At 39.2% G+C, this 72,089-nt stretch overlaps 1 protein-coding gene across 5 annotated transcripts; it reads right to left on the reverse strand.

Moving 5' to 3' along the window:
- Nucleotides 1–6,960: 6,960 nt before the first annotated feature.
- VSTM2A (V-set and transmembrane domain containing 2A) lies at nt 6,961–34,519 on the reverse strand. 5 transcript variants are annotated; one of them, XM_012459048.3, is made up of 6 exons: nt 34,087–34,156; nt 33,368–33,616; nt 32,110–32,276; nt 30,175–30,225; nt 27,731–28,067; nt 6,961–8,879 (listed from the first exon to the last, which is right to left on the reverse strand). In XM_012459048.3, exons 3-6 carry the CDS (start codon nt 32,218–32,220, stop codon nt 8,791–8,793), a joined length of 588 nt encoding a protein of 195 aa, XP_012314471.1. In that variant the 5' UTR covers nt 32,221–32,276; nt 33,368–33,616; nt 34,087–34,156; the 3' UTR covers nt 6,961–8,790. The 5 variants fall into 5 exon arrangements, with proteins under 5 accessions (XP_012314471.1, XP_012314446.1, XP_012314457.1 ...); XM_012459023.2 differs by lacking the exon at nt 33,368–33,616 and having other exon boundaries at nt 34,087–34,519; XM_012459034.2 differs by lacking the exon at nt 33,368–33,616 and having other exon boundaries at nt 6,961–9,001; nt 34,087–34,519.
- Nucleotides 34,520–72,089: the final 37,570 nt, after the last annotated feature.

Consider the following 72,089-nt stretch of genomic DNA (forward strand, 5'->3'; position numbering starts at 1 on the left):
AGTTAACCCGATGAAACAAATGGCCTGCCCTCGGGAAGACTTAGTTATGCCCTGGTTGGAACCAACATCCAGAAAAAAAGAAGCACTGTCCTGAAAATAGTATGTGATTTGAATCAGCATCTGATATGGGATGTTGGCTTTTCCAAAGCTTGAATACATGGGTCTAGAAATTAGGGACCAAGTGGGAGTGTTTCCTCCACTATTACACAAGATTTCTCACTCACAGATTTGTTTTTACTTCTTCCTTCATCAAGCTCTACTAGCTTCAGTGCCCCAGGAAGCATGACTCTACCTGGTGAAAGCAATAGTTTCATTGAAATGAAAGTGGAGATTACTCCCTGCCATTTTGAGTTTTCCATGCCACTGAATGTGCTGTAGAGTATCATGACATGTAACTTATATTCTTGTGTAATTTTTCATGTTTCATCTCTTCTTATAAGTCTTAAAAGTTTTTCTTACACTTTTTTCTTGAATTTATCACCCAGACTTTTACTTATGTTGCTATTATTTGTCCAACAACTTTCTCATATCTGTTTTTCCATTATATAGTTCATATAGTTCATTATTTTTTTCTTTATTATTTCTTCTTATCCTGTGGTTCATTTAAATGGTAATTGTTACCTCCTCAGGTTGAGAACATAATTATACAATTTCTTTCTTGTTTGGAAATAAAATCTTTAAGAGCATCAATTTTTCTCAAATTCAGTTTTATATGTACAAAGCATTAATTACTCTTTGTTTTAGTTTGTTCAGGCTGTGAAAATAAGAATATCATAGGCTGGGTGACTTAACAAACACTGACTTCCCACAGTTCTGTAGGCTGGGAAGTTTGCAGATTTGCTGAGGGTCTCCTTCCGGTTCATAGGTTCATAGTCGGCCGTCTTCTCACTGTGTCTTCACACGGTGGAAAAGAAAGAGGCAGCTCTCTGGTTCTCTTTTATAAGAGCAATAATCCCATTTAACAGACTCCACCCCTATGACCTAATTTATTTCCCAAAGGCTTCAGCTCCAAATACCCTCACTTTAGAATTAGAATTAGAATTTATGAATTGATGGTACATGAATATTTAGTCCGTCACGGTCTTAGTGTAATTGCTTTCTTTTATTTTTACTGAGGCTGAAGATTTTAATGTATTGGCTATATTTTTCTTGAAAAATTATGATTTTCTCAAATTTTAAATTACTGAGTTATTTTTGTTTATTGAACTAAGATTTTTAAAATTAATATATGAAAATACTGATTTTTAACAATTATGTATGTTGGTTTTTTCCCCTTAGTTTTATATTTTTTGATGTTGAACCTTTGCCTACTTAAAATTTAGGTGCTGTAGTATCATTTACACTTTTCTCACTTAGATTTTATTTTGCTAGATTTTTTTCAAATTGTCCATTGATTATTCATTCATAGTGCTGTAAATAGCCCTAATATGTTTATTTTCTTTACTGCCCAGTCTTCCTTTTTGTGAACATACCACTTGCTTATATATTCTACTATTAATGGTCATTTGTGTTCTTCCCAATTGTGGATTAGTAAAATGCTTCTAAGAACAGTTTTGCATGGGAGGTAGATGTGGAGTAACGGGCATCATTGTCTTGTTCCTCATTTCTGATTATAAAGGAAAATATATCCCATGTGTCATAATTAAGAACAATGTTTGCTAAAATTTTTTACAAATACCCTTACCAGGGTAAAGATGGATGTTTTTCTATTCCTATAGTTTTCTAATCATGAATGGATATTGAACTTCATCAACTGCCTTTCCCTCATGTAATGAGATCTATGTATGCTTTTTTCTTTTATGCTGTGAATGGTTGCTGTAGTAGGAACTTTTCTGCCCATATCTGCCTGAGCACTTAGTCTCCAGCCGCCACCATCTGCAGTTCTCCTCCTCAAGACTCCTGGAAGCTGCAGAAGGCTGTTCTCTCTCTGTACAAGGCAGGCTTGAAGTGCCTGGGTACCAACCGCCAACTTTCTTTTTTCCCTACCAGGGCCGGCACCCACAACCAACGACTGACAGGAGCTGGTATTTATATATTTCAGCTTCTCCTTTGGCTGGGGATCACCCTGAGATGTGTATTTCATGCTGTCTGAAACCTCTGCGGGATGAAACTCCTTTTGCTTGCAGTGGTAGCTAGTTTGATAACACAATCTGTTAAATTTTTTCTTTTAATCTTATTTTCTCCTCTTCTACTGGTGGTTCCTGAAACTCCTAAATAAACTGATTAAACTCAAATTCTTGTCTTGAGTCTGTTTCTGGGGAAATCCAATATAGACTGTTGAGCATTTTATTGTTGGTTTATCCAACTTTGGAGTCCTAGAATAAACCATGTATATTTCATGTGCTATATTATATATTGCTGGGTTTGTTTTGCCATTATTCTGTGGATGATTTTTGCAACTACATCCATGAGTTAGGTTAACCTGTGATGGCATTTTCTCTCACACTGTAATTGTCAGACCTTCTAGCAAGGTAATGCTTGCCTTATAAAATGTATTGGAGAGCATTCCTTGTCTTTCTACTGACTGCAATAGTTGGTGAAAGACTGGAATTGTCAATTCCTCGAATGTTTAAAGATATCTCTGGAGCCATCCATGGCTTCATGTATTTTATAAAGTTTTTCCATCCCGTGGAGCATGTACATAAATACAGAAAGGCTCTAAGGTGCTGCTTCTTCCTATCTCCAGGTTTTATCAATAGGACATCCTAGGGAATGGTCAGACTGACTAAATTGCGGCTCAGATCTGGAAAGTCAATGCAACTTGGAGGCAAAATTATAACATAAAGGTACTTCCATCCCTCCCAGGTTAAAAAAACAAATAGAAAACAACAAAAAACAAGCCAGGCACCTCTTTCTAAAATTAAAACTTCAATAAGGTAGAAAATTACCAAACTGTGGACTATAGGACAGGAGCCACGAACTGTGCTAATTTGCTCCAGTAAGTAGACCACATGGGGACCAGCAGCAACCACTGTGCTTAGCCCAGAAGCAAGCCTCTGATGGCCCAGAGTGAGGAATCGACTGCCCTGGGTACTACCAAAGAAAGAGGGAGATCCACGTTTCCTCCAGGGACAAGATATTGCTTTTTACTGACTATTTTGGTATAGAGGAAAAATTCCCGGGCCCGTCATAAAATTATAGCGTTTACAGGACAGAGAACCAACACAGACTTTCTTCTAGCTTTAAGGAATACCTTTCAACTTTTTTCCATCTTTAAGGTATGCCTTTCAACTGTATTATTAGAAGCTGCAGAAATGTTACATGTGTTATAGTGGTTACATAGTTCTTAAGGACTCTAAGTATTCTATTAATCACCTGCCTTAAATCTTTGACTAAGGCACCCTAGTGACCACAAGATGTAGTATTAGTTCTGAGCCATTGTCTGATAACACAGTGTATTTCTTTTTCTCTGATATTCTCCAAAGGGCCTCTCTTTGTGGGAGACTGAGAGTAACACTTCCAGTACACACAGGGAATATTATCTTTGGGGCCAGTGGTGGTGCTCTAGGTTTATGAACTCTGCTGGTGGGTTTGGATTGGGGGTGTGACTTTATTGTGGTGGCCCAAAATCTGCTTTCAAGAACTGGAGAACCATTCTTATGAGGTCATACAAATCAAGCGTGTCTTCGAGAAGGTTGTCCTTCTCTTTCCTCCTTAGAAACCCCAGGGCCATGCACCATTCAAACTTGGTCAGACTAGTGATTACTCAGCACCGTTGCGAAGTCCTCTGTTCGCTCTCTGGGTACTGGGGACAGCATGGATGGACTCATGGGCTGCCATGCTACTCTCCAATGCATTTCTCAAGCTTTGAAGAAGGAAATGTCTTCTAGAAAACCTCATGAGTTGTCACTAGGGGTTGGGGATAAGTCAAAATAGGAAGGGGGTTCAGAGGATGCTAAACCAGAAAAGAAAGACAATAACCCAAAACAACACATAAAAACCACAGATGTGAAAAGCAGCCTCACCACCTCCCAAGGCCAACAAGAGTCACAACCACTTTTAGCAGGGGACAAATAATACTTTCTTTTTCTTCTTTGAATCATTTCTGACTTCCTGGCTTTTAATAACACCATAAGAGTGTAGAATTCAAGTTATCGTTTTCTGTGATATACTCTCATTTAATCATGTTTGCTACTGGTATTCTATCTTGGAATAAATACATCTGTGATTTTTATTTCAAATTGTAGATTGCAAAACCAATTTAATGTTTTGTGTCAAGCATCAACAAAAAAAGAAACAGAACAAAATAGATAATATTATAATGCACTGCATATACAAAATAAGGGTAAGTATTGTTTTGTTTCTTTCCACATACAGTGAGATACAACAAAATACTAAACCATTCTTTAGATTTAACACAATCTGGTGGACAGTTTATATTATGCCTATTTATTTTCAGCCTCACCTTTGATTCCTATCTCAGCTGGAGCACAAAGCCAATGTATATTTTAAGAAGAGTACATTCATGTTATTCTCTGAGTTTTACCTCAAAATGGTCTATTTCTTTAACAATGAAAACATAACTAAGTATGAAATGATTTTATCACAATATTTCTCCCCTGACAGCAGTGTAATCCACGGTCCTCTGGGGTTTGTATTGTAAGATCTCATTTTTTGAATGTCTGATAACGTGAGTGAGTGTGTGTGTGTGTGTGTGTGTGTGTGTACGGGTGGTGTGCATGTGGTAGCTCCCTTCCCTTCCTTGCCTTTTTAATTACACTGCTTTGCCAGCACATGTCTAGGAGTCAGTCTCTTCTTTCTGTCCACCTGTCCTTGCAATTTATATACTCATGCTTTTATTTTAAATTGCATTTGTAGTTATTGCAACAAGTTCAGTGCCACCTCCACTCAAAGCGATCCTAATCTTTCACTCTTTCCCTTTGCTCCTCAAAATGATCAGTTGTAAATTAGCACTAGAAAGTCAAATTACAGTCTCTCGTGCCTCCTGAATCCCTGTCATGTCAATACAAAGGGGCAGCCTGGGTGGAAGACTCAACGCTGCGCCCCTAGGAGTCTTGCTAACAAGTTCATTAAGCACCAGAAGGGGTGAGGCTGGGGAGAGAGCCTCCGTCCTGATTTCAGAACAGTCATTCATGTCGGAATTTTCACACACTCCTGCCCCACCCTGTGCTCTTTCCTTGGCGTGGACTTGTTGAGGTGCCCTTGCCTGATAATCTTGCCTCTTGCCACTCTCCCCACACTTAATGCTCCTGTCCTCCTTCTCGTCCTTGAGCAAGCCTAGATAGACTTCGCCTCTGGGGTTTTGCACAAGTGCTTCCCTCTCCCTGGAAGGCTATGCTCCCAAGATATCTTGCGCGGCTTACTATTATTCAGATTTGCATAAATGTCACCTCCTCAGATCCGCTTCCTCTGACCTCCTAGTCACACTCCTATATATCATCCTATTGTTTTCTTAGAGTTTCTCAATACCTTTCATGTTCTTGCTTTTGAATGTTTACTGTCTGTCTCTCCCTAGATCTATGGAAGAGCCTTATCTATTTCATTGCTGAAACCCTGAAGTCTTCACACTCCTAAAACACTGACTGCTCCTTTAATTAATGAGTAGTTCTGAAAATAAAACTGCCTGGGCCTTATATTTGAAAGTATGTGCATACATATTTTTTGGCTTCATAGTCTTAACTCCAAAATACAATAATCAGAGTTTTATATTTTATCTTAGACAGGTTAACTTACCTCCTGCAATTATTTTTTCATATACAAACTAAGTTATGTTTAATATTTTCGCTTTAAAAAAATATAGGATAAATGACAGAACCACTTCTTTGAATGGAATCTATGTATCCATTGCAAAATTCCATTACTAGTCCTGAAAATTCAACCAACATCATCTGATATCATTAGTCCATGCTGTTTATAACAAATTACTATCATTTTTTTTTTCTGAACTTAAAAATGTGTTTTCTTTGTCCCGCCCCCACACGCGCCCACATGTATACCTTCTTAAATTATATTCAAGAACTTTAAGGCAAACCAGTTCAAAATTATAGTTATCAGGTCTTCTTAGGTGCTCAAAACCATCTAAACATTCTTCTTTTAGTCCAGCAAATTATAATCAAATCACTTAGAATCAATGAACTGATTGGCTGTATGAAGGATCATCTCCATAAAACATATATGTAGAAATATACATAGAATTTCAGTGGGTTCATGAACTCCACGAAGCTTATTTACGAACCCCAATTAGCAGCTTCTGCTTTAAATAATTTTTATCTTTTTAAATTTACCCTTATGTGTTTTCATTTACAAGCAATTTTTAAGTCTTTAAGAAAGAACAAAATCATTCAACTTAAATTCCAGTGAACAATTTTAATATTTTAGGATTCTCTCTTATGATAAACATTATATAACCTTGGAAACAAGGTTGAGAATGTCTGATAACTTATTTTTAAATCTTTATTCATATTCATAGTCATGTTTATTTACAAAGTTATAGTTCCAGAGACAAAATGTGAGGTTAAAATCTCTGAAAGGGCTCCTTAATTTGTTCTAGTTTCTGTTCCAATTTTTAACGTTCCATATTAACTTCTTGAGTTTGAAGCAAATCGTGCACCATGTTCTTTCTCAAAGTGGCCAGTGAGTTTGGTGGCACAGCGACAGATAAATCTTCATTATTTTGAACACTGAGAGAATGATCCTAGTGAGCTCATCCCGAAGGAGCACACATCTTCGATTATGAGCATGGTGAACATCGCTGATAAAGGTACAAGTCTGTGTTGCTTTAGAAATGGCCAATCTCATGACCAAAGTTTTGAGTAAAAGTACATCACATGTAGATTTTTCCCAACTTGACTGAATTTAAAACAGTATACTTACTTATGCTTTAATGTATGCAATCTTTAGGGCTCAGATAAACTTAATAGATGATGTTTATCTTACCATTCCTTTATGCATTTTTAAGTATTACACTTTGAAAGAAAATACATTTCTAGGTTAATAAAATAGCGCAATCAAAACCTTTATTATATTTTTCTCATTAAAGTGAAATAATAAACCAAATGAATGGGAAAAATGGCAATAAAAGATTTAGCATGAAATATTATTCCTTAGGTAATGTCAAGAATATTATGAAAATATACACTTGCTTATAACCGAATCAAAGAAAATTGAATGCATTTACCTTTGAAAAGCAGAAGTACTGATTGCCTTCAAGCTTCGGGTTATAGGACCTTAGGCTGGGAGCTGATGGCCCCACATGGCTGATCTTCGGGTTTTGTAATGAGAGAAAATGGAAGAATCTCTCTGGAAGGAAAACTTAGGTCATTTATCTCTCAAGCTATATCTATTCCATAATCTATATGGAACACTTTAATAGTTCTGCCGATCTTTCTTTGCCAGGGTAGAAAACAGGTTCAAAATAAAATAGTCTGAATTATCATAAAGCCAAAAATAAGACTGGAATATTTAAAATTATAATTCACTTAACCAGTGAAAACTGAACACATTAATCTTCTTTAGTTGAGGACCTGCTGTCATCTTTTGCATATTGTATTTAGCCAACAACCAAATTTTAATTTTTAATTAGGAGACATTAAAATATAATTAGCAGCAAAGAACAGAATGACAAAGGTACGGAAATTCATAAAGGTCAAAGGAAGCAGCATTTTTAGCCATAGCAAGAAATGCTCTAACATGAATTTAGGGAATTACGGTGAGTGTTTCACCTTCCCCACATTCACCTCCAAGGCAAATTTTCTAGAAGCAACATTTCTTTTCGACAAGAGTAATAATGATAATAATACAGAAATAGCTGTCAAAACCAGCGTGTGTACATTCTTCAGAGTCCAGAGACTCTCAAACCTCAGTAAACACCATGTATAAAGGAACACAGCAAATTCCAACTTAGCACAGACATAACAAAATTAATTCAGCCTGATACAATTTTGAATATGCGCTTTCCAGAATGAAGCAGAGGACACTAGAGGCCATCTGCAGCTGTCAGACCTGTGGAAGTGAAACAATGTGTTACAAAATCCAGACAGTATATGAATCATCAACGAAAAACAAATGTTTTGTCAAAATAAGTTGGTCAGTGGCCCAACACATAGATATTCTTAAGTATATATTTATATATATAATGATAAAAATCAGCTTGCATGAGGGTCGCAGTACATCTACTCTGAAGTTATAGCACAGATACTATAAGCAATTTACAGAATTTGTCAGGTTTGCATATACAGGAATTGCAAAATGAATTAAAATACATTGAAATATAGAACACTCAAAATGTATTTCTATAAACCTCCTAGGATTGACGGAGATTGGCCATAACCAGCACTTGCCACCATTGAATAAGAACTGTAATCAAGAAAAAGAAGAAAAATCCAAGAAAAAAATGGAAAATAAAAAAAATTCTTTCTCGTGTCATTCCTTATTTGAAGTAATGTCCTTCTTGTTGACTTGCAGTGTTGATAGTTTTGTTCTTGCCCCTGAAAGGGGGTTTTGTCTGATGATGGTTTCTGTTCTGTAGCCTTTTGATCTCTGTTTGCTTCCTGAAGATACTGGGTCCTTTAGTAGGAAATCAGTGGTATCCATAGTAAATATTCCCTATCCCGATGACATTCAGGCCAACCCTTGAGCAGTCAGTGAGTGACTTTAGTCGCCGAAAGAAAAGGGAAAAAAATAGATCTTGCTATTAGAAAATGTCCTATCACTTCACACTAATTCTCTTAAAATAAAAGATCAGTGTTTTGCCAAAGAAAATATGATCAACAAAGCGTGTGATAGCCTCTTCATTTATGCTTCCGAAGCAGGCGCTCCTTGTCTAGTGAATTAGAGTACAGTGGGTGCAGGGTGGTGCTTGGAGTTTAGGGTCAACTTTGCTGTCCGCTCCGTAGATTTTACAGGCCATTTGCTCTTTGCTTTAAGAAGAGAAAGTGATATTGGAAAAAAGTCAGCACTTTAGATTAAAGCAAAGCACCCTTCACAAAGCCACAAACAAGAAGCAGGACAGAAAGTCCATGGCTTGTAGCTATCCTCGCACCTGCGGAAGAAGTTATAAGATATTCGCTCATCTTGAAGATTTCCAACGCTCCTTATTAGGCTGTTTTAAACACATACACATATATATTTAATTAGCTCGCCAGCTTGGCTCTGGTGCTCATGAATGTCTTGGCATGCACTGCAAACAACAACACATACAAAGGATTTCAGTCCCAGGAAGTTGGTGTTGTTTTGTCTGTTTTCAAACAATGCTATCCCACGGCTGGGAACACTGAGAGGGGTAAATCCAGATACATTTCCCCCAAGTAATTCCTTGAGGATCATTCCCTAAAGTCATCTGGTTCTTCCTATATTGGTACCTAAAAACACATCCCTGTTTTTCCTACTGCATGACCATAAATCCACAGGGAATATGACACAACCTGAAAACAGCAGGCTCCTCAATGAGGCGGGAGCTTGTTCCAGGGTGGGTGCATTTGGGCATTGACTTTTAGAGTGAGGTTTTTTTCTTTTAATCCTTGAAATCTGGGAGACAGTTAGTGCTACTGGAAACTCATGAAAGAGCTCCAAGACTATCTCAGGGAAGAAACTGTAGTTTTGCATTGTTTTCTTCATAGATTTTATTCAATAAGCTGCTAGCTACAATTGACATACTGTGTGCCTTTATCAGTAAAGAACTAAAATGTGATGAGGGTCAAAGCATTTTCTTCTTTCATTTTTAATTGGAGAAAGCTTAAATGTGTTTGAAGTGGGTAAGCATGGGAAAATGTAACCTTTTGAGTACTTCATCTAAATCATGTTTGGGTCCACATTGACAATGATAAAAATTGTGGCAGAACCCCTTGTTCTCTAAAAGTCACTATATGTAGCATAAATATTTGGCTCTTCCAAGGTAGCCATTTAGTAAACTTACATTACTGTGTTTCTGCTAGGTTACTCTGCCTTTCTGGTAGGTGGGCTATATATTTACCAAAATACAGTATCTCCTCACAGAAACCTAGTGACTGGAGGAAGACCCAGAGGCTAGTAAAGGGGCTCCGTAGAGTGATCCTCTATTCAAGTTGGGTGACAAGTTTCAAAAAATGCAAAAGTGATAGTTCAGTCTACGTGCAGTTCTAAGTACAGAGATCATGCAAGGAAAATGCACACGATCCATGTAGAACCACTAACATCAGAGCTTCCCAAAATTAAACATGTGTTCTCATTATCTTTTGAAGAGAAATTCTTTGACAGGGATTCATTTGATTAAAAAAAGAAAGAAAAATAAATTATTAAATGCTTCCCTAAATAGGCAATAGTCCTTGATTTCACACAAAGTGTGTCTGGTATCAAATACAAGTTTTAAAATACTAATACAACTTGGTAAAATAATTCACTCTTTAAAATTATTTTGTGAAATAATGGTTTTCTTTTCAGCATGGGTATTGCAGATTGGCTTGGATTTGTTGAAACTGCACCATAATTTATGTCGTCCCTTTCTTAATTAATCAACGCTTCATAGGACAGGCCCGACCCCATTAGCCTAATGAGATATTAAAGAATCAGCTGCTTCATTTTGACCCAGCATTCCCTATCATACTATATCCAGCATGTGCAAGTTAAAGTGTAATTTACATGAGTATTATAACTAAAAAGAAACCCAATTACACAGTGTAAAGAATATTTTGAGGCTACTAAAATTTTGAACTTCCATGAGATATGTAATATACTATTGCAGAATGGTACTTTTGTTTTCAGATTGTAATCATTCAGCCACTCTAGGTGCATGCATTTGCTAGCATGTTTTTAATTAAATACAATTTATTTTGCCAGAAAAAATTACAAAGATTTTTCCTATATAGTAAATTCTAAAGCAAATCTGTATCGTCATCAAGTCACTGATTGTTTCTCTCCTGTTTTTTATTTATGTCTTGAATGAAAAGATATGCACTTCTTTATCTTTGCAGGCCTAAAGACTTTTAGAAGTGAAATCTGAGAATCTAAAATGCTATAATTTCTCCTGTGTAATTTTAACAAATAATCATCATAGTCATTTTCATTCAGATTTATACTAATTGCATAATGGCATTACTGCTTAGCAAACAGGTTATGGTTTATTGTATGGAAATATTAACTTTGATGTAACAAGTCCACCTTGGCTACTCTGTGCTCATTTTTACAGGTAGAAATGCTTTATTTTGTGAAATACTCCGAGCCAGGATTGCCGTCAGATCCCTGAGTTCTGATTTCCTCTGCTGCCACTCACTTTGAGATCTTAAATGAGATAGTTTTCCCCATTAGTCCTCAAATGAGCATAACAACTGTGTAGAATTGTTTTATTTTTGTCATATTAGTATGCCAGGTATTGTGTTGTGATAGGATTTCCTATTTTGTTTTATTTGGTTTCTTTTGTTCTCTGCTGAGGCCAAGCAGAGTAACCTGTTATTCCCTTAATATAATCACACATATAAGCAACAATTGCCCTCAGATAATTGCCTGTCCATTTATCTGTTCCTAGCAGCTAATTGTAATCTCCCTCTCCTCTGAGCTTCAGCAGTATTTTCTTTTGCTAGGTTCTTTACCAGGCCTACATGGTGTGTAATTCATCATATTTGTATCTTATCTCACTGATTATGCTATTATCTCAATTAAAGCAAGGAGTAAAATTTTTTTTGCAATTTTAAAAATTACTTTCAATGTGTAAAATAAGGTCTCCAGAGTTTTAAAACCTTACCCCAAACATGAAATACTCTGTGAAGAAGAAAAGAAGATGCTATTATCTAAATTATGTGAAGAAAATTTACAGGCAGCAGGCCTAGATGAAGAGGGGCCTAACAGGACCTAGAGGTTTCTCTTGGACACAGAATGCCATTTCATTACGTCCTTCGACATCTATTTAATCATGATGCCTTTCATTGGCTTCGTTTTTATGCTTAAAGATTTTCATAGCGCTCTCGCGAGTATAATTCCCAGTCTTTGTAAGGCAGAGGAGGTGTTTTCTCCATTTTGTAAATGGGAGTGTCTAAGAAGTCTTAGAAGTCTAAGCAGGGCAGAAGCTTGGCTTCCATTTCTCACCCCTTTCTCTTCCTCTTGCAACTGTGGTGTGGGCCTCGCCTCCCCTGAGATGCAGCAGGCAAGCATTTCTCAAGAGAGTGTGACAAATGAAAGCCCGGCCAAGGAGAAACATGAAAAAGCCTTCCAGATATTAATTTCACTATTGTTATGATTTCAGAGAATAAGAGAAATTCCATATATTTCATTACAAAAAGGAAGCAACATTAAAACAATCCAAACATAGCAGTTGAGACCTTGGCAGCCTCAGCAGTCGGGTGGAAACAGTGTGTGGCTGCCCTCCCCTCCAGCGGACCGCCTGTTGCCAGCCAGAGAGGGCCACTGCCTGGAGAGGCCAGGGCCTGCTTGGCGTCACTGCCACTTCCCGCTGGAGAGTCTGCAGCACCAGCTCCTGTGCCCGCACCTCTCGCCCTTCCGTGCCCCTCTCCTGTGTCCGCCAGGTGGAAGCTCCCAGCTGCCTGTCAGCACCTCCTTTTCAGTTTACACCTTCATCTGTGCTACCGTTTCTTCCCTGCGTCTCGCAGTCATCAGGCTGGGAGACACCGGGCATGCTGACCAGTGCTGCCTCCTTCCGCATGCCCACACCTTGCCCTCCGCAATGAAACTATTGGGGAACTGTTAGGTGCCAGGCAACATGCAGTAGGCACTGTGCCTCCATCATCTTAGTTAACCTTCGCGACAACCCTGTGTGGCAAATACGCAGATCAGGAACACGTAACCCAGCAAGGTGAAGTAACTCATCCTAACAGGGAGTGATGCAAAGACACAGAAATGAAGAAACAGCAACGGAATCCATTGGCACCGAGCAGAAATCTGCCGCTTTCTGAAACCCCCTGAGGCAAGCAACCTTGCTCCAATACCTCGCATTTGTTAAATCGAGATATGCAGCTATCATTTGAATGTATACTCATCTTTTCAGAGGAAGTGCATGCAGCGCACATAACATAGTTCACATATAACATACTTCATACCTGATATAAAACTTAACTTTTCCCCAACGCTGAACTGATAAATATTGGATATGAAAACACTATCAGGCTCTTGGTTTTTCTAAGCATTAATAAAACATAAAACTTGTTTATTCTTTGTAATGCACCAAATGTCTTATAACAATATTTTGAAGTTTTCATAGCATAGACTTTGACAGCTTACAAAGGTTCCTCTGAATTCATTTAAATTTTCATTTAATACCTGGCTTTAATATTATTCTAACATTCCTTCTTCTTTCCAAAGACCTCTTTTCCAAACTTTTTATTCAAATTTGGTAGTCTGGGCCCAAGAAAGGTGACGTTGATGGGTCAAAGTGCCATCATCAGTTTTGTGACAGGCAGGGAATGAGAACTAGAGCTCTGGGCTCTCGGAAAGATCCCGGGAGAGGATGTGGGTATTTAATTCAAAGTGCAGAGTGGAGAAAACTAAATGAACAACTTACTCCAAGTACATTTGGCCAGTTCTCCAAATGTCCACTTTCTCTTGGCTTTGAGTATTTTGTGATGGGTTAATGTCCTATGTAAATACAACTCTAGTTGGCTTAGATATTGGACACATTCAGCATTTCCAGGGCATCGGTATGCAGCGTTAGGCATGATTCCTGATCGCTTTTTCTCTTCTTTCTCTTCCTGTTTGGGCATCTAATAGAGTCAAAAGGAGCAAGAAAAAAAAAAAATTTCTCCTCCACCCACAACGTCACTGTGGCTGCAAGGTCTGAGTCCAGAATCCTCATTTCATAAAAGTGAGTATTAGTAAGGCTCACAGCAACGCACCTAAAAATGGAAGTTCTCCAATAGTAAAAGTAGGAACAGTCACATACTTTTCCTTCTGTGAAGAAGTCCAGCTTATGAAGAACTGAGTGTCCATTACAGCTCTTCGAGCAGACAGGCCCTTTGGACAGATTTCTCTTTTATTACAGATGCCAGCTTCAGAAATGAAAATCGCTGCGTGAGAAAAACTGAGCTAGCATCTAATGCAATTTTTATTCAAGTTTGCACGTACTAAATCACTATTTAAGGGGAAAGGTCAAATAATAGAATGATTTTATCCCATAATTTTTTGAGAAGAATATCTTTTTATTAGAATGCTTATGTGTCAGGTGCCAATTTCTTCCAGAAATCTGTTTTTTAAAAGAAATGTGCTTCACTTTGACCTAATACATAAATTCCCTATTTAATGTGCCCCGGCATGCTGGTAGCAGCTGTTTAAATTTCCTTTCTTACTTTCCTTTAGTCAGCAAATTTACAGCTCTGTTCTAGTTATGAGGGCTCTTACTGTAGCTAAGGGAGAGTAGGCTTGTCCATGAACACAGGTCTACAGGACAGGGTGCGTGGGTGTCACTCCATTCACCGGAGACCCTTCCTGATTCCCCTGTTGCTTAGAACCCTGCTCTGCAGCTGTTGGGCCGTTCTACCTCCACAGCTACTGAAGAGTAGACACATGTAAGCAACATCACTGCCTTCCTCCTTCCGGGGCCACGGCACATCTGAAAACAGCACATTTTCGTGGTAGCACACCCATCTGAGCGAGAACTGATCTTGTGCAGATGGGATGATGGTTATGATAGAACTGCTAATAATTTTGAACACCTATGATTTCTTGACCTCTGGCTATGATCCCAGGAGGTAACCATAATCATTTTACTGAGAAGAAATTGAAACTGAAGGGGCTTATGGATTATGTAACTTGTTGGAGTTTATTCAACTAGTAGGTGGTGAAGCTGAGACTCAAATCCGGTCTCTGACTCTAGAGCTCAGAAGGTACAAATAAATTTGTATCATAATTTAATCTGGCAAGTCTTCAGATCTGAAAACTTTATACTTTCCCAATTCCGCCTATTAAAAATATATAGCGATATGAATGGCTTTGGCAAAATGTAAAGGAGAGCAATATAAATTGGTGGAAAAGCAAAAAAGAATGCTTTCCAAGTATGAAATTTGAATACCACATATATTTAACAACTGCTTTAATGCATAAATAAGAATGATTTATAATTAACACTACATTTACTGGCATATAAACAAATGTTGCTAAAATGCTTGAAACTATTCAGTCACAGAGTTTAAAAATGCTTGCTGCCTGTCTGCTTTCATTATTCATCAGCATTCTCTTTATTTATCGTGCATAGGTAGTTATTAATCAAGGATTTATTTGAATGATCACAAATTCCACATTAGGGATTTCACACGTGGTTTTGTTGCCCTGATCACGAATGGTGCCGAATTTGACTAAGGGTTTCAGAAAGTGCATTCAAATAGGGGAATGTAATAGAGACAACTGGCATCCACGTGCAGGTGCCCTTTCAGCGACTGCGCCCAGAGCCCTTCCCCGCCACTGTGAGGACAGCTTGCCCTGAATTAGGAGGCCAAGAGAGGGGCAGGGCAGCTAGTGTTAGTGACTACTAACTGAACAGGGCAGAGAAAAGCGTTTGCACAACTCGTGAGTTGACGAAACAGGGGTCAGTTTGGCTGAACATTTGAGAAATCGCTCACCAGGTGGTGAAATAAAGAAGTCTCTCTCCTCATCCACACCTGCTTTGCATGTTGCTATAGACTCTCATCGCCAATACTGTCAGAGAGAAACCTCTCATCAAAGCAGGAAAAACATCTCATATTTTTAAAGAAATGGCAACTGAGGAACTCAAGAGTGAAAAAGTAGAAGAAAAAGAGAAGGAAAGAAACATATATGTGATTTCGATTCCCACATATCTTCTTAGGTAAATTGAAAAATAAAGACACGGCCATGATTTATAAATACCAAAACAAAAAATTAATTTTTTTGGTTCATGAATGTCTGACTTTGAGGAAGGAATTATCGGAGGACCTAACATCAACAGGACCTACAAGAGCGTAAACTATATGGCTTCAGAAGATACACCTGTTTTAACACAAGAAAAATGTCTTAAGATTTTACCCATATTTTTTCCAAGTTTGAGCCAGTGGCTTTATCCTTTTCCTTAATCTAGCTATTTCAAATTTTCTGAATTAGAACGCTTTATTATCTTCATTAGTAGAAGTTATCTTCTTGGCTATCAGCATTAAGTAATTAGAAATATTTGAAGCAAGATTTTTTAAATTCGCATCTCATTTATCAAGATATACAAATAAAAGGACAGAAGTAAGTCATTGCTGGGATTTGTTCATCAAACTTCCCAGGCATAATTTGTCATTAAATATTATTTTAAATAAATTATCATCACGAATATACGATGAAGGATGGTCCAAGGGCTGTTTTTAAATTTTTTCTGACCATGCACATAGGCAGTCTGAGGTTGTTTTCTTAAAAGTTCACTAAATTACATTAAAATTAATGTATATTCTTAGCAGTGGTATTATCTTCAGAAGTGTTTCTCATTATACATAAACCAAAATGTAATTTTCTATCCGTAAACAGTTAACTCAAAGTACATGCTAAACACAATGCAAGGTGCTGCAATAACACTCAAAGTATCAAGACACAATTCCTATCTTTGCAACCCTTACAATATTTTCAGATACTTTGAAACAGAGTAAGCTTTTAAAAAAATTCTAAAGTCTTTTTTCTAATTAGTGGTTGTGATTCTACTGCTTAATCCCCTAAATGAAGGATTTTTCGAATTAACTATTTACAATGCTAGAAGTTAGAAAATTGCCTTCATAGCATAAGAATTTGTTTAATCAGAAAAATTAAAGACAAAAGATTATATACAGACACACCTCAGGGTGTGTGATAGAAGCCATCAAAATCAATCAAGAAAAGCACTGATCTCAAAACAGGGCCCTTCACTGCAGGGCTTGATACCTTTACATTTTAAAATTTGAAGTATCTCACTGCATTATTTAACTTCATTAAAATGTTTGTCTGTGAAGATAATAACACAATTGCTTCACTTAAATTCATCTTTTAAATTTTCTCTACAGCTTCATATTTGTCAGCTTCATGGAATAAGAAATCAGGAATAAGAAACTCCTAGATTTCACTATTTACCTTTATTCAAGCACTGTTTCACCTATATCAGGTATATTTTATACCTATAGGATTCTGAATTCATGCAAAAATGCTCTCTCAGAGTCTGTTCCGAAGCAGTCGCATTAAGTAAAACATTCTTGTTTAGAAATCGTCCTGTGTCCTGATTTCCCGTGATACTCCCCATGGCAATGCATTGCTCCTCACTTTGATCTCTCTTGGAATTCGAAGTTGTGTGAGTCATCTCATTGACAGGAAAAATGATTGCATGATATTTATTTACTTGTATGTGTTTATTTAATCAATATAAATTCATTAAGATCACACCTATCTGCTTAGAAAAACAAGACTAACTTGATGGTCAGATTCTCCACTCAGCCTCCAGGAAATAAGATATAATAATATACAATGTTCCTAATTTCAATGCTACTAGCAATTTCTGAGTACACTATTTTTATAACAGTACTTTAGGTACATATATGTACATGTGTAGATGTTTTTAAGATTTTGTCATAAACTCTATAGTTATACACCATTATTTTATTTTACTCCTCTTTATTTGTTGAAATATTTTATGTGTTTGCTAATTTATTTTCTCTTGCATGAGACAACTTTACCATTATTTAATTGGAAAAAATTTAAATTTTCTTTTTCTGTTTATAACAGAGTAATACATTATCATTGTACAAATGTTATAAACAAGGAAAACAACAAAAAATTAGAAAGCATAACTTATATTGACTTCTGCTGTACAATTTCATTTATTTTTTTTTTCATTTTTCTATGCACATGGCTCAGACTGATTTAAAGTTCTGTTTGCTATAGTTTTTCACTTTAAAGTTTTGTATCCTGTATTTTTTCTTGTGATATTATGTACTGAGTCCTTTCTAATGTCACTAAACATTCTTTGAGAACATGATTCTAGAAGCTGCTTAATGTTCACTGCATGCTTTAACACATTCACTAGTAACTTTGCTTTTGGTTGTCTGTGTATTTCCAAGTGTATGAAAAACTCTGTAATAAGCATTGCAATTCATGATTCACTATGATGTCCTTGGAATTACCTCCTAGAAGTATAATTTCAGGAACATAAGGACTGCACAATCTAAAGCCTTGTGATTACTCTTCCCTGACAAATTTTCCTTCACAAGGGAAGTACTGATTCACTATGCTGGTGACAATGTAGCAGAATGTCTGATTCACTGGAACCTTTATGATGCTTTTTGATTTAGAAAGTTTTTGCCAATATTATATTTGTCAAAAATCTTTTTAAATGACAAGGGGTTTTGACTGAGACTGCATCAAACCTATAAATACTTCTGAAAAGCCTGACATACTTGCAATTCTGAGATGCGTCATCCAAAAACACAGCATTGTAACTCATTTATTCAAACCCAAACTCTCTCAACGAAGTGTTTTATTGGTCTTCATATTCATACTACTTGTTACTATCCTTTTTAAAAAATGATTATGGCCAGGGGCACGAGTGCCTGTAATCCCAGCAATTTGGGAGGCCGAGGCGGGTGGATCACGAGGTCAAGAGATCGAGACCATCCTGGTCAACATGATGAAACCCCGTCTCTACTAATACAAAAAAAAATTAGCTGGGCATGGTGGCGTGTGCCTGTAATCCCAGCTACTCAGGAGGCTGAGGCAGGAGAATTGCCTGAACCTAGGAGGCGGAGGTTGCGATGAGCCGAGATCGCGCCATTGCACTCCAGCCTGGGTAACAAGAGCGAAGCTCTGTCTCAAAAAAAAAAAAAAAAAAGATTATATGTTTTATATCTTTTACTTGTTGCTCCTATTGAGGACTGAATATTATTCCCAAAATATTTTCTATTTTGGTATTGTAGTTATGTAGAAGATTGACCTACGTTTATACTTTTAACTTAATTCTATTCATATTTTATGATCACTTTTAATGTCTCTAAGTGATTAGGAATGGGTTACATAATCATAGCATCTGTAAACACTGACAATTACTATTTTCCTAAGTGGCAGACACAAATATTTCCTTGTTTGATGCTTTATTTTTTAGTTACATTTTAGTTAAATAAAATTTTAAAATTATAGTTAAAATATTTTCACTTGCAAAGTATTTTGTAACTTTTAACCTTCAAAGTCTCAAGTATTTTATTTTATGCTAATTTCCTATATTTGATTTTTCTTTTCTGCTTAGCTCTTTCATTGGCGTTGATTTGGATACATGTTGTAAATGGTAATCATATGTCTCCTTTTGGCATTATTAAATAAATCCTTCTTTAATTATTACATTTTTAATTCATTAGATATTATAATTTTAGAGCTTTCCAGGCTTGTTTTATTCCCTTTAATCTCTATTCATATTTTTGTTTCTTTATTATCCTCTTAAATAATAGTTATTTAGTAGCGTATTTTCATATCTGATAGGTAAAGAGGTAGAGAACTAGGCATTGCTGAGCTCATTCATGTGCTAGGTTTATTCTGCTAGATTTTTGAAACCTATTATCTCATTTAGTGTTAAAAATGACCCTTGGCAGATAAGTATTACCATATCAGTTTTATACATAAGACTTTGAGGTTCAGAGAGATTTTGTGAGCAGCTCACTCAAAGTAACAAGCTGGTAGATAGCAAATCTAGAAATCAAATCTGTATCTACCTGATAACATAAACTATGACATTTTCATTATTGATTTATATTCCTATTTTATTTTTGCCTCTTTTTAAGGCTTTCAATAATATTTTAACTTGCTTATATTTTCAGATGTATTGCTAATTACTTTGTGACTTTAAAACTCAGAATACTTTTTTTGAAAGCTTGAATTTAATTAAGAGGAACAGCCAGTTTGTATAATCATGGCTTCAGAATACCTGTTATTCAGGTTGCAGTTTAAATTCTTAAAAATCCTTTGGAATTTTATCATGTTTTACAATAAAGATCTAGTTAGATCCTTGGACAAGACAGCTGGTGGCTAATAAGTTGTGCTTATTTAGAGGGAAATGTATCATCAATTAATGGCATTGTGACAGAAGAAAAAAGAAAGCTCTGAAATTACAAACCATAAAACATAAGCCAGAAATGAGGCTCTAGTCTTCCTTTCTTAACCCAGCACTTTGTCACACCCAGCAAAGAAAATATTTGCCTAGAAGAACCAGGTGGTAAAGACCATTAACTCTAATCATTTCATTGCTGATAACTGTATATAAGCATATGCAATAATAGTCATATTACAGCAAGTAGTCACCATTTACAGAGGGATTATTAAGTGCCAGTCTTCACATGTTCATAATTTATTTTAATTGTCAAAACCCTGTTAGGATTGTAGTATAGTTCTCATTTAAGAATTGAGGAAACAGGCTGGGTGCAGTGGCTCATGCCTGTATTCCCAACACTTTGGGAGGCCGAGGTGGGTGGATCACTTGAGGTCAGGAGTTTAAGACCAGCCTGGCCAACATAGTGAAACCCTGCCTCTACTAAAAATACAAAACTTAGCCGGGCGTGGTGGTGTGCACATGTAATCTCAGCTACTTGGGAAGCTGAGGCAGGAGAATCGCTTGAATTCAGGAGGTGGAGGTTGTAGTGAGCTGGGATTGTACCACTGCACTCTAGCCTGGGCAACAGAGCAAAACTCCATCTCAAAAAAAAAAAAAAAAAAAAAAAGAAATGAGGAACCAGACATACAGTGCTATAAGTGATGGCGCTGAGATGCGAAGCAGCCTTCCTCCACGGCTGTGTGCTAGTGCCTCTACAAATGAGTAGGCAGAGGCAGAGGCAGAAGGTCTGAGGAGTGTGTCCCTGCTCATTTACGACTCTCCACTGCTCAGATGAAGATACTGATCCAGCCTATCAGTGGTAGAAGGGGTCCTTGGAAGAAGGAGCTATTGACCTTCCGTGCTCTTTAAGGATATGCATTATTATGACCAAAAGAATGAAGTCTTTCTAGCAATTTCTCAACACTTTGGCCATCTATCCAGGAAGCTGCTCCTCTGGTAGCTTCCTAAAGTCACAGACATCATGGAATCACTTGAGACAAGAGCTCAGAACGTTGGCAAATTCTGTTTCACGTCTCCTTAATTACAGAGGAACTAGTAGTCACAAGCAAGCCTTTGTGTGGCCAGTTATGAATGGGAAAGCCCGTCCAACCTACAGCGAGGCCTTGATATTATAGGCCCAAATAGTTTCTGAACTTCCATGAGTGAAATTAAATATGGCTTGCAGGAGAACTGAACCAGTATAGACTCTTAACCTACATAATTCTGGTTCAAACATAGCCCTAGCAGATTCCTTGGCCTGTGTTACCCAAATCATTGCCTCAAATCTATTTTTCATCTTATTCATAGACACTTGATTTACGTCGTTGCCATTTATACAATAGAATTACAATGATCAAATTAATTTAATCTGTATAAGTGGCCAAGTTGGATCGTTTAAGCGAAAATCAGCACTAAGATCTGAATTACATGACTGCCTCTACCGCAAAGCAGTGCACCATTTACCCACATATTAAATGAGACAAACAATCTACCTGCAAAGGCCCTCAGCCCCTCATCTCCCTCTTTCCAACGGCTTTGACATCCTGTGTTAAGATCAATCCTGCTGAATATGGCCACTCTGGGCTCCCGGCAGCTGTTGCGGCAGCTGCCTCTCAACAGTCAGGTTCACATCGTGGGGAACGCACAATAATCGTATTTCAGAGTTCAGAGAATCAGCATTCCTACTGAGCTACTACAGACTCCACTCATGGAGACACAAGTACCACCTTCGCCACGGCCAGTTTCCTTACAAATACCAGCTGCTGATCACAGGAGTGAACGGCTTCACAAAAGTTCATCCCAACACCGGAAACAGTAAGAGCAACAGAACAGAGTCTCTAAGAAAAGCATTTTGTAGCATGACGCAGATACACATACAGATATATATCTCATAGTAAACGATAAGAAGAAAATTTTTTACTGCCCAAAACTTTAAAAAGCTAATGATTCTTTTAACTTTGGCAACAAAGCATGCTTATTTCTGGTTCTACGCTCAGGTATGCTGATTCTGTAGGCGCTGGGCGGAGTCCCGGAATATGAAATTTTAACAAGCTCCCTGGTGAGTCTGGCAAAGGGAGACTACACTACTCACTTTGAGAAACACTGTTTGGGAGTCTTGATCGGTTCTAGAACAGTGGCAAAATTATCTAATTATGAAAACATAATTATACAAAAAAAATAAGAACGTGAGCCCCACTTGTTTAGGGGACATAGAGGTATCGCAAATACAAATTATATTTGTAGTCAAGAAGTTATAGTTAGGGTGATCAAGGGTGCTGGTGTGCTTGAGAGTAAGAGGTTTTCCAGAATGTGTGACTTTGAGCACTAAAGGTACAACAATACAATTCAAAGGAAGTATAAACAAACTGCTGAGAACTTGAAGTGTAAACAACTAACTCTGAGTAAGAGAATAGGACAAAGCTTTAAGTTTGCATTTGAGTAGGAACTCAGCAAATAGGAAAAGACTCATACACAGGAAACAGCATTTGCAAAGCAATAGACGTAACAAAGTAACTGCAAACATTCAGGCAATACCAAATGGAAAGACTAAATGAGATCAGGAACTCAGGAGAAACAAGGCTGGAAGTTAGACCACGAAAACTAATGTTGGCATTTTGAAAATAGTAACCATTTCGTACATGCTCTGTTGTCCTTTGTATTAGAGTTGAAACAAGAAATTCTGATTGGAATAGACTGGAATAGATGAGGAAAGTGAAGAGGGCCTGTGCTGACAGTGAAACCAGTATTGGTTAGAACAGAAAAGACACAGATTCTCGAGGATGTTTTAGGGAGACAATTGCTAAGACAACTCAGTGTGGCAACTGACGGAAGAGATGAGAACATTTTCCATGCTTCCTCAAGACGGATGACTGTGATGACGCTATTAAAAGAGCTTGGGAACACTGCAGGAAGAACATTTCTTTTCTGGCGAGAAAGCCAAGATAAATTCAGTTTTGAATAATTTAGTATTAGGGGTCTGATCTGGGTATCAATCGTGAAACAAACCTCACTACAACCTAGTGCCTTAAAATGACAGATCATCCTCTGTCTCTGTTCTGCGTGTTGTCTGTGCTTAGCTGGGCAGTGCAATGAGACAGCCACCGGAGCTGCGGCCGGAGGAAAGCTGGAGTGACCCGATGCCCAGGGCCGCTTCCTGGCTTGCACACCTAGGGTCCTGGCTGGGCTTCACTCAGTAAGGTGGCTGCACTGCTTCCACGGTGGCTGGCTTCCAGGAAGGCTCAGCAGGTGCTGGAAAGGATAGATCTCAGCCTCTGTAAAGGATAGGTCTCAGCCTCTGTAAAGGATAGGTCTAGAATCGGCACAGCTCACTTCATACTTTATTGGGCACATACACAGTGTGGTCACAGGCCAGCCAGCCTTTGCTCAGGGCTTCGAAAACAGGCTTCAATGGGTGGGATGGAGACAAGTGTGCAGACAGCCTTACCCCTCCGCAGTTCTTGCAGAATATACATGGAGACGCTTTGGGGACAAGAGTGAACTTGAGTCTGGATCTACAGAGATGAGGCAGAGTACAAAGGTGAATGGGACAATTTTCTAAGAAAATTGAGCAGTCAAAACCGTGGAAATGAATGAGAAGATCAGGGAGTTGACAATGGGAAAAGAACTATATTTAACAGAGGAATTTAGCGGGGGAGGCCAACAAAGGAGAGAAGGGAATGCTAGGAGCCAGTAAATAAGGGCCCAGCCTGCAAAGAGAAGAGAGGTAAGAGTATCTGGAAGGAGTGATCAAGGGAGAAAGGCTGCCTAGAGACGGGGAAGGACGAGATGTGGGAGGATGGGGAACTGGAAGCAGGAGGCACCAGTGACTTAATGACAGCCTCGGGAGTATGACTGACCTGGGCAATTGACCTATTGGAGTCAGCACTCAGCTCTGCACACCAGGGGCCGACCCACGGCCAGGATCGGGGAGGAGGAGCAGGAAACCGCTTATAGTTCTGTGTGCCCTTGGGAAGACGGGGAGGGGTCGGTAGAAAAAAATGAGTAGGTAGAAAAAAATGAAGACAGAGAGAACGAAGGAAGGACTGGCAGAGGTGGTCTGTGGAGGAAACGTTTGGCTTCTGGAAGGATTGGAGACACCAGATGAGACAGGAAGAAGCAAGTAGAGAATGCCTTCGTATATTGGGGCATTTGGGGGCATGGTGGAGGGTTGCTGAGTCCTGTGCTATCTGTGAAGAGGGACCTAAACCCCTCCATCCTGGTCAAGATCCTGGGACTTCCACAGCCAGCTGTACTCGGAGACACCCTCCTCTCAGAAAGGCCTTTCTTCACCATATTTGCTTGTATGAACTCTCCCTAGCCTCCAAGCCCCTTCTTCCAGGGTGCCCTCCCTGACTCCTCCAGCAAGAAGCAGGAATTGACCTTCTCAGAACATCTATAGAACATTTCTTCTGCTTCCAACTCCAAGTATTGCTTTCCCGATACATCACATTTAATGGCATCTCCTCTTTCTAAGTTTCTTGCCAATAGAGCCAAAAAAAAGGGGGGCAGAGGGGAGTGGGTTTGATGTCATCTAAGTTGGTCATGGTACACAAAACTGGAGGGTACTCAAAAGCCAAGTTTTGTTTATCTGTTTGCCTAACTGTTTTGCTTCAATATTTTAATTGTTGATTACAAAATGGAGGTAGAATTCAAATAATTTTACAAGTTAAGGATTTATAAAGATAAAGAAGAAACAGCTTCAAGTGGGAGGGGAAGTCACATGCTCAAAAACTTCTGAAAAATATCTGGAAAAAGTATGGGACTAGCCATATTAAATGACAGTTAACTTTATCTTGTGATAGGTAGATGGGTCATAGACTGTCTTTCCCATCTTCTTCTATTGATGTAAATCTCTGCTCTAGAAAAACTGCTTAAATTAATTGTATAGAAACTTGAAGCTTTTACATAAAATTATTTTCTGCTAATATGTTTTCCTTTGTGGAAACAGAAATTCTTTGACAGAAAAATAGCATGAATTAAGAAGTGAGTGTTTCGGTCTAAATAATTTAATCAACTAAGTCAAAGATTATGATGAAAATAAAGGGCCAAACAGGCCAGTTCTTTGTGACAGAGGTTGATATGACAGTGTCCCATATGCCATGGATGAAGGATGCCTCTTTGTAACAAACAGTAAAAGGTGAAAGGCTGGTGCAATACAGCTATTGGCTTGGAAAAGCAAGATTTTGATTTTTGTGCCTTCACCACATCTTGCCTTTCATAGAATAATGAAATAAAGATGCATGATAAATAGATAGTACAAATACTTTGTTTTCTTGCAAACTAAAATACAAATTCTTTGAGGAGAAGTGTGCCTTCCATTGTGTCCCTATGCCTATATGTGAGTTCCTGGGAGGGATGGAAGGTGAATAAATGAATGGATAAATGAAGCATGGGTATTAAAATAAGCTTTGTTTGAATATAATCTGAAAATTGTAAGGCAAAAATCATAAATCAGAATGTGGGTATTACAGTGAATATAATATTTAAATATCCACCCCAGATACTGAATTATATATAATAATTGTGCAAGTATAGGAACTTACACATAAATAAAGTGAGTGGCTAGACTGCCCCAGCCTCTGAAATAGAAGTTAGAAAATGTTGATAGAAGTATATAAAAATATTATCCAGTATTCACTGGTTGGAAACACTGAAATTAAATATTTTGAGATATTTCAGGTTACTCTTTGGTATAAGCAGATATTTTTAGTAAACAGGACTTTTCATGAATATAAACTTCATGAGTCTTTTTTTTCTCTCTTTCTACCTTTAACTCTAGAAAAAGCCGTTTTCTATCTAAGGCTGGCAATGAGATGAGAGCAGTAACTTTTATTTGAAAATTGTTAGAAGAGACCCAGAGTTCATCATTTAGCACTAATCACAGTGCTAAGAGATATGAAAATCAAATAGATGTTTTTAGATTGCAGTATTATACTCCAAAAGCTAACATAATATTCTAGAAAGAGATAAAACATTTCACTCTACCCTTGGAATTCTTCATTAGGAATAGGTGATCTGTCTGATTTTATTCTGCAGAACAGATCGATGACATTGAACTTGGAACAGTCCATATAGGATAATAATTGCATTTCCATGATTTGGAGTTCTTGCAAATTAGGTTGTAAATTGTCTGCCTAGGCTACTCTGTAATCTTGCATGTAGTGTCTAACTTCTTTTGTGATTATGTGAAGAAAGAGGGGAAAATCACTCCAAAGACATTAAATAAATCTTCCTCAAATAATGGTCACAAAGTTGTGACCATCATTTGGTTACCATTACATTTAGCATATACCTGTGTGTGTGTGTGTATGGACACACACATATGTTCCAGCTATATTCCTTTGTCATTTGACTTGGGAAACAGAAAAGATGATAAAGAAAAAAATTAGACAAATCCACCCACATTGGGCTTCAGAGGGGCTAAGCCAATCTATTCATCAGACTGACATAAATTACAATGACCAAGGCTTATCAGGAGAGTTGCTCAGCTACATGATAAGGCAGGGCAAACTCAGAGAACCCTAATCCAAGTGCCCTCCCTACAAATCTACACATCACATCCATTAGGAAGTAAAGCATTAGGAGAAAATCTATTTTGGCATACAGTATTTTAAAAGCATTGTTCACAAGCAAGGACTTAAGGATACATACCTATGTGTATTTCTTCATATATATTTATATATATATTTGATATATGTATTTACATATATTTAATACATATAAAGTATATGTATTTGATTAGGATGATTTCTGAGGGCTGTGTGTGTGTGTGTGTGTGTGTGTTCAGGATGATATGACGTGAGATCTCAGAAATCATCCTAGTGAAGTAATCAGACGTTTTAATTTAACAGCTGAAGAGAACTTAAGTGTTAGCAATATAATTTTCCATTCCTGATGTTGGCATCGATACATCTTCAGTGATAAAATATAAAGGGAAAAACCTAAAGAAAGATTAAGTAGGTATGTTTGCGTTCCCTTCATCCCACGTCATGTGTTTGAGGAAATCAGATGGCCTCGGGGTTGTGCAGGGCACTGCTCATTCCAGAAGCCTTTATCCCATATCCCATATCAAGGTTAAAACGTCCATGCATTTCCATTGGCTGAATGATTGTATATATTAATGCCATTCAGAACAGCTTTAACTTGCACAGCTGCCTTCAGAATCCTGTGACTAAGCTTCTAAATTGGCCTGGAAGGCACATTCACAGGAGTCGCCTTATCTCTGCACCACTTACTGCCTTCCATCCCCCCTCTGTCCTTCCATTATCGTCATCTCAGGCAGCTGAGGTTTCTCCTTCAAAATCAAAGGCCCTTGGAGAATAGTCCTGCTTCGAGTTGTGGGTAGCTGAAAATGCATGATATGGCATGTCTCTCCCATTTACATTTTGATTAAGTGAAAGCCTCTTAATTTGGGTCATTATCGATACATAAATCTGTAGAGAAAATGAACATGCATTTGTAATGTAACCAACATTACGTGATTTATTGTTCTTATAATGTGTAAATACAGAAAGGAAAAATAGCAGAGTCCAGCTCTCAGATGCCCTGGAAAGGAAGCACCACTAGGGGACTCACCGGGCGCACCTACATGCTCTGAGCTCCGAGCGGATCGCTGCCGTCTCGGGGCTCACCTCGCACAATCACTTGCACTGAGCTAGGTCTCTGATTTTAAAAACCATCATTCACAAATCTGTCTACTGCATACGGCTGACCTTTCTGTGGAGGGTTTGTGAGTGGTAAAATAAAAGGCTCAAAAATGGGTTTCCATACCTGATTGTGGACTTTGTTTGGGGATTTTGGCTACCGCTTGAGGACTGGAGGTGGAGTGCGTTCGCTGGTTGGCAGAGCCATGGATGCTGCTGGGCACAGCCGCGGAGACGTTCTTGCGAGGCTTCATGTCCTGCAGCCACATGGGCGAGGCTTCGAAGGCCTGCATCCTGCGGGCATGGCTGTTGGCATTGACTTTCAGATAGGCCTGGGCCTTGTGTTCCTGAAGCTCCCCGTAGTTGGCATCAGTCACCCTGCACTCGTATAAGCCTTCATCCTTTTTCCTCACTTTGGAAATCTGAAGCTTGTGGGAGATGTCATTGCCTTGGACTTTCACTGTCTGAAAAATTGCAGGTGAAAAAAAGTGCTATATCAAATGCTTTTGTTCCCACTTTTTACCCTGAACTTGCTAATACTGGAAATGTAAAGGGTCTTAATGGCCCCATAGCCATAGTGAAGGAGCTTTATATTTTCTTAATGTCACATCTGAAGGCCCTAGTTACCCTATTCCACCAACCACTGCACTTGCGGACTCGGGCTAATTAGTTCAATGCAGCGAGTGCCGCCAGAATCTGTCAGCCTGCGGCCCCCACTGTCCACCTGCCAGGAGCTGCTCTGTCATTTTTCCATCATGGGATTGGCCTCTGCCTGCTTAACTCAGTTCAATGAAGCACAAGCCAATAAGGCCAACTCTACAGGTGAAAAAACCTCTTTTTTCCCTGTGGTCTACAAACTAACCCCCTCAACTCTGAGACATCACAAAAACGTTCTGTTGGTCACGAGTTTGAGTGAGAATGCATTTGTATTCCCACACTGGGGTGACTACTAAAGGTGCTGTTAAGACACTTGGATTTTAATCTTCTTCTTCTTAAATTTTAGATGCAGTCTTGTCTCTTGTCATGGGGTGGCAGGGCTTGGGGTACAGCTTCACATCACCTGAAGTCTTGTTGCTCAAAGTGTGTATCCCATGCCATTATAGGCACTTTATGCTACCGGGACTTGGGATGCCATCAATAAAACACTGGCTTGATTTTCAAAACTGAAATTAGCTTTCTTATTTCTGCTAAGTTTTTCAAAGTTAGTAACGACTGGTTGAGAACGTATGTTCAAGGTGACACAGTGGATAAACAGGGAACAAAGTACTTTCTGCCTCAGTCTGTGTCTAGAACTCTCTTCCACTCATTAACTGTTATGCACTATTGCCATAGGTAACTCTGTCAACAGCTGTATGTGGAATCATGTTTCTCATTGTATGCATCCAGAGGTCAGGATGTGTGAGGCTATTTTTGTCAGCGGTCTTTAAATGATAGGGAGATGGGTGAACGGTGAAGGTGGAATGGTCAACAAGAAATCTATCTAATTATATATGGATGTGAAAAATAAAATATTTAGAAAAAGCTAGATTTTACCAATAAAGCTTTTCTAATATTGTAGAAAAACAACAGTTTCTGTGATATAAGAATAATTATTCTAAAAAGTCAGAAATTTTATGAGTTATAAGTCAGAGTTTATGGTTGATATTTCATCTTTGTTATTATTTCTTCCATGTTGAGATTACACGTTTAGATCATAGAACCAGATTCTGTGTAAATATATTTGCACATTTTTAGTTATGATGTTAACTCCAATCTACCACTTTATGCTTTTGTAAGAACTTTAAATACATTTTCTTTTAAAATGTCGGTCATTGGGATTTTAGATTCCTAAAAAGAAATAATAGTAATATGTTTACACTTAACAGATTTCCGCCTTTTGTATTTCCTACCTATTTCGTTTCTATTTATCAAATGATGCAGTATTATTAATATTAGCTGAGGCTGTGTGGCTTCACTTGAGGTATAGTAAAAAAATAAGATTTTCATTTTTTAAAAACACACCTAGTAAAAGTAACAAGCAATAGAGAACTGTAAGTTTACATTTTCAATAGGCCAGTAGGTCCTGCAATATGGTTTTACATTTATATTGCCTTTTGGCATTATACGATTTTGAATAACAGCACTGGAAATACATTCCATGCGTTAAAATGACATTCAAAATTGAGTTGCTTAATTTCATCACAATTTCCGTATCCTGTTGGATGCTTTATATTTTCTTCCCTAGAAATATTTTCCTATGTTAGTGTTTTACTTTCTATTAAAGGATAATTATTTCCATAATTTTGGGTAGATATTGGCATTGTATTTATTCTTACTGTTAGGTAAGTCACAAAAAGCAAGGGAAGAAAGTGTCACACAACCTCTCTGGATAGCAAACAGTTGTCTAGAATGTTTGGCTATTGACGTGATATAATTTTATTTAGGGACTCTAAACGTGCTTCCGTTTGTCTGTATCTAGTGAGGCAAGCCTGGTCCCCAGCTGCCCTGCAGCGCGGGCAACGCCTTCTGGGGACAAGGAAGGGCCGCGCATCCCGGGCCGGGTCTGGGGCCCCCAGGCGCCCCCGCACTCACGCTGATCTTGGTCCCGTCGCTGTCCGGGTCTCTGTCGGGCAAGAGCTCCACCTGCCGGCGAGGAGCGAAAGCTCAGTCCCGCGCAGGCCGCCCGCCCGCCCGCGCGCCCGACACAGCCTCCGCGGCCCTGGCAGGACCGTCAGGGCGACCTGGGGTCCGCGGAGCGACCTGCCCTCGGCCCGACACGGCCTCCGCGGCCCCGGCAGGACCGTCAGGGGGACCTGGGGTCCGCAGAGAGACCCGGCCGCGCACCTATCCCCGTCCAGGCCCCGGCCGCGCCGCCCCGCGCCCCCGCGTCGTCCTCGCGCGGTCCCTGCCACGCAGAAGCTGCGCTCGGAAGGCAGGGCCGGGAGCCGCGGCGCAGCAGGGTGTTTTTCGCGGGCTGCTGAGTGCGAACGCGGGCCCGGGGGCGGCGCGGGGGTGGGTGGCGGGTCCGAGGCGGCCGGCACGCGTGAGGGTGAAGAGCCCGGGACGAGATTCCGCGCCTGGTCCCGCCCGGCCTCCCGCCCCGCGCTGCGCAGTCTCCCGCGGGCTCCCTGGGGCGCCACCTCGCGCTGCGCGCGGCCTCCCTCTTGCCGGGACCCCTGCCCCGCCCCCACTGTCTTCCTTTTCCTCCCCTCCTCTTCTCCCCGCTCCTCCCCTCACCACTCTCTCTCCCGTCTCCACGCCCTCCGCGCTCCCCTAGTCCCTGCTCTCCTCACTTCGCTTGCTCCTCTCTCCCCTCCCTCCCCCTTCTCTATTCCTCCTCTCTCCCCTCCCTCCCCCTTCTCTATTCCTCCTCTCTCCCTTCCCTCCCCCTTCTCTATTCCTCCTCTCTCCCTCTCCCTCCCTCTTTTCCTCTCCTTCCCCTCTCTCACTTCTCTCTCCCTTTCAATCCCCTTTCTCTCCCTTCCTTTCTCCCTCCTGCTCCCTCTCTTCCTCCCGGCTTCTCCCTCCCATTCTCTCTCTCCTTCCCTCCCACCCCCTTCTCTTTCGTCTTCCCTCTCCCCCTCTCCTTCCCCCTTTCCCACTCCAGTCCTCCCTCCCCTCCTTCCCCCTCTCCTCCTCACCCCTCCCTCTTTCCCCCTTGCCTTTCTTCCTCTCTTCTCCTTTCTCTTTCCCTTCCTCCTTCTTTCCCCTCCACTCTCTCTTCCCCTCTCGTCTCCTCCTTCCCTCTTTCCCACCCCCTTCCCCTCCCCTTCCCTCTCTCCCCCTTCTCCCTCTCCCCCATCCTTCTCCCCTTCCCACTCCAATTCTCCCTCCCCTCCTCCTCTCCTTCCCTTCTCTCTCCCCCTCCACCCATTCCCTCTCCCTCTTTTCCCCTTCCCTCTCCCCCTTCTTTCTCCTTTTCTCTCCCTCTCCCGGTCTCCCACTTCCTTCTCTCCCTCCTCCCCTCCCCCTCCTTCCCCTCTCCTGCCCCTTTTCCTTCTTCTCCCTCTCTCCCAGTCTCCCCCACCCCCACCCCACGGAACTGTTAGAGGTGGAGGTGAGAGGAGCTGGCCGCCCTGGTCCTCTGGGCGTTCAGTCCGGGGGCTGGGGTCCCCTATAGTGCCTGGTGCCCCGAGAAGGGAGTCGGGGTGGGACGGGGATTAGAGGCTGCCCATCGATTCCCCTCGCCATCTCTGCGTCCAGAAACAGGGCTCGCGGACGTCCCGGCACGTGGCAGCGCGGTAGGAGCAAGGCGGGCATCTTCCTAAGAACTAGAACTTAGGGGAGGAGGCGCTTCCCAGTTTAACTGGAGGAGACTGGGCAGCAGGACTTCCTTCTGCGTTTTAACTTAGCGTCCCCGGGACAAATTCCCGCCCCCTCCCTGGAATCCCTGGGGGTCACTCGCTCCTACAGAACCGGGCGGGTCCTCAGGGGTGCCCTGGCAGCACCTCAGCCCCCAGTCCCGTGCTGGACACCCCTAGGACCGGGCAAGCGAAAGGGAGACGCGGGGTGTGCGGGCTCCGCTACCTGCGCGCCGGCCCCTTCGGCCCCGGGTTCCAGGTCCTCCGGCCCCCGCAGGAACCACCACTGGATCTCCAGGTACACCGAGGCGGAGCCACTCTGGAAGGCGCAGGACATCTCCACATTCTGCCCCTCGGTCGCCGTCACGTTCCGCGGAAACTCGGTAAATTTTGCTGCAAAACAGAAAGGCATCCTTTTGGAATATCCACACCCCTCTTGCCAGCGTCTCTTTCCTTGAGAGCTCGCTACATTTTCCCTGAACTTAAATAGCAACAAAATCCCTCTCTGACATCCTCGGCTTCGTCTGACTCCCCAAGGCCCATTCCTTTGCCTCTTTCCTGTCTAACTTTTGGTATCATACCTAAATCACTATGTCGTTGATCAAATCCAGATAATGGAAAGGTTAATAAGCTTGCCAATAACTCTGTTAGCCAAGAACCCCGCAGGTAGATCCAAATACCTTTTGTCAGATTGCAGCATTCCACAAAATTTATGAGAGATTCAGTGAGATACAATTTAGACAATCTATCAAGTTGATATATGAGGAGAGCCTCTTGCCTCTAAGTTTCTAAACAATCTACGACTAACTGGATGTTTCATGTAACAGAGTGGATCATGATTATTTGTCAAAATTCACATTCCTGATTCATCAAAAACAGTTATTAGCAACACCAGCGAAACGCGCCTGCATCAGTGAAGCAAGTTGCACACTTTATAAACTGTGTATGTTTCCAAATTAACCTGTATTTTTCCCATCACGTCACTGTATTTTGAATTGCCACACATCCTAAGATCCCATGATCACACATCCAGGCTTAGTTCACATTAAGTATTATTTAGAAGTCACTATGGAAATGTTTCTCAGCCTTTTCATTACAAACCTTGACACTGCTAGTTTGCCAGATTCATGGAACCATGATGAAACTCACAAACATATAATGTTTCCTTCCTCCGAAAGGCATTTCTTGAACATGAAATACTCTTTATCTTGTTACCGACAGGGTTGTTCTTATCTTGTCTAAGGGGCACTTTGCAAAGAGCTGATGGTTCCCTCAAAGTAGTCCTGGAAAGATTTGTGGCCAATGGAAGTGCACAACCACAATGCACACGTATGGAGAGGAGGGCTGTGGGGACTGCAGAAATGATTTGGGGTGGCTGCACTCCCCCCCACCCCACTCCCCCTTTTAAAGAGAGACATGGTCTCTTTTCAACATTTTATGAAATCTTAAAAATGATCTCTAGTGAAATGAAACTATATTTATACCTAAAACAGGGGAGCTATTAAGGAGACGTTCTGATCTGAAAAGGACTTTTCTGTTCTAGGTGGCAGAAGAAGGGGTATGGCATTTCTGCTTGCAGCAGTGATGCAGTCTTCTGGCAGCAGAGATGTGATCTGTTCATGGTGCTGAAACCACCGCTGCAGCCTGCGATGTCCTGAACAATCGGGTTCGCCAGGCTGCTGCTGCTTGTCATGCAAGTTGTGCCTTTTTATGGGTCCTCAGAGGAGCCTGTCCTTTGATAAACACACATACAAAAGGAGTCACACGGACCTAGAAAAGGGAAACTCTAAGCCCCGTCTGCCTACACAAGGAAGAGGGACTGGCAATGGAGGGTCCCCATATCCAGCCCCGTGTTTGTTTGCGATGATTATGTATGCATGAGTGGGTACCCTGTGCATGCACACGGATAGAAAGCACACACACACACACACACGACCCTGTGTTTGTGCTCACTGGGAGCCCACCTCATTGTCAGGCACCAGCTAGATTTTCTCTCCAGCCTACCTTGTCTACAGTTTAATAAACTTTAAAGAAAATCGTCAAAGAGAACACTGTTTATACAGCCTCAGCCCACTGGTATTTGCTAGGAAGCTTATTACATCCGCCTGTCCATTCTTTTTGAGTGTAGGAAACGCATGCACACACACACACACACACACACACACGCACGCAAATGTATATTTGCCATTGAGCACAGACTTACCTTGAGAAGAAAGCCCTTGTTGTACATATAAAACGGAAAAGAAAACAAATCCAACATACGCCAAAAAGATCCCCATCATTCCAAAAAGGGAGGGGGGTCACATCAGTGTGGCCAGCAGCCGAAAAGCCCAGGAAGAAAGGCGTGCGAGTGGGTGGCAGGCTCTGCTCAGAGCCCCGGGCGCGCCACTGCGCGCATCCTGCCGCCGCCTCGGCGAGGGCTGCTGCGGGGAGAAGGGGCCGCGATTCTGGAAGCGTGGAACCCGCCGGCTGGGGCTCGGCGAGGCTCCCGGCGCCGCGCGGGCTGGGATCGCGGAGAAGGAGCGCGGCGCCGCCTGGCTGCTGCCTCCAGTACCTGGCAGCCCGTCCCACGTCAGCCCGCCGCTCCGGCTTGCGTGATCACCGCCCTCCCTCGGCGCGGAGCCGGCTCGGGAAGTGGGGAGTGGGCAAGGGGCGGGCGGAGGACTTCGCCGGGCTCGCCGCGCCGCAACTTTTCCCTCTAATGGCTGCGATGATGCCTTTAACTCTGTGCGCGCTGGACAGCGCCCCGCCCGGGAGCCCGCGCCGGGCGGCCGCGGAGGGCGCAGGGCTCCGCGGCGCCGCCGAAGTGGGGGTTTCCACTTCGCCTCTCGCGCCCATCGGCTGTCTTTCAGCCGCGGCTGATCGGGTCGCCGGTGCCGAGGAGGACGGCACGGCGGCGGGACTGCGGCGCCGGCGGGGGGCTCGGAGCGCGAGGCCGCGGGAGGGAGCTGGGCATTCCCGAGGACCGGGAGCGGTGGGACGGGGGAGACGCGGCCGGGCCAGGGAAAACAGCCATTGAGGGAAATGCCGCTTAACCAGTTATTAACTGCTCCAGCCCGGAGCATCGCAGCGAGGATTTCACACGAATATCTCGCTGAACAGCCGTCAGTGCAAGCAGCTCGTGCAGGAGCCATATCGCTCCAGCTGGCGGACGGAAAACAGAAAAAGTACAAAAAGTCACGTATTGAGGGAATTTTCTCGAAAGAAAAGCCCACCATGCTATGTTTACTTTAAAAAAATTATAGCCTCCTGCCGCCTTTTCCTTCCTCTTCCTTGTATTTTGGAGTGGGGGAGGGGTTTTAAATACCGTTAAGGTCTTCATTATGTGATCTGTTTTGTTTATTTGCTTTTCTTTTGCATAGCACAATAATTATGTAATGTTCCCTGGGACTAAGTGAATAAAGAATATTATTTTCGACACACAAAAAATATCACAGTAAGTTTCAGAATGTGGAACAAATCTACTTATCTGCCTTGGTGAACATTTGAGATGTATATTCTATTTTTTATTAAGAACTGAAACAAAAATGTATATTTTGTTAAAGACTCTATCTGTCCTTATGCAACCCAACTATTAGTGGACTTAAATCTTTTTAACAAAATTAATAGCATTTGCCATCTAAGAAGACTACACGTTTTTTATTCCCATTGTTATTTCTATGCAACTATACCACAAATTTTCAGTATTAGCTGGAAACAGGAAGTAGTCTTAACAATGCTATCAGGGAGCCAATGCAGTGTATGCATTTTCATTTTACAGATAAAGAAAGTGTAGTTGGCTAATGCCTTTACTAGCCAGAAAAAAACAAAACAAAACCCTGTAACATAGCTGTTGCATTTTAAATCACTTATCTTCTATTGCTGAATGCAGCAATAACTTAAAGCTCAGAAAACTAAAGACACGATAACTTCATAACAATATTATTTATTTTCTGAAAATATATTTTTCACTGTGAGTAGGGACAGAATATGGGATTTGGAGACAATCATGGGAGATATTTTATATCTGTTCATGTTTAGGCCAACCAGACTCTGTATCCTCCTTATATTTAGCAAACAGTTTTGAAGTTTATCATTCTAAGAAAAGAAATCTCTTTATGTTCAAACATTCACGGACAATGAGTTCAGAGCATAGAAACATAATCCAGGTTAATAACACCTGAACCATACTAAACATCACTTGGAAAGCAAACAACAGAACCTTGCATATGCTTTAAATGTTATGCCTAAGAGGACGTTTTCAATGTGCTCACATGATTTTGGCTTTATTTCAACCTTTAGCATAAACATGGATATAATATGTCATGGAAATGACCTGACTTCAAGGTTATCTGCTGTTAAAGCAGTTCTCAATATAAAGGGCATTCATTTTAAGTAAGAGGAGTTCTAAATTAATTTAGCAAAGCATTTCAACTTTTAAAGAAGAACTTGATCCCTCTAACTATAAAAGTACAATAAAAATAAGCTTAAAAGTGTGCAAAATAAAGCGTGTGAAAGCTTTTATAGTACAGATAAACCACTGAATTGCTTTAAAAGACAGTTATAAGCATTTAAGCTATAAAGGAAATGAAGAAAGGAGGGAAGAAAGAAACGAAGAAGAAAGATAAAATTGGAAAAGCCTTTTGTTCTGCTTATGAAAAGTGCCTGATAGGTGTTTTAGTTTTGCCAATGTAGACCAACATTTTCCCTTAAATATCTGTTATATCATCTCAAGGACTGTAAATAGTGCTAATAAACATATATGCATTATCTTCTGTAGGCCATTTGCATTGTTCAAGACAAACTGTCTCTATGTTAGTTTGAAATGAGAAAATTTAATTAAGAAGCAAATGTATTCGGCATATTACATGACACAGTTCTGAGACTAAGTCCAATTTTTTTTATAAGTCCTTGTAAAACACCATACTCTCCTACAAGATTTGAGGTAAATTATCAGGAAAGACAATTTGTCTGCATTCAAATATAGGAGAAATATTTCCTGCCCATTTCTCTTTTGACAAAATGATTGCTGATGCCTTATCCTATTAAAAAAACTGCAAATCTCTTCTTGGAAAATACCTATTGATAGTGCTCCAAAAATCAAATTCTACCATCTCACTTTTTGATTGTTTTCCTTCCCTTTTAATTAGCTTTTGGTCATTATTTCGCTTCCTAAAAATTCAGACATTCCCCCACTAAAACTTAAAATAGGAATGTTTATCTGAATATGCTCTTTCCTCGGGCATGACACAATCTGTTGGAGATCATCCCTTTGTGTCCCGGTGGTATCTTATATAGATTACATTTATTCATTTTTTACATCTTCAAACATGGTTAACTTACTCTTCAAACACTGTTTCTTTGTGATGTCTGCAGTCTTCCACGTAGACTTTCAGAGCTATTGATCCACCTAAGAGCTAAACTGGAGAGGGGGAGGGTCTTCCTGTTTTGTGGCTATTTCCTTTTCTCCTAAGGTTTTGGGGACATTTTTCCATCACCTTATTTCACTTCCATAGGCTCATGAGAGAATGGCTTTCCACATCACACTTTCAAAATCTGTCCTAAGTTGAGGCGTAAGTGCCAAATGTAAACTTTAAAATTTTTTCATAAGTAACCAGAAGATACAAAATTAGATATTTCCTTTAGAAATAACTTTTAAAATAATCATCTAAAGAATTGGAAGACGATCCTCACTGGGTTAGATGCGCTGTTCCTGTCCATGCCCTTCGATGTTGGAGCAATATAAAAAATATCCACAAAGAAATTCTATTTCAATTGGAGAAAATAAGAGTGCAGGAGAAAGCTGCTAACTCATACTAACCAAAGATGAGCTTTTCCAATTTGCTTTCCACTGAATTATACCAGCCAATGCTTTGGACTGCTGGATTTATCAGTCTCTCTGTAACACAGTTTCAAAGACACGAGAGAATCCCTCATGTGATAATGATGGAAGAAGCAACATGAATAATCCCTCTTTCCACATGTGTATAATGTCTTCACAGCATGTGTGAATTTCAGAGTTAGAACAGAGTTTAATAAGCAACTAATACAAACCACCCATTCTACATATAAGGAACCCGTTATAACTAGTCACTTGCGTCACAGAAGCAAATCGATACTTTATTTCTTCCAGATCCCGAGACCTAAAATGCTTTAAAGGTAGGATAAAACATTAAGTATCTTGACGTAAGTAAATAAAAGTTGCTGTTTACTAAGAAAAAAAATGCCACATAAAATTAATTGCACCCAAACTCTTCCTTAGACACTGATAAACAAGTCTCTTAGGGTTCCAGACTCTCAGATAGTCCCCTCATCTCAACACAACTTGTGGTTTTCTCATAGCTTGTGTTTCATAAAGTAAACAATTTGTAGAGCGAGAATCGCTGCTGTCCACTGGAAGTGTCAATCATTTTAAAGAGGCAGGTGACCTATATGGACACTAACTGGCCATTACATGGCCACTGTTGATCTTAACCTTCCAGGTGGTGTTTCTCCCTTTATCGCCTCCTTTTATACATGACTACAATGTAAATTACTTACATCTGGCTTTCATTCTGCGGAACTCGATGAAACTTTGTCATTGAAGTTCACAAAGTTAGACCTCAAATTATTCATGAGGTCATGTTATGTCATTTTAAATCATAACGTCTGGCCTAGAGGCGACCTCCAGGAAAGGCAAAACAATCTGCTTAGATGCCCTCCACAAAGCTCGTGGCCACTTACGTTCATTTTTTTTTCTCTTAGGAGAAATTAAAATGGGCTCATGATCAAGACTAGGCTGTGCCTGTCAGTTTCTTCATTAGCTTCACAGTTAGCATCAATACTACGTATCCATCCTTTTGCGAAAACAATCTTCAGGTAGAGGGCACCAGGTAAGAAAAGCTGAGGATATTGTGGCTGAATCTGCTGTCTCAGGAACGCTTCTTCCTGCTTCAGAATTATGTTGCAGTTAAACCTCAGGATTTGTGATATTTAATAATTTCAATATATGTGTTTCTCATTAAAAATTCTGTTATGGATTTTTAGCATGAATAACCAAGTAACCGCCTTCATATCTACTTTTGTGCAGCAGATAATTATTTAGGGAAAGAAAACAAAACTATGAGAAAAGGCGCCATTTTTGATAAAGTCTATAATTTCTAAGCTTGCCTATGTTTATATACCTCTATTTACAGTTTGAATGAATGTAAATAATCACTCAAAATAACGCTTTTTTTGAAAATCTTTCAAGAAACCAAACAAGTTATAAACATTTAGCTAGTCTTACACTTTTAAATATGCACATTCCCAACTAAAAATGGTTTCTGAGTTCTACCAACGTGGGTTCAAATTTCCTCTCAGTATTTATTGTTTATATGTTCTTAAGCAAGTGACTTACCCTTCCTAGACCTCACCCACTTTTCCTGTAAATAAGAGTTCCTGTTTTGTATTTTGTGCAGATACAGTGAGATAATGCATGCAAATTCTTGATCAGAGTGTCAGTGTATAGTAGTGTTCAATACAATCTAACTAACTTTTATCATCATTTATCATTGTCTATGACGCATGAACCTGAGGCTTTGCAAAATTAAGATGGAATGGAAAGGGAAGTCTCATTGAACCTTATAGTGATATTTTTAGGAGGATGCATGGGAATATTCTGAGCTTCTCCTGAGGCAAACTGTGGTAAGTATACTCTGTGGGTATTGAGGAATTAAGAACTAACATTGGAAAGAAAAACGAATCAGTTCAAAACAAGTAGACTACATAAAGAATACACTAGGGCCTTGAGGCTGTATTTATGGGATATGTGTGAGAAGAGGGGCAAGGCAGCAGTCTGGAGTTCTATATTTGATTCAGCAGTGTTCTGGCAGAGTTATTTCGGGAAAATAGTAGGTATGGAGCTTCCACCCATCCGAAAGTAAACTGAGCCAGATATGTTATTCACTGGCGATTCAGTGATTCTTTATGATAATAAACTTGACTGGAGTTAATCGGGTCACAGTAGGAAGGGCTCAGTGACTTAGGTAAGGAATCCTAGTCATCACAGAGCTCTGTGTATCCCCTGGGCTCTTAGAAACCTGAGAATTAGGGGAGCATCATGGAAATCCTAGGTTGGTTAAAAAATGTGACACCACTAGAATGGTCTTGGGTCATGTCAATTGCCCCATCGTAATTATTAATAGCATGCACTTTTATTATGCTTTCAAAAACTGTGCCCTTTGGATGGTAAAGGACAGAACTACCCTAGCTAAAGAGTAATATGAAGACCTTAGATCTGATATCGAGTTAAGAATCATGACTGGGTAACTGGGAAGGTGCAAGATGAAAGATCGTTTAAGAGTCTTATAAATGGTCAGAATTTAGTTGGGAGGTTATTTGAGGTTAGATAAAAGAAAATTTTGATCCCAAGTCAGAGTGTTCTAAATTCGGAGAGTAGGAGTCGGCTCACATTCTCTTTGGAGATACCTATAGGTCCTGTGGGAGTAACCCCAATGGCTGGGCTGAATCATCAATTAGTCTTGGTAATTGCTAAGATTGGGCAAAGACACTTTAGATTTAAGGAAACATGGGTACGGGAAACTATACTCTGGAAACTGCACTGCAGTTTAAGAAGGAGGAAGAAAAAGATAAAGTAAGTCTTCAGAATTTCCTGGGATTTGTGCTGTATTTGGAGGGCTTGGTTACTAATTGTAAAAATCATGTTTGCTGCTCCATAGTGAGAGTGGTTAATGTGTATGTTGTGTGCATGTGTGCACGTGCACGGGCATGGTGTGCTGTAATGGTGAATTTCAGGGATGTGATAGAACTGGGGAGAAGGGAGTAAATGTAAGATTAAAGGGAAAACTGTAGCTGGCACTAATTTAGTTGCAATCTTTTATCCAGGCAATGTGACTGGACCACATGTGCTAGATACTCTCATTCTCCAAGCAAGATATACCAGCCTTCTGTACTCTATGGGGCCCTCTCTTCCCATACTGCTTCAGACCTTCTCTATCAGCTCTCTCCATTGCACCTTAGAGTTCTCTCTTCTTTTTTTTTTTTTTTGAGATGAAGTCTCACTCTGTGGTCCAGGCCGGAGTGCAGTGGCACGAACTCAGCTCACTGCAACCTCTGCCTCTCAGTTTCAAGCGATTCTCCTCCCTCAGCCTCCTGAGTATCTGGGACTACAGGCATGTGTCACCATGCCTGGCTAATTTTTGTATTTTTATTTATTTATTTATTTTAGTAGAGACAGGTTTTTATTTTATTTTATTTTTTTTATTTATTTATTTTAGTAGAGACAGGACATGTTGGCCAGGATGGTCTCAAACTCTTGACCTCAGATGATCCACCTGCCTCGGCCTCCCAAAGTGCTGGGATTACAGGCCTGAGCCACCATGCCTAGCCCAGAGTTATCTCGTCTAAGATTAAAGACATAGAGAAACTTCTCTGTGTCTTCTCCCTCTTCAGTAAATATTCTCTCTCTCAATCTCTCTCTCTCTCTCTCTCACACACACACACACACACACACACACACTCTCTCTCTCTCTCTCTCTCTCTCTCTCTCTCTCTGTTCTTAATAGAGATACACTCTCTGGATGATACTACATGCCTAGGATCTTTGTTCATGGATGGAGACCGCTCTTGGTCTCGCACTCCAAATAACTAAAGGTTAGAACTTCCAGACCTGACTTCTCCACCTTGAATGTCCATTTGAGACTCATGTCCTTCAACTTAGACCGTACACGTCTATTCTTATTCATCACAGACTCTTTCCTTAGATTTGTGGCTTTATCTCATCATCTCTAACCTGTGATTTGTCCTCATCACTTAGTTACTTCAGCCTTTAGTTGGACGATGCTGTAAAAATTCTGCCATCTCAGATCTGTGGTTTTATAGAAAATAAACATATGTTCATCCTGCTTCAACCACACACTTCCATTGTCTCATAACAAACTTTGTTATGTGCTATTTTCTGTGCTATTTCCTAGGACAATTACACATTGGAAATAATAAATATAAAATAATGTTTCTGTGCTATTTCCTAGGACAATTACACATTGGAAATAATAAATTTAGACCCCAAATCGTACCAAAACATTTTATCCTTTCTTTTCCTGTACTCAATTACACCCAAGACATTAGGAGGTCAACAGTTTCACAAACTTCATCCCAGTTTCTCTTTTGATATTTCTACCTGTATCATTTTACCCCTTTCTTCATTTCTTTCCCCCTCACACTTAAATTCAAAGTGCTATCAGTTCAACCAGTCTTGGCCTCACTCTTTAGGTCAGAAGACCAGTATAAGGATTCTGCAAGCTTCTGAGTACTTGTATCCTAACATTCATTTAGAAACAAAGAAAGCAAGCACGGGATAGGTCCACAGGCCCACCACATGTACGGTTTTATTTATGACCTAATCTCTATCATCCTCCAATCTGGCAAACAATGGTGACATTTCAGCTCCCCATGCATTGGTGTGTTGAGGGACTTCTTCAAGGGGGCCCAGATATTCCTCCAATCAAGGGTTTTTCTGTGGTGAATTACAATCTGTTGGTATTGGAGAAATAGCAATCTCCTATTTGAGACACAAGTTGGAATTAACTCAAAACAATACAATTTACTGACACTACAGCCTTGAGACTGTATTCATGAAATGTATATGAGAAGGGGGACAAGGCAACAGGCTGGAATTCTCTATTTGATTAAGCTGTGTTCTAGCACGGTTTTAGTGGAAAGGGGCTTTGGTATGACTCTGGTATGTATAGAGATCCTGTGTGTCTGAGGACATGGTGAGAGGAATTTTTTTATTTTGTAATGACCTAAGTCATGTTTCTGTTGACCAGATCTAAAGTCTTTTATGTTTCTTCTCAGTTGTATATATTGGGTAATACTATGCATCAGTTGTTACCTATTTAGTTTCTAGGGCCATCATGATTAATGGGCCACACTAGAGATCCATACGGATTAAAACCCCTGGATGGCCACAGCATTATTTGGCTGCCATGAAGAAGTCATCCGCATCAAAAAAGGAGCCCATTGCAATGGTGCACTACAGAAGGCTGACTCCACAGAGCTGGCTTTATGAAGCTAGTGATGCTTCCCTGGTACTTGGTAACGTCTCAGCAAATGGGGTGTCTTCTGAGCCCTCCCAGGGAATAGTGGGAAAGTAAATGTGTTTCGCATAATAAACACATACGGCATTCCTATTTTCCTGAATCTTTGGTATCTTTCTCCATATTATACTATGGAAGTTTATCATTTTAACTTCCTTGAATGTAAGCCATCTTTTACAAGTTTCAGTTACCCAGCCAAGCAAACTCTTAGAGCCACTTTCAACTTCTAATGCTAGCATGGTAAATCTTGAATCTCATTTAGTGAACCACTTTAAGAAATGAATGAAAATGTAATTTAATTAAATATCCATTTGGGATTATTATTTAAAATTTCTTAACACACAAAAAAAATACAAGAACTCTCTTAATATTAAGAAGGACATCTGTTATATATCAAAATCCAATATCATAACAGCAAAATGTTGATGCGTGTCTCTGAGTTTGGGACTTAGAAAACCATGCCCACAACCTTCAGTATCATTCAACAATGTATTGGAGGTACTAGCTAACAGCACATTAAATCAAGAATAATGAATAAAATATATAAGGATCAAAAAAGTTGAAATAAAACTGATAATATTTGCAGTGGATATGATTATATATGTAGAAAATCTAAAGATAAATTGTCTGATTTATACATAAATTTTGAAAAACTGTTGCATATAAGGTCAGCATATCAAACCAATTATATATCCATATTCTAGCAACAAAGATTGACTATGAAAATAGTTTAAAAAGATACAATTTACAAGAGAATAAAATTACCAAACACCTATGAATAAATCTAGTAAAAAAGTGCAGGATCTCTGTATAGAAAACTATTAATGTGTTGAGAGAAATACAAGAATGACTAAATAAAATAAAGGTGTTTTCCTCTTCATTGACTGGAAGACACATGAGTTTATGTGTTTATGCAATCCAATAAAAATCTCAAGAGGTCATTTGTGGTGACTGACAAGCAATTTTATATTTCTTCTGGAAATTTTTGAGGATAAAGAATAGCAAAGATTTTTTTTTTTTTAAAGACAAGATATTACCTTAGTGAATTTGGGCTGCTACAACAGAATACCATAAGGCTGGGTGGCTTACAAACAACAGAAATTTATTCTCCACAACTCTGGAGGCTGGGAAATCCAAGATGAAGATGCTGTCAGATGGTGACGGTGCACTTTCTGGTTCATAGATTATTGTCTTCCTACTGTGCTTCTACCTGAATATACATGGTAAAAGAGCTCTCTGGGGTCTCTTTTATAAAGACACCAATTCTATTCATGAGGTGTTCAGTTTCATAACCCAGTCATATTCTAAAGGGACCACTTCCAAATGCCATCATATTGGGGATTAGACTGTAACATATGAATTTTGGAGGGGACACAAATATTCAGACTATAGCAGCTATGAAGTCTTAATCTACTAGTTATCAAGACAATATAAAGAATTGTAAGGACATTGTCATATTAGCATGAGGTTAGAGAAATGGACAAATGATATCAAAAGAGAGACAAATGATATCAAAAAAGAGACATCTGACTGCTATATGTGGACTTTTATATATAACAAAGATGAGATTTGAGGTAAATAGTCAAAGGAAGATATTTTCTATAAATGATAGTTGGTCATTTGGAAGGCTGCATGGAAACAAAGGAAAATATGATTCCTAACTTGAAACTCTGTTCAGAAAGAATATGTAGGTTGATTATAATCTCAATGAGAGCGCCAAAACATCAACGTTCCTAGACAATAATAGAGAGGAAAATACTCTTGATTTTGTATAGAAGTATTGCTTAAATGGGGTTAAAAAAAACCACCCATAAAGGAAAAAATTGACGAGTTGGACTCCATTAAAATTAAGAAGTTCCGTTCACCAAAGGACACCATTAATTAAGAATGAAAGATATAGAGTAGAATAGAAAAGCTCATATTCAGAATATGTTAAAAATTTCCATAGATCAATAAGAAAAGGCATACTATTTTTGCAAATCGGCAAAATACTTTACATTCACTTCACAAAAGAGAATATCTAAAAGGTGAATAAATACATGAAGACATTTCATCTCTTTAGTAAGCAACTCAAATGTACATGAAATCACAGTGAGATAGTATGCTCCTGTTAGAATAGCCAAATTTATAAGATTATTGTTTTCAAGTATTGACCTGGATGTGAAGCAATATAGGAAGGCTCATGCAATTTTGTGGGAATACCACCAAATTAGTCCTAGCACTCTGGAACTCGGTTTAACATATCTGCTAAGTGTAAGATGTACTTACACTATGAACTCTACTTCCATTCCTAGGTATATATGCAATAGGAATTTGTGTAGCTGTACACTAAGGGACTTATGTAAGAATATCACAATAATTCCCTGGCATAATCTACAATGATTACCTTTAAGAAGTCAAAACTGTAAATAATCCTGATGTCTACCTATGGCAGAATAGGTTAATAAGTTGTGGCATATTCATATAATTAAATGTCAGACATCAAAGAAAATTAAAAATATAGCCATAGACAACAAAACTGATAAATCTCATAAACATATCGAACACAGGAGGTTAGACACAGGAGAGCACATTCTCTACAGTACCATTCAATCAAATTGTAAAACGAGGTAGAACTATACTATGGTCATAGAAATAAATACTGGAAAAGTGAAAGGGATGTCATGTGCATAGATGTTCAACAGGTCTCATCATATTCAATTTCTTGACCTGGGAACTGGTTATATGAGTGTTCTATGTGTTGATTTGTTGATCTGGACATTTATGTTTTCTGCAGTTTTCTTTAATAACAAATAACAAGAAATTCAAAACCATTACCATTAAACTGATGTCATGAAACATTCATTCTTAGTAGTCTCAAATGGGCCCTTGGTGTTGTTCATAGCTCTATTATTTTAATAGCAATAATTATAAATATATCAACTCTATTGTTTTCATAGTAATAATCATAAATCTGTTAATCCCTTACTTGGTTCACTGCACACTCACCACAGTTACTATTTCATACTCTTGCCAGCTTCCTCTTCCTTCAGCCTCAAGAGTTCTCCTTATGTGATATAAAGACACCCACTCTAAATATTCAATAGATGCTATGGGAGGAAAGCTCCTCCAGCTTTCTGTCACCAAACACACAAACTTACCTGCAGGGGTGAAGCTAGTATTACAAGACAACTGATTTATTGGCAAGAATTAAATTGTGTTCAGACTGATGAAACCTCCCAAATAACACCGTAAGCAAGATTGAATTTCATCTACCTGTCACACAACGTCTGGAGGTCAGAGATACAGGGCTTTTCTGACACTCTGCTCTTTGAAGTCTGAGAGAGGCTGAATGTGGTCCTCGTCTTTGTGGTTCAATGTGGCCACATCTACATTGCAGACAGCAGGCTCCGAGGAAGGGGAGGGCAAAGGACCAGCATGGAGGTGAGCACAGGACTTGAGACAGCTGCTGCAGGTTCCCCAGGGCTGGTTTCCAACTTTTCTGAGGTTCTATGGCTTACCAACACAGACGCGGTTGGTGTCGCCTTATTCACCGCATGGTCCTCATGGGCAGGATTCAGGCTGTTCTCTGATGGCTTTCTCTTTTATAATATATCCATTTTCCATTCACTACTTAATCCAGTGTAATCTGGATTGAGCCAACACAAAATTCACTGAAACTTATTTCACCAAGGTGACTAAAAATGTTCTTGCAAAATAAACCAGTGGTCATTTTTCATGTCTTATCTAATTGGACCTCTCAACATAATTTAACTCTGATGGCCAACTCATGCATCTAAAACTTTATTTTCCCTTGATTTTTAATCATCACAATCTTCTATTCTCTTCCTATTTCCATGGCTGTCTCCATATCTTTTCCCAATGCCCTCTTTTTCTACCCTTCATTCCATGCTAGTACTTTGAAGAACTATGTCCAATGCCATATTCTTTTCATTTTTTACCTAAGCCTTAACAATCTCAGCCATTTCAGTTTCAGTGACGTCATTGAGAATCTCCAAGCATATATCTTTAATTCAAAACTTCTCTTCTGAGATCTAGGACCATCTGACTATTGAAAATATCCAGTTTAATATTTCCCAGGCACATCATACTCAACGTGCCCAGGACTTATCTTGTGATCTTCCCAAGTATTTATTTTGCTGTTTACTAACTCAGCAGCGGCATTCTGTTGCAAATCATTCTGCAATTAAGAGAGCTTCAAATCATCTTGTGTTCTTCTTTTTTCCCCCATTTCCAATGAATTGACAAGTCCTGTTGATTTATCCTGTCATTACTATTTGAATTTCAACACTTACCATCAACACCAGGCTACCTAGATTACCACACAACCTTTGAATGTGATTTTCTGTCTTTACTGTTGCTTTACTCCACAGCGTTTCCACCTTGCAGTAATAAGAAGCTTCCAGAACTGCCAATCAAATACTATCTCTCTTTCAACATCATCACTGGAATAATTGCTGTAACATTTTGGGGTGCCATTCCTGCCTAGCTCTTTAGCTTTACCTCTTGCCATTGACACATTTAATTTCATCTTTATTTTTTATTTGGTAAAAAAAGAATCTATGCTTTGTCAGCACAAAAGACATTTTCTCTCCCAGAACAACGTTTCTACCTCCACCTCTCCCACTTCCAGTTTTCACTTGGATTACTCTGAATCAACATAAAGATAACACTTGAATATCACTTCAAAAACTCTTCCTGACCACTCTGTGCCATAGTACACCTATTCTGTGCTTCCAATCACCTGCCTTTATTTTATAAAACTTGTCATACTCTGTGATAATTGCTTATTAATATTCTATTTTTCATTACAGACTATTAGCTCTGTGTGTTCAGAATTTGAGTTACTTTGCTCAATATTTTTCCTTTGGTACACAGTTTAGTGTCTGTCAGAAAAAACACCTCTCCCTGAGAAGGAGTAGTGAATACAGTACAACAAAAAATGAATACCTAGAAACTGTATGTACTTTTGTTCAATGCCAAGACTATTGCTAAGATGAACAATTGCTTATTTAATAATGAAACTGGTCTAAATCTATTATTCTTGCATCAAAAGCTTTTAGAATATTGTTCACATCTGTGGTTAAAAATACATGAAGAGACAAAGTCACAGACAACCTAATTGAGAAAGGATAGTATTTTTAATAGATGTTTCTTTCGCAACTAGAACTCCATATAATCAATAATGTATTTAGATGTATGCATTACACTATTCACAAAAATTATCTCAAAAGAGTAATAGACATAAAGGTAAAATTCAAAATTATAAAACTTCTACAAGAAAACATGAGAAAACTAATGAGACCTTGGGTTTTAGAATTAATTTTCAGATACAATACCAATTCATAGAAGAAAAAAAAGTTGTTACACTTTATTAAAATGAAAAAAATTTGCCTTGTAAAAGACATTGTTAAGAGGATAGACAAGCTTCAGACTGACAGACACTATTTGAGAAGCATGTATTTAATAAAGAACTTGTATCCACAAGATACAGAAAACTCTTAAATCTTAATCACAAGGAAATAACCCAATGAAAACATGGGAAAGCATCTGAACAGACAACGCACACTGAAGAGGATTTGCATATTGCAAATAAGCATATGAAAAGCTACTAAACATTATTTGCCATTTGGGAAATGCAAACTAAAATAATCATGAGATACTGCTAAACCTATTAGAATGGCTAAAATCCAAAAACCTGACAATATCAATTGCTGGTGCAGATGCGGGGAAACAGAAAATCTCATCCATTGCTTCTAGAACTGCAATATGGTACAGGCCCATTGGAAGACAGTTTGGCAGCTCATATTAGAGCTAAGATGTTGTCTTTCTTATGATTCTTACAACTGTGTTCTTAGGTATTTACCCAATTCATTTGAAAATGTTTGCCCACACAAAACCAGCAAGCAAAAGTGCTGTTGGAAACTTTATTCATAATAGCTGGAAGAACTAAAATGTCCTTTAATAGCTGAATGGATAAACAAACTGCAGCAGCCAAACAATGGCATACTTCCCAGTGGAAAAAAGGATGAAGTATTAATTCATACAACAATATGGAGGAATCTTAAATGCCTATTGTTAAATAAATAAAGTCAGTCTGAAATGGCTACATGCTGTATGATTTCAGTTATATGACTTTTTGTAAACTCAACAGTGGTTACTACAGTTCAAAGTGGTGGGAAGGTGGAATAAGTGAACATGAGAATTGTTTTAGGGGCCAGGCATGCTAGCTCACGCACGTAACCCTAGCACTTTGAGAGGCCAAGGTGGGTGGATCACCTGAGGTCAGGAGATCAAGACCAGACTGGTTAACATGGTGACACCCCTCTCTACTAAAAATAAAAATAAAAATAAAAATAACAATAAAAAAAATTAGCCAGGCCTGTTGGCACACACCTTTAATCCCAGCTACTCAGGCTGAGGCAGGAGAATCATCCGACTGGAAGATGGGGGTGAACTGAGATTGCATCATGGCACTCCAGCCTGGGTGATGGAGCAAGACTCTATCTCAAAAATAAAAATAAAAAAGAATTTATTTAGGGTGGTGAAACTATTCTGTATTACATTATAATTTGCATAACTGAAGTTCGGTCTTTATGCTGTAAAGTTCTATGGGTTTTCAAAGATACACTCTTTTATGTATTCATATGATGAATATTTTATGCATTCATATGTATTCATATGATGAATACATAAAATAGAGTATCTTTGAAAACCCATAGAACTTTACAGCATAAAGACCGAACTTCAGTTATGCAAATTTTAAAAAATTAATTATGAGTTTAGTGATCCCAGGATGGAATGCAGACTGTGACAAAAGATTTTAACTCCACTATAAGTCGCAAATGACCTCACTGACTGGGGTGAGGAATAGGTGCCAACCTAAGTAAATTTAGGAATAAGTAGTCTATAGGGTTAAAAAGAGAGAAAATGTGCACAAGGACTACCTTCAGCTAAAACGTTGAAAAAGTTGTTTCCACGGGAGTTAATAATTCTGAAACCACTACGTGTATACTAGCATTAAACAATTAAGTAAATGGAAAGAAGATGTTTGGAAGCTAGGTTTCTCACTATTAGAGTGGAAAATTACAGATATGCAAGACAGAAAGTTAGAATGATCCATGTGATAATGGACTACAGCTGGAGGCATCCAGTGGATTTGTGTTTAAATTAGGATAAATACAGTTGATTCATTTATTCATCCCGTTGTTGAGTCAGGGTCTGCAGGGCAGACCTCCACAGGTGGTGGTCAACATCTCACTGGAGCAAAAAATACACAATTAAGCCTGGAGCATCTTGTACTATCAGCAGAGAGTGAAGAAGTGCTTAAAACAACAAGAATGATGAAGACGTGTTAAAGAGACACAGGAGCCAACTGAAGTAATTCTTGATAGCCAAAAGTGAAAAAATTTAACAAAATTAAGTCAAATAGTATTGTGTTATTGGCCTAAGTACAAAATAGGTGTATTTGATTTCGTACTTTCATAGATTCTTGGTATGATGTGATGAGAATATCTTCATACTTCTGTGGCCTTCTTCCACTAAGTCCATAATCTAAGTCTAATCATGAGAAAATCATCATTTTAATGTGTACTGAAAGACATTTTACAATTGTCTAACATTAGTATTCAAAACTGTCAAGATAATAAAAAATAAGGAAGGTCTGAAAAATTATCACAACCTAAAAAAATATGATGAATGAATTCATTGTGGAATACTGAATTGGGTCCTGGAAGAAAAATGAAATTAGTTAAAAACCAAGGAACTGTGAATAAAATATAACTCTACTGAAAGATTATTTATCAACATTTGTTGATTAAGTATAACTAAATAATTATACTAATGTAAGACGTTAACCGTAAGATAACTAGGTGTGGGGCATATATATATATATATGAACTCTCTGCACTAACTTTGCATATTTTCTGTAAATCTAAATCTGTTCCAAAATTAAAAATGTTTATTTAAAAATAAAGAGTGATGTAAGCAAGATGTTGGAATGGCAGTCTTTATCATCTGTCCCCTCAAAGTAACATCATTTTGAAAAGCCATCCATGCATGAAAATATCTTCATAAGAGCAAAGAATTCCAGTGAGTGACTACAGCACCTGGGTGGAGCTCAGAAATGAGGAGAGACATATTGAAGAGGGCAGGAAGCACAGCTTCACATTCTTTATGTCACCTCTCCCCTAAGACCACAAAGCCATAGCACAAAGATCCCTCCATGAATGAGCAGAATAGTCAAGTGAGTCCCCAGCTTCACTGTAGACCCTGGTACCAGGCCAGCCTCCGTGGATCCAAGTTCCAGGCCTGCCCCTGTAGACCTAGGTTCTAGGCTTTTCCTAGCATCAGGCTAGCCCCTAAAGAACCATGCGTTAGGCACACCCTGTACCATGCTGGCCCCTAATCTAGGCTCAAGGACTGCCCCAGCTCCAGCCCAATTCTCATAAACCCAGGCCCTCCTCTGCTCCCACAGAATTAGGCTTCAGAACTTCCCTTTCAGATCCAGGCACCAGGCCCGCCACAGAGAACTCTGGCACCAGATACTTCCTCATGGAGTCAGGATCTAGGCCTGCACCCACAGACTTAGGCTCCAGGTCTGCCCTCTGGCCAATGCCACCTTTCCCCCTACCCAGGAGTCAGGAAGACTTACTCAAGAGCTATCTTCTCCAGCAAGCTCAACCACAGGCTCACTAATCAGCCTGCCAGGAATCTCTGGATTGACTGACTACTAGAGGGCTTTCCCTGACAAAGTCTGTTGTAAATACTGGAAGAGGTGCCTACTTATTTAAATGTACAGGAACTGGCACAAAGACATGAGGATCATAAATAAACAGGGAAACATGACACCACTAAAGGATCAAAGCAGGGCTTCTGGTGGATCATGGCCAAAAGGAGGCAGGACTAGATTGCAGCTCCCACTCGGACGGACAGAGCACTGTGTGGAGGCTCGCATCATGAACTTTTGCTGCACAACAATTGCAGGAATACATCAGGAAACCTGAGAGGAACCACAGATCCCCTGAAGGAAGCAGATTGCTCCTGCAGGACCTGGGAGACACTCCAAATACTCTATGTGCCCAAACCGTGGAAGGGAGAAGGGGAGACTGTCCACCCTGGAAGACACATCCCCACTGGGGAAACTGAAGACCTGGATTATGGGAGAAGATTCTGACCTTACCTGGAGCTGAGTCAATTTAAAGAGCCAAGCAAAATACAGGGGTAGAGGAAGCAATGGGAAAAGCCCTGGGAGCTCTCTGGGCTCCCTAGCAAGCCGTTTTTGCCTGGCTTCACAGGGATCCTTTGTGAGGACGGTCAGAGGCACTGGAAAACGACTACAGGGAGAAGAAAATTTCCAGCTGAACTTTGTGACAATTTAAACGGATTGAGAAGCCTCCTGGACAGAACTTGGGTGAGGTTGTAAATGTGGTGGGCAGACTCTACAGGTGGGGGAAGGAGGAAAGCCACAGCTGGGAGGTGTCTGGCCTGGGGCAAGTTCTCAGTCCTGCTCGCCCATTGCCTGGAAACAGACTTGGTGCTGTTGCAGGGAGCACGGTGGGAGTGAGACGGCCCTTTGGATCGTGTGAAAGCTGGGTGAGGCCTGTGACTGCCAGCTTTCTTCCACCGCCCTGACAACCTGCATGATGCAGTAGAGGCAGCCGTAATCCTCCAAGGAGCATAACTTCATTGACATGGGAACCTGACCCCCATCCCCCACAGCAGCTGCAGCAAGCTCTGCCCAAGGACAGTCTGAGCGTAGACATGCCTAACCCTGCCCCCACCTGATAGTCCTTCCCTACCCACCCTGGTAACTGAAGACAAAGGGCATATAATCTTGGGAGTTCTAGGGCCCTGCCGATCACCTGTTCCTCCCCATACTACCACAGCTGATGCTGTCTGGAAAGTGCCATCTTCTGGCAGGAGGCCAACCAGCACAAAAATAGTGCATTAAACCACCAAAGCTAAGAACCTCACAGAATCCATTTTACCCCGCTGCCACCTCCACTGGAACAAGCACTGGTATCCACAGCTGAGAGACTCATAGAGGGTTCACGTCACAGGACTCTGTGCAGACAACCCCCAGTACCAGCCTGGAACCTGGTAGACTTTCTGGGTGACTAGATCTAGAAGAGAGATAACAATCACTACAGCTCAGCTCTCAGGAAGCCGCATCCATAGGAAAAGGAGGAGAGTACTACATCAAGGGAACACCCTGTGGGACAAAACAATCTGAACAACAGCCTTTAGCCCTAGACCTTCCCTCTGATACAGCCTACCCAAATGAGAAGGAACCAGAAAGCCAACTCTGGTAATATGACAAAACACGTTTCTTTAACACCTCCAGAAAATTGCACTAGCTCACCAGCGATGGACCCAAACCAAGAAGAAATCCCTGATTTATCAAAAAAACAATTCAGGAGGTTAGTTATTAAGCTAATCAGGAAGGCATCAAAGAAAGGCAAAGTCCAATGTAAGGAAATCCAAAAAATGATACAAGAATTGAAAAGAGAAATATTCAAGGAAATAGATAGCATAAACAAAAAACATTAAAAACTTCAGGACACAGTGAACACATCTATAGAAATGCAAAATGCTCTGAAAAGTCTCAGTAATAGAATGGCATAAGTAGAAGAAAGAAATTCAAACTCAAAGACAAGGTCTTTGAATTAACCTGATCCAACAAAGACACACAAAAAAGCATACGAAAACATGAACGAAACCTCCAAGAAGTCTGGGATTATGTTAAATGACCAAACCTAAGAATAATCAGTGTTCAGTTTGGAAAACACATTTGGGAAAATAATCAAGGAAGACCCGATCTTGCTAGAAACCAAGATTTCCAAATACAAGAAACACAAAGAACACCTGGGAAATTCATCCCAAGAAGATCATTGCCTAGACATATTGCCATCAGGTTATCTGAAGTTAAGATGAAGGAAAGAATCTTATGAGCCATGAGACAAAACCACTAGGTAACCTATAAAGGAAAACCTATCAGATTAACAGCAGATTTATCAGCAGAAACCCTGGAAGCTAGAAGGGATAGGGGCCCTATCCTCAGCCTCCTCAAACGAAACAAGCCAATAATTTTGTATGCAGTGAAAGTAAGCTTCAATATAGAAAGGAAAGACATGGTCTTTTTCAGACAAACAAATGCTGAGAGAATTCACCACTACTAAGCCACCGCTACAAGAACTGCTAAAAGGAGCTCTAAATCTTGAAACAAATCTTGGAAACACATCAAAACAACCTCTTTTTTTTTTTTTTTTTGAGACGGAGTTTCGCTCTTGTTACCCAGGCTGGAGTGCAATGGCGCGATCTCGGCTCACCACAACCTCCACCTCCTGAGTTCAGGCAATTCTCCTGCCTCAGCCTCCTGAGTAGCTGGGATTACAGGCACACGCCACCATGCCCAGCTAATTTTTTGTATTTTTAGTAGAGACGGGGTTTCACCATGTTGACCAGGATGGTCTCGATCTCTTGACCTTGTGATCCACCTGCCTCAGCCACTCAAAGTGCTGGGATCACAGGCGTGAGCCACCGCGCCTGGCCTAAAACAACCTCTTTAAAGCATAAATCTCACAGGACCTATAAAAGAAAAAAAAATAAAAAACCCAAAGAACAACAACAACAAAAAAGACCAAGGTATATAGGCAACAAATAGCACAACAATGGAATGATACCGCACATCTCAATACTAACATTGAATGTAAATGGCCTAAATGCTCTGCTTAAAAGACACAGAGTAGCAGAATGAAAAAGAATTCACCAATGAACTATCTGCTGCCTTCGAGAGACTCACCTAACATATAACGACTTGCATAAACTTAGGGTAAATGTGTGGTGGGTTGGGGGGAGACATTTCATGCAAATGGACACCAAAAGCAAGCAAGAGTAGCTATTCTCATACCAGATAAAAGAAACTTTAAAGCAACAGCAGTTAAGAAAAAAGACATCATATAATGATAAAAAGGCCTTGTCCAATAGGAAAATATCACAGTCCTAAACATACATGCACCTAATAATAGAACTCCCAAATTTATAAAACAATTACTACTAGACCTAAGAAATGAGATAGCAATAATTGTGGGGGACTTCAATACTTCACTGACAGCACTAGACAGGTCATCAAGACAGAAAGTCAGAAACAATGGATTTATACTATACCCTGGAACAAACAGACTATATATATATGTATACACATACACACACACACACACACACACACACAAAACATTCCATTCAACAACGACAGAATATACTTTCTGTTCAACAATGCATGGAACTTTCTCCAACATAGACCATATGATAGCCTACAAAACAAGCCTCAATAAGTATAAGTAAATTGAAATTATAGCAAGCACTCTCTCAGACCATAGTGGAATAAAACTGGAAATTAACTCCAAAAGGAACCTTCAAATCCATGCAAATACAAGGAAATTAAATAATCTGCTTCAGAATGAGCATTGGGTCAAAAGCAAAATCAAGATGGACATAGAAAAATTCTTCAAACTGAACAACAATAGTGACACACATATCAAAACCTCTGGGACACAGCAAAGGCGGTGCTAAGAGGAAAGTTAATAGCCCTAAATTCCTACATCAAAAAATTGGAAAGAGCGCAAATAGACAATCTAAGAAACCCAAACCCAGCAGAAGAAATGAAATAACCAAGATCAGAGCAGAGCTAAATGAAATTGAAACAAAAAAATACAAAAGATAAATAAAATAAAAAGCTGATTCTTTGAAAATATACAATTGATAGACCATTTGAAAGACTAACCAAGTAAACAGGAGAGAAAATCCAAATAAGCTCAATAAGAAATGAAATGGGAGATATTACAACTGACATCACAGAAATACAAAAGATCATTCAAATTTACTATGAATACCTTTACGCACATAAACTAGAAAATTATATCCCAGATAAACACAGATGCTAAAACTCTGAACAAAATACTAACTAACTGAATCCAACAACAGATCAAAAACACAATTCACTATGACCGAATAGGTTTTATATCAGGGATGCAAGGATGGTTGACCAGATGCAAATCAATAAAGCTGACACACCACATAAACAGAATTAAAAACAAAAATCACATGATCATCTCAATAGAGACAGAAAAAGCATTCGATAAAATCCAGAATTGTTTTATCATTAAAACTCTCAGCAAAATTGGCATACAAGGGGCATCCCTTAATGTAGTAAAAGCCAATGATGACAAATCCACAGCCAACATAATACTGAATAAGAAAAGGTTGAAAGCATTCCCTCTGCAAACTAGAACAAAACAAGGATGCCCACTCTCACCACTCCTCTTCAACATAGTACTGGAAGTCCTAGTCAAAGCAATCAGGCAAAAGAAAGAAAGGGCATCAAAATTGGTAAAGACGAAGTCAAACTCACTGTTTGCTGATGATATGATTGTTTACCTTGAAAACCCTGAGGACTTCTCCAGAAAGCTCCCAGAACCGATAAAAGAATTCAGCAAAGTTTCCAGATACAAGATGAATGTACACGAATCAGTAGCTCTTCTCTACACCAAAAATGACCAAGTGGAGACTCAAATCAAGAACTCAGCCTTTTATAATAGCTGCAAAAAAAAAAAAAAAAAAAAAAAAAGCTTCAGAATATACCTAATCAAGGAGTCAAAAGACCTCTACAAGGAAAACTACAAAACACTGTTGAAAGAAATCAGAGATGACACAAACAAATGGAAACACATCCCATGCTCATGGATGGGTACAATCAATATTGTGAAGATGACTATACTGCCAAAAGCAAACTTCAAATTCAATGCAATTCCTATCAAAATACTACCATCATTCTTTACAGAATTTAAAAAGGCAATTCTAAAATTCATATGGAACCAAAAAAGAGTCCACATAGCCAAAGCAAGTCTAAGCAAAAATAACAAATCTGGAGGCAGCACACTATCTGATTTCAAACTATGCTATAAGGCCATAGTCACCAAAACAGTGTGGTACTGGTATGAAAATAGACACTGAGACCATTGGAACAGAGAATAGAGAACCCAGAAATAAACCCAAATACTATGGCTGGCCAGCTAATTTTTGACAAAGCAAACAAAAACAAATGAGAAAGTACACCCTTTTCAACAAATGCTGCTGGGACAACTGGCTCACTACATGTAGGAGAATGACACTAGATACTCATCTCTCACCTTATACAAAAATCAACTCAAGATGGATTAAGGACTTCTACTTAAGACCTGAAACTATAAGAATTCTGGAAGATAGCATTGGAAAAACCCTTCTATTTTTTTTTTTTCTTTTTTTTTTTTTTTTTTTTTTTTTTTTTAACTGTTTTTAATGCCTTTTATTTCATTTTCTTTTCTTTTTTTTAATTGCATTTTAGGTTTTGGGGTACATGTGAAGAACATGCCAGATTGTTGCACAGGTACACACATGGCAGTGTACCCTTCTAGACATTGGATTTCATGACAAAGAACCCAAAAGCAAATGCAATAAAAGCAAAGATAGATAGCTGGAACCTAATTAAGCTAAAGAGCTTTTGCATGGCAAAAGGAACAGTTAGCAGAGAAAACAGACACCCCACAGAGTGGAAGAAAATCTTCACAATCTATATATCTGACAAAGGACTAATATCCAGAATCAACAACAAACTCAAACACATCAGTTAGAAAAAAACAAACAATCTCATCACAAAGTGGACCAGGGACATGAATAGACAATTCTCAAAAGAAAATATACTAATGGGCAACAAACATGAAAAAATGCTCAACATCACTAATGATCAGGGAAATGCAAATCAAAACCACAATGTGATACCACTTTACTCCTGCAAGAATGGCTATAATATAAAAACAGTAGATGTTGGCATGGATGTGGTGAAGAGGGAACACTTCCATACTGCTGGTGGGAATGCAAACTAGTACAACCACTGTGGAAAACAGTGTGGAGATTCCTTAAAGAACTAAAAGTAGAACTACCATTTGATCCAGCAATCCCACTACTGGGTGTCTTCCCAGAAGAAAAGAAATAATTTTTTGAAAAAGATACTTGCACACACATGTTTACAGCAGCACAATTCACAGTTGCAAAATCGTGGAACCAACCCAAATGCCCATCAATCAATGAGTGGATAAAGAAACTGTGGTATATGCATATAATGGAATACTACACAGCCATAAAAAGGAATGAATTAACAGCATTTGTCATGACCTGGATGAGATTGGAGACTATTATTCTAAATGAAGTAACTCAGTAATGGAAAACCAAAAATCATGTTTTTTTTCCTGATATGTGGGATCTAAGCTATGAGGATGCAAGGCATAAGAATGATACAATGGCCTTTGAGGACTTTGGGGGAAGAGTGGGAGGGGTTGAGGGATAAAAGACTACAAATGTGGTGCAGTGTATACTGCTCAGGTGATGAGTGCACCAAAATCTCACAAATGACCACTAAAGAACTTATTCGTGTAACCAAATAGCACCCATATGTGAATAACTTATGAAAAAGTATTTGGTTATTTTTGTGAGAAGTAATGTTGGTGAGGTTTTTCCCATTGCTTTTCTTGGTAGGGATGTATAGCACCGTGAAATTTAATATTGGAGCTACATTAAAAGTTGTAGGATAATTGAATCTTATAAATTAGTTAGATATTTCCAAAAAAAGTATTTCAATGGTTTTCACAAAGAATCAGCAACAAAGTGAGAGGCGATACATAATGTCTTTGTGTTTTACCTTTGTTTTTCCTGTGAAAATTTCTGTGATTTTGCCACTGGTGTTCTGGAAATAATATAATTGTGTTAAAAAAATGTGTGCCATGAGAGTATGATAGTGCAATTGGGAATGAAAAAATGGCAAAGAAACCCTACTTATAGTTTATTATTTTTTGAATAAGTGAATCTTTAGTGTGGACTTCACTGACTTCTTTGATGTCCTTTTTAATGTAGACAATATTATAAACAGTACTAGCTGTTACAAAAATCATTCAACTTGAACATTTATATTAGAATTCTCTATTAATTTGTCATATTATTGGAAAGAGATTTTGGATTCTATTATGTAAGAAATAATTTTGAGGATTTTGGAGAGAAGTGAGGTGAATTATGTAAATGTATAATACAGAATCTGACAAATTGAATGAGATTAGACAATAATCAATGCTTACTGGATGATCCAAAAGCAAATGGTTGTGATGTAAAGTCTCTTTTTAAGTATAAAACAGACTGTAAGAACACTACATGCCAAAACACATGAAATTTTCCAAAGGTATACTGAGAGGAAAATTTTCTGAATTTAAAAGCTTGTCTTACTAATCAAGAAATTGAAAAAATGAATTAATTCTACATTCAAATTTAAAAATTCTCATAAATGAAACTTTTTGAAAGTGAGTGGAGGGATGGAATTTTAAAGGAATAAATTGTTGAATTATAAAGTAGAAAAAGTAGACTTGATAAATAAATATCTTCTAGTCCTGGTTCTTTTTATTTGCTTAATTTAATATTTTCAATAAGAAAATATTTTAATAACATAGAAATAGCCAGAAAATAATAAAAGCTACAACATACTCATCAACTAGACATGACACATTTTGTCATATTTGCTTCAAATCTATTTGTAAGATTTTGTTTAAGAAATCTTACAAATAGAATTAAAAGCCTCCATACCTTCATCTCTTTCTATTGGTTCTTTTTATTCATTGCTATTCAAATACTATAATTTTTATTTATTTTATTATTTTATTTATTTTTAATATATTTCTTAAATATATTAATTATGTATTTAATATATTTCCTAAATATGTATTGTTGGTACAATATATATTTTATTGTTATCAAAAAACAAGTAATTTTATATTGAATTTATCTTTTTATAATTTGATTTACCGACCAAACATATTACAGTATAAAAATATAAAACTAAGCCAAAATGAATATTACTTCTTTTGAAATGATTAGACTGAATGGACATAACTTGATTGTTAAAATATATCATTTGAAGTTTAACAGTTATTCTTTTGGACATTTATATTTAATCGTGACTTATTTTTAGTTTTGCTAATTATTTTCTAATTTTCTATAATACATATCTTCTAAAGTTTAACTGTGATTCTTTTGGATGTTTATACTCAATGGTGACTTATTTTTAGTTTTGCTAATGTATTTTCTAATTTTCTATAGTAAAATTGTTAGTTTTCACAGTAAAATGCATATGCATGTATGTTTGAAAATAAAATGTACAAACCAATGCAAAACATTAGAAAATGTTAATGATATAGATAATTGTTTACAAAATATAGATTACAAATGGAGTCACGTATAGAAAAGACAAGTCACCATAGACAAATGCTTAGATATCAGTAATGATCATCAGAAGTGAATATCTTTCTGCTGTTTCTCTCTTATTCTACTTTTTGTAGACCCCCTACCATGGCAGTTGCAGGTCTTTTATTTAAGTATCAAGAATCAGAAATTTTCTATCACAGAGAAAAAAAAAGCTGAAAAGCCTCTTTGCTGTTGTACACAGTGCTGCAATGAACATACGTGTGCATGTTGCCATTCTTAAATGAGAGTCGAACAGAAAAAGTAATTCTCACAGTGTCAGGCAAACACCCTAACTCAGGTATCTGAATCTAAAATGCTTGCATTTCATATCTGACACATTTCAATATTGTTCATATGTTATACATCACAGATGTGTGCTTTAAACATTAATATAGAATAAAATTCATATCTATATCTCCCATATGCATCATAAACCTATCTTTCTATATGGTTGAAAACAAATGTATTATTTGTTAGCAGTCTTCATCTTTGGTTTTAAAACTACGAGGTATAATTTCCTTCTTTTGCTTTGGAAAGTTTTTATTCCCCACCTTTCTAGAATGATCTTTTTCATTGTACATTGCCTGTATACATTCTCCCATGTCATTAAAATGTCATTTTTAAAGCTGAATTGACTTTGCTTTGAGTATAGCATGGTTCATTTAATGTCTTTCCTAAATGGGACATTTGGTTGTTTTAGCATATTTGCTTTTATAAATGATACTTACCATGGCTCAAATATTTGTGCCCCCCCAATTAATATGCTGAAATGCTAACCCCTAAGGTGATAGTATTAGGAGGTGGGGACCTTGGGAGATGACTAGGTCATGAGGCAGAATCTTCACAAATGGGATGAGTGCCTTTATAAAAGAGGCCTGTTACACATACACAACGTAATACCACGTAGCCATAAAACAGAATGAAATCATGTGTTTTGCAGCAACGTGGATGGACTAGGGGTCATTATCTTAGGCGAAACAACTCAGAAACAGAAAGACAAATACTGCATGTTCGCACTTAAAGTGGGAGTTAATAATGTGTACACATGCAGCTGAGTGTGGAGTGGTGGGAAACGGAGACCTGGAGGGATGGGAGCGTGGGCGGGGAGTGAGTGACGTGAGGTGGGCGATGGGTACAGTGTGCGAAGGCCCCAACTTCACCACGGTGTATCAGTGTAGCCAAATTGCACCCCATGAATATGTACATATACAAAAACAACAGAAATAAACACATACAAATAATAAAAATCAAGATTAAAAAAATAAAAGAGGCCTGAGGGAGACTGTCGTCCCTTCCATCGTGGGAGGGCACAGTGAGAAGGTGCCACCTATAAACCAGAAAGCGGGCCTCCATTAAACATGAAATCTACCGGTGTCATGATCTGGGACTTCCGGCCTCCAGATCTGAGGACATTTCTCTTGTTTACAAGCCTCCTAGCTTATGGCATTTTGTCATTGCAGCCCAAATGAACTAAGAAAATCATACTGTAATGGAGTTCTTTTATAGAGTCATATTCATAAATGAATATTTATGTCTTTTGGGGGAATTAACTGATGTAAGTAAAATTTCAGGATCAAGTGGTATAATTATTTTAAAGGCTCATCATGTAAAAAGGGCCGAATTGTTTCTAAAAGTTTGTCAGTTCACACTATCATCAGCAGCACAATGCAGCGGGATTTGAAAGTGTGTTTTCTAGAGTTTGACAGTGAAGTATGACACTGCTTGTTTATTGAGGCTAACAGCCTCAGTCTTTTATTCCTTTTTTCCCCGTGGTTATTGTTCTATTGAAATATGTTTACGACATCTATTAAATAATGATGTGGATCTTATTAGATTAATCTTTATCATAAATGATTTATTGGAATTTACACTAATTTGCATTAAAGAATAAGCTTATAACTGCAGGTACTTAGTGGAAGTTTTTAGAAGTCAATCCTGGGGGAAAATAACCCAATTAAAAAATATGTAGGCATATTACGTGAAAAAAACAACTTTCAAAAAAGAAAAACACTCAATATGCATGTTAAGTGGTACATATTATAATAGATATTAGGAAAATGCAAATGAAATTCACAACGAGATACTACTTTACAACAATATAGAATGGCTAAATTGGTAAGGCTGACAAGTTATAAGGTGAAATGTTGACTATATCATTATTTAAAGCTTCTTAACTGTATTAAGTAAATATTGTTTTGTCTAATATTTTTTAGTAATTTCTGACATTCTTAAAAGCACATGGGTGCTAGGATTTCTTGCATTGTAAAAATGTCTTTTGTGGCATTTACTTATGAAGAGTATCTTAGCTACCAGTAGGGTTTTTACATTACAATTATTTCCCTCACTTTAACAATGTAGCTAAACTTCTCTATTGTCTTCCAGTGGGAAGTTTTATTTCTTTAGTATTTAACTTTTTTCTTTCTGAATGTTTCTTAAGTTTTTACTTATTCTAAACAAAGAGGAAGGAAGGCAGGAAGGGAGGGAGGGAGGGAGGGAGGGGCAGAGAGAGAGAAACATCATGGAACTAGTGTAGACTATTGGCTTTTCCCCCAAAAAACACACTCCTGAGAAGCTCTGGACAAATGAGCTGTACGAACATGAAGACCTAATTAGGGATTGTAAGACCTGTCTGGTATTCTAAGAGGCAGTTAGGTTCGGGTCTCTGGGTGGGACTGGGGCACTACCTGGGGGTGTGGGCAGGTCTCTGAGTTCAGGAATTAGGCCAGAGAAAGCTTTCTGTTACTCTCCCTGCCCCACCTGTCCTAAGGGGCTCATTTTTTTCTTTTTTTTTTTTGAGCCGGTGTTTCGCTTTTGTTACCCAGGCTGGAGTGCAATGGCGCGATCTCGGCTTACCGCAACCTCCGCCTCCCGGGTTCAGGCAATTCTCCTGCCTCAGCCTCCTGAGTAGCTGGGATTACAGGCACGTGCCACCACGCACAGCTAATTTTTTTGTATTTTTAGTAGAGATGGGGTTTCACCATGTTGACCAGGATGGTCTCGATCTCTTGACCTCGTGATCCACCTGCCTTGGCCTCCCAAAGTGCTGGGATTACAGGCATGAGCCACAGCGCCTGGCCTAGGGGGCTCATTTTTTATCCCTTAGACTTGTCAGGCAAGTTAACTAGGGTGAAGTTTGGGACAGTGTTAATAACCAGCTGGAGTAAGTAACATACAGACGGTTTAGGCACAACCACCAGCTCTAAGCATCCCCTGTTCTCACATTTCCTCACCCACTTCATACTGCTGGGACTGGTAGATTACAAGAGAAGGAAATTATCTCTTCCCAGGGCTTCTTTCTTCAGAGTGTAAAGCAAATATGGTAGAAGGCTGGTTTATAGGCTGAGGAGGCAGTCACAACCACAGCACACTGTACCTCTGGCTTTAGGCCTGGGGCACACACTTACTTACCCCTTCTTGAAACGTGTGTTCACTATATCAGGGAAGAATGTTTACACCTGAGGAGTGTGACCACCATAACAGCAAAGAAAGTGTGTTAGATAGCAATGCCTCATGAGGAAGTATAAATGAACGAAAAAGGATTAGGTATTTAAATAAATACAATACCCATTTCGCGCAAGACAAAGGAAGCTATTTTTGTGTTTTAAAGTCAGAACTGGAGTCATGAAGAAGACCCAAATAGAAAACATCAACTATAAAAATTTAATAAGTAGGTCAGGCACGGTGGTTCATGCCTGTAATCCCAGAACTTTGGGAGGCTGAGATGAGTGGATCACCTGAGGTCAGGAGTTTGAGACCATCCTGGCCACAAACCCTGTCTCTACTAAAAATACAAAAATTAGCTGGGCGTGGTGGTGAGTGCCTGTAATTCCAGCTACTCAGGAGGCTGAAGCAAAAGAATCACTTGAGCCTGGGAGGTGGAGGTTGCAGTGAGCTGAGATTGTGCCACTGCACTCCAGCCTAGGTGACAGAGCCAGACTCTGTCTCAAAAAAAATAAATAAATAAAATTAATAACTAAGAAAAAGAGCAACATGATGGGAAAAATAACAGAATGTTCTTCATTAAGAAAAACATAGGGAGCTGAAAATCAGGATGCTTTTAAATTGTTTTCTATAGCAGGTCATTAATTCCATAGATGGAAGTGGAAAGTCATAAAGATATAGAAAACAATTTAAATGAAAAGATATAGACATTAAAGAGAGTATCAGAAAATATTACAAACAACAACAGGTAACCTCATGCTAGTAAATTTAAAATTTAGATGAACAAATTCTTAGAAAAACAGAGCTTGCCAACACTCACACAAAGAAATGGAGAATCTGTACTTATTACGCCTTCACAAAATGAAGATCCAGGTCCACGTGGGTGTGTAGGGTCTGCGTTGGTATCTCATATGCTTATCCCTGAGGCCATGCACGTGGTGTGAATCTTTTCCCATGCTCATTTGCTTTTCGTGTATCTTCTTCAGTGAGGTATCTTTTAGGGTCTTTGGTCTATGTTTTATTGAGTTGTTTATTTTCCCATTGTTGAGTTTTAAGTGTTCTTTGTATATTTTGGATAACAGTCCTTTATCTTATATGCCTTTTGTGAATATTTTCTCATAGTCTTATGGCTTGTCTTTTCATTCTCTTGACAGCATTTTTCAAACAGCAGAATTTTTAGCTTTCCTGAAGTTCAGTGTGTCCATTCCTTCCCTCGTGGGTCGTGCCTGACATGGTTTGGCTGTGTCCCCACCCAAATCTCATCTTGAATTGTAGCTCCCATAATTCACATGTGTTGTGGGAGGGACCGGTGGGAGGTAATTGAATCATGAGGGTGGTTTCCCTCATACTGTTCTTGTGGTATGAATAAGTCTTGTGAGATCTGATGGTTTTATACCCCTTTTTACCTGGTTCTCATTCTCTCTTGTCTGCCACCATATAAGACATGCCTTTTTCCTTCCTTCATAATTGTGAGGCCTCCCTAGCCACGTGGAACTGTGAGTCCATTAAACTTCTTTTCTTTATAAATTACCCGGTCGCAGTATGTCTTTTTAAGCAGCATGAAAACAGACTAATACAGTGCCTCTGGTATTGAATCTGGAAAGCTCTTTGCCATGCCTGTGGTCATGTAGTTTTCTCCCACACCTCCTGTCTTCTACAAGTTTTATGATTTTGTGACAAAAGAGTTTTTTAGATCCATGTCCACTTAAATCTTTAAACACCTCAATACTAGATAAGTTACTGTATTTTGTCTACTTTCTTTAGACATTACTTCATAGATTTTTTTCCTTTCCTCTTATAAACCTGTGTAAAAGTAGGTTTGGCTTGAGTTACCTTGGTACTTAACTCAGTGAATCTCTCCATAGGGGCCAGAGTTACGGGGTTTCTCCCCCTTTTGTTTTTGGTATTATTTTGTATTCTATATTATTACTTCGGAAGAAAGAGAAATGCTTTTTCTCTTTATATTTGCTTATGCTTAACTTCCCTGAGAAGAAAAATCATGCACTTTTTCCCCAACTAGTCCCATTTTGTTAAGATTTGTGTAACTGCATTCTGTGATAAGACTGTTCAAATTTGATTAATTAGACTAAAATCTCCACCTTGTTAAGGCTCCCTTTTCTGTGGAAAATTATTTATATTTGATGATCACACATATTTCACCAAGACACAAATTTAACGAGGAGGCATCTGTCCTGTTTGCCATAATTCTTGCAGTAGCTAAGGAGATAAAGCAACCTAGAAGCTTCTGTCTTCTGACTGTTTTCTATTTAAAGTTTGAACAACTTTAAAGAAACGTGTAGAAAAGAAAGTTATCTATAAATGATGTAAGTAGACTTTGCTTTCAATTCCATTCAAGATTATTGGAAGATGATCTACATTTTACCAAAGAAAGCTATGATGAGAGTTTGCAGGTCAGGCCATTAATTTAATTTTGACACTTTCAATAGTTGAAGAAAGAGAAACTTGGATTTGAACACAAAATAACTCATTACATAGTATTATTTTAATATTATTGAGGCAGACAATTGTCTAGCTGGAAGGGAATATAAAACATGAACAACTGCAATTTCCAATATATTATACGAATTTTAAAAAGCCCAAGAGGTTAACATGTGTTTAGGTCATAAAACTGGATCATGGCAGACAGGTGGCTGGACCCCACTTTTCACGCCTGCTGGTCCACATTCTTTCTGCCCAACAATACCTTCTCTGAAACAGCATAGCCTTGGGCTCTCTGAAGTAAAGGGAGAAGTAATACCAGCAGTCCTGCCTCCTCATGCTCCATTTTACAACATATACAAATGTCTCACCAATTGAAACCGTCAGCACCTCAAACCAAAAAGTCAGCATCTATTTGTCTTGCCAATGATCCCAACAGGGCTTCCATCGATTGTTTGCACAGGTAAAATAGTGAGGGCTCTTGGATTCACCCTTGGGAAGAGGTGGGAGTGGGAGCATAGTAAAGATCAGACTTTCATTTTCCAATTCAATTCCACAAATATTTACTGATACTTTCTCTCACACAGGTCCAGTAGCAAAAGCTAGGTAAACAAGAAGGAATAAGATGTGGGATTTTTGTCCAAGAGTTTCACAGTCTGAGTGCAGTACAGATATGCAAGCAAATGCTCCTGGTTGTGTAAGTACAAAGAAAGTGGATTCAGCAGGAAGCAGAACAAGAACTAACCCTTGAGCTTTGTATTGGGAATCTCCTGTGTTCCTCTCGGAGAGAACAAGGAGAAAGGGGGTGATATTTGTGCAGAAGGAGAGCGTGCAGGGGAAAGTACTGTGAAATAGCTTGCTATGATCAGGGAGTTTTTGTAGTTCAGCTTTGTTAAATAATGAAATGCCCTATGTAATGAAAGAGATGATTCTGGAAAAGTCCTCAGGGCTAAAATTATCAAAGTGTCAAAGATGCCAAATAAAAACAATTTATTCTGCATGTCATGAAGAATCATTATTAATTTATTAAAAGAATAAATAGTTGCATCCCAAGCCCCTGAGATAAATGACTGAGACCGTGGCCCAAGATCTGAACTTAGAGACACCTGCTGGGGTGGCCAAGGGTAGCTACGGGAAAAAGATTAGACAAGAAGGAAGCCAAAAAAAGGTTTCTCAAAAACGTTGCTCGCCAGAGTAAGGTAGCCCAATTTAGTTACCACAGCTTGGCAAAGAGGTTCTTGCACAAGACCTGGCTCAGCATTTATTTGGTATCATAAACATCTTCCTGATCCTGTCCTCTTGGCATTATTTATGGCAAACACTCCTTCAGGTGTCTGATGGGCATTGCAGTCCAAATGGCATTATTTGGTGGCACAGAGGCAACAGCTAAGGGATGAAAAGCAAAGGTGCTAGTTACCCAGAAGACTCCAGAGGTCTTAAATACTGGGGTGGGGAGGTTGCCACTCGCGAGGGCTGGCCCTTGCCTCCTACTCTTAGAATTCCGGATTTGTCGATTAGCCAAGGGAAGGCTCATTTCTCCCTGCCAGGCTCCCATGAAGCTGGCCCATGCAGTGTGAGATGCAGAATGGCGCCTTGTGAGTTCCTGATGAGAAGTGCATCTGTCCGGGAGAACAGAGTGTCCGAGTGGACAGAGAAGGGCATGTTTAAATGAGTCCACTAAACAGAAGCAGAGATGCAGCAGAATGTTTGCTGTGAACACGGAATGCAGAAAAGGGCTGCCTATTGATGGTTGCAGAGGAACGTGCCTGACACCGGGACCTGCGGCACGGGCCGTCGGGGGGACCTTGTACCATCCCTGTGAGCCCGCAGAGGCTCCTAAGGACGCGGGAGCTGCTGGCTGTGCCCCTCATTCCAGTGTGACCACCTCGTCTATGCCCGTAGTGTTTTCACACCGACGCAATTCGCTGTAATTAATTAGGTCTGTACATGTGACATCGTACTCACATTCCAGTCGGGTTTTCTGCCATGAGACTGGGGTCACAGTTCCTGGGGTTGGGTGTTGTCAAACACTGGCAGAATCCTGATATCCTCCCGTGGATGACTGATGCTGCCTGCCGTGCGTGGGCTCTCCTCCCTGTGAGAACACCTCGTGCCGCCTTCCTGCGAGGGAGGAGGGGGCTCTGCAACTGCCCACTGACACTCACAGTGCAGGCAAAATGCTGAGAGGCCACAGGAAGCCCCTGGTGCACAGTGACGATACAGTTTCCACCAATTTTGCACATTATAAGCATTTTGGTGGAACTTTTGAAAGGGTAAGAGTTGCCACCTGATGTACTGATCTTATTTTGAAAAATTCGGCACAGAACCAAGGAGGAGAATGCATGGCATAAACACGGAAGCAAAGATTTGGGCTTCCAAGAAATGTAATTCTTCTCTGAAAGACAGTTTTAAATAGTAGGCATGTGAGGAGTATTATGTTGTTGGAGGCCAAAGCAGTGGTGAAGTGCGCGTGTGTGGGAGCAAACATCCTTACATGCTCATAGTTCATAAAAGGGAACCAGGAAGTACTAGTTTTTAACTTTGATATTGAATGCATGCAAAATATACTTAGGAACAACCTCAACAATCTAAAGTGAGATCTGTGTCTTTCTGATCATTTCAGACTCTATAATAAACAAAACCTCATACTGTAGCAAAACGTGAAGTAGGACAAACCTAAACACAGAATGTGTAAGACAGTACAGCAACCTTTAAATGGAAAATGGTTTTTGCACACCGTGGCTAACAGTCTCAAATTCCTGTACAAACCAGGACTTCTCAGAGTTAGGACAACAGAGCATCTCAGCAGGACTGAGCCTGCCAAAGGTGCCCAACCATGCTGAGTGACAGGAGCACCCACCCACCTTAGGGACCCTTGTCCTGTCTCAGATGAAAGGCAGTTTCTTTCTCTTCCAGACCAACCACTGACAGTCTGAATATTGGTAAGACTTTTTCTCTCATTTCAATTAGTTTGTAAAGACACGTTCATTAAGAGCATTGCAAATAGCATTATTATTTGCTACTAGGAATGGGAATTTCATGTAGTAAGAAATGCTGTAAGAAAACAAGAAGTTTATGGTAAAATCTGAGTACCTCTAAGAACACAGGATGAAATAATCATTACTATAGAATAATGTATTTCTGCATTTCTCAAGGAAGTTAAGTCAAACAGGATTAACTTTAGTTAATTGGCAGGGAAAACAAACATGAATCATTTACTGACTTTGAGGTGCACATGTAATTGAATAGTGGGGAAAGGTGTTAAATAATTTGAGACAGAAAGAAAGATGTTATTATTATTTTTTATTACTTAAGCGCTTTTTCTTGTTTCCCGTTTTAATTTTCATAGTAACCCATGGGAGCAAAACGCAACAAATTCCTATGCCAAGTCACAAATATTTGGGAAAATGTTTTAAAAGTCATCTTTGTTTGTTTGTTTGGAAGGAAGTTACCTTTGGTTTCACATTTTGGAAAACTCAGAAAGTAAAATGTGATATACAAGAAGAAAAACATGTACCTGTAACATGAGATGGTAAGTGGCAAATGGCAGTGATATTCTGGGTGCACATCCTCATTTCAGCTTTGGTTGAGACATCCACTCTGGGTAAGGTTTCATTTTTCTACTTGCCTCTTTGTTACCAACTGTGACACTAATAAGGCTTAATTTCTCTTCACAATTCTTATAGACATATTTCTGGGCCAACTGAAAAAAATTGTGTGAGACTGGAGGAGTTAATTAGGGTTGGCAAACTTCTCACTGAAGCATCGCAAATTAGTTACTTCGGCTATTTCATATTTCGGAGTAGTGTCTAATTCTAATACAAAAGGCAGCTGAAGGAAGACACTCAATGTCTTTTGAAAGGCCACCACACAATGCCGCAATGCAGGTGCTGCCCAGCTATTGGAAGGCAATTTGTCGTTGATGGACTGGATGCAAAGCCTCTGCAGTAAGTGCCACGTAGAGGGATCCTGTCTGCTCTCAGAAACGCAACCCCTCTTGCAGCCATGAAACAGATAGGGCTCATAGGAAGGTGATACTCTATGTACTAGTTTCATGAGTCAAAGTTCTGACTCCTCTTTCGTTTCACCACCTGATGGGCAATTGCCAAGAAGTCCTCATTTGTCACTGCCAGTGCCAGCCCCTCTCTAGCCAGGGCCTCGGAGTGGCCTTGGAGAGACAGCAGTGATTGAGCACAAGCTGCAGACCCAGGTGCTGAGCAGGCGTTTCTAACTGTCCCATTCCCCACTAACTCACCTGCCCAGAAAAGTGGTCTTGCTAAGGGAGACTGACAGCGTTAAAAACTGGTCATAAATCACGAAAGGGACACTTGATTACACAGGGCTGCCTGGGCAGCGTCAGGCTGACAGGGAAGATGCGAGCACGAAGTTGGCGAAAATCTTTTGAGAAAAGTCTGCCTTTAATGCTGAATTTTAGGCTTCATTGTGCTACAGTATACCTTTCTTTAACAAAGACAAACACTTTATCAATAAATGTTTATCATCCTTACAGATTTTTTATGATGCATTTTACTTGTGGTAAAGCACAAACCCCATATACAATTATGTGTCCTACTTTGTTCTTTTAACTTTGCAAAATGTAGTTTTTACACATTATACTTGTACATATCTATGGGGTGTATGTGGAATTGGGTTGGATGCATAGAATGTGCAATGATCAAGTCAAGGTATTTAGAGTCTCTATCACCCAAGTATTTCTCATTTCTATTGGGTACATTTCAAGTCCTTTCTTCTAGATATTTTGAAAAATTCAATGCATTGTTTTTAGCTACTCTGCTATCTCCCTTGTACCCTTAAATCTTGCATTACCGTTTGGTATCACAAAGATTTACCTTTCTCCCTGTGATGTCTGAATTTTATTGCATACTTTATCTGTGTCTTTTTAGTTGGTCATACAAATTATGGTAATGGGTTTCCTAATTTTAATCAATTTCCAATTTTTAAAATCTTAATACTTAGGCATTTTTGTTATTGTTTTGTTTAGGGTTTGTACATTTATGTTTCTTTTCTTTTCTTTTTTTTTTTTAGACAGCATCTTGCTCTGTCACCAGGCTGGAGTGCAATGGCACGATCTTGGCTCACTGTAACCTCTGTCTCCCTGGTTCCAGTGATTGTTCTGCCTCAGACTCCCAAATAGCTAGGATTACAGGCACCCGTCACCACATCTGGCTAATTTTTGTATTTTTAGTAGAGACGGGGTTTTGCCATGTTGGCCAGGCTGATCTCCAACTCCTGACCTCATGATCCATCTCCTTCAGCCTCCCAAAGTGCTGGGATTACAGGTGTGAGCCACTGTGCCTGGCAGACATGTGTCTTTTCATGAGCTATTTCTGTTGGATTTTATGTGTGTTGATTATTTCTAAAATGGAAAATGTCATAACAAAGCCATAGAAACATTACAAACCTTAATATATGTATTTAATAGCTGTTCAAGATTTTTATTCTAAGGTTTGTTGGTATATGTATTTAATCACTCAAGAAATACATATCAAGATTATTTTTATCTTGATCCATTAAAGATTCTTATTTATTTCAAGATTTTTATTTCTAACTTGGCCAACTTTTTAATTTTCTTTCTTTCTTTCTTTCTTTCTTTTTTTATTACATGAAAGTAGAGACAAATAGAACACTTAGTCTTAATAAAGTAGCCAACTATAATTTCTGACTCCAGGATATTAAGAAATTATTCCAAATAGTGTGCTAAAATTAGCCCTGATTTGTCTTAGGTCAGTAGATACAGTCTCATGAAGTTCCCTGGAAGAGTGTCTCTTATCCCATTTTCTTGTCCTGACAATTAAAAAGACCCACTACCTGGGGCTTACCAAGCTCATAAGATTCAGGGGAACCAGCAGAGTTTTGGTGCAGTTACGTTGCTACCTATTTGATTACCTTGTGGGAATAGATACAGTTTTTCCCTGATGTGTCCTAGACT

This window comes from Aotus nancymaae, unplaced genomic scaffold, assembly GCF_030222135.1.
Source record: "Aotus nancymaae isolate 86718 unplaced genomic scaffold, 86718_ANA_hifiasm-v0.15.2.pri h1tg000065l, whole genome shotgun sequence".
In the NCBI taxonomy this organism is placed as follows: domain Eukaryota; kingdom Metazoa; phylum Chordata; class Mammalia; order Primates; family Aotidae; genus Aotus; species Aotus nancymaae.

Coding starts and splice junctions, on each gene's coding strand:
- VSTM2A (XM_012459023.2), bottom strand. CDS start 34,165: ATGATGGGGATCTTTTTGGCGTATGTTGGATTTGTTTTCTTTTCCGTT. Junction 28,068..30,174: donor GCGACGGGACCAAGATCAGC/GTGAGTGCGGGG, acceptor GCAATTTTTCAG/ACAGTGAAAGTCCAAGGCAA. Junction 8,880..27,730: donor CAAACAAAGTCCACAATCAG/GTATGGAAACCC, acceptor CTCTTCTTAAAG/CAAAGAGCAAATGGCCTGTA.